Source organism: Sturnira hondurensis, unplaced genomic scaffold (assembly GCF_014824575.4).
Source record: "Sturnira hondurensis isolate 20B ecotype Veracruz unplaced genomic scaffold, ASM1482457v3 Scaffold0022319, whole genome shotgun sequence".
NCBI classification, from domain to species: Eukaryota; Metazoa; Chordata; class Mammalia; order Chiroptera; family Phyllostomidae; genus Sturnira; species Sturnira hondurensis.
The window spans coordinates 4,455,599-4,527,687 of NW_028094950.1; the positions used below are offsets into that span (position 1 = coordinate 4,455,599).

A 72,089-nucleotide genomic window follows, 5' to 3' on the forward strand; every position below is an offset into this window, starting at 1 on the left:
AAACGTAAAGAGCGTTATGTTCCTTTTATACTGACCCCACATTTTTTTTCCTCTGTGTTAATTCAGTTTCCTAGGAAAATCTTTAAAGGTTCCATTTGAATTCAAGTGACATTGCCATTTTTTTAACTTAAACCATTCCCCCCAAATCTCTTGATCTTAACTTTAAATGGCAGCCTTTAAACAAAACATTAATTCAGGACTCAAACAGCTTAGCAAGTGTCCCTTTAAAGGGATAGTATTTAATTGTATGAGCTGCTATATTATCAATGCAAAATTCAGAAAGTTATTAAAAGAAGATGATGTGAGATGGATCAAAACACATCATACTTGGGTAAAAAACAACCCATTTTACAGTTCCAAGGAAATATTCATGCCCTCTCTCAGCTGGAAGTTAGATCCAAGACTTCCATTGCATCGGGCTTTAAATTGAAGAAAATTATGACTTCAAGTGATTTGTAACCTGATAAATGTAACATAATGAAATAGCCAGTCAAGTAACATCCATTAGATAGTTTGCAAAGGCAAAGAAACATTAATAACAAACCCCCAACCTTATGGACATATAGACTTTTAAAACCATCAGTGTGTAGAAGCTCACCTAGCTAAGCGATTTCTGTCTATCCCTTAACACTTCCATGCACTGGCTTAAGGCTCTGAAGGCAGACCCTCATCCTTCATACTACATCTTGACTGCCTTTGATTTCAACACAACTTTATAAAACAAAGAACTGAACTAAGGTATGTGCTTTCAGACCTCCGGCTTGCCCCACATGACAAGCAGGGAGAAAATCTTTCATTACACCATGGTCTGCCCTGCTTCCTGGAAGCCAAGATTCCGTCATTTTGATACACGCTTCATGAATTCATCAGTTTCTTCAGTGGATTTTTGAGTGCTGGCTATGTCCAGGGCACTGTGCTAGCATCCCTGTTTGAAAGCCGAAAACACATTCTCTAAGGAGCTTATGATCTGGTAAGGAAAAAAGACAGAGGCACTAATATTGGCAATTCAGAACTATGGACTGGACACCTGTGCATGCCAAGCATTGTGCTGAGTATGGTAGATGGGACTGAGGCAGATGGATAAACAATGATGATCATGTGAATAACATGTGTGTGACTGAGAGCACTAGGGTGGTATATTGTATACAATGATGATCATAGTGACACTTGTAGTGATAAATTCTAATAAAAATAGTAAATAATAACACACTATGTTACTATGTGATTCTAGAAACTTTCTAAACACATTATCCTCATTATAAAATTATAAATGATAGTAGTATCATTGTTATTACCCCCACGATGCAATGGAGGAAACAGGAGCACAGACAGAAAATGTAACTTGTCCAAAATCACACAGCCTCAGCTGGTGAAGACAGGAGTCGAACTTGGCACTCTGACTCCAGACAACATTTTGAGGAAACGACATGAAGAAACAATGGCATTTGCTTAGGATGAAACTAGGAATGGAATCAGAGAAACATCCATGGGAGAGAGAGTGTTTTGCCAGTTATTGAAAATAAGTATAGGAAGATGAAAAAAGAAGAAAACCAAGCTTCCCAGGGAGTGGAAATGATTCCTACAAGCGCAGAGAGGCAGGAGGAGTGTGTCGCGTTTAGGGATTGGCTTCTTAGTGGTACTGGGAGCAGAGACAGCAGACCTGCAAGGGATGACGTATAGAAAGGTGGAGTAGAAGAGGGAGGCAGGTTCCGAGCCTCGATCTGCCCCATTGAGGAGCACGGACTTGTCTTCCATGGGATGGGAAGCCGTGTTCATTACGGGTACAAGAAGCACCTGTTTCAAAAGCCCTGCCCTCCCCTCCATGCAAGGTCCACCCTTTCTCATGTCTGCCCATGTGCCAATAACATCGGTTTTAGTGTTTGACCAGTTCTTTCCTTTCTGTATCATGTGAATCAACTCTTGTTCTTTAAGAGTTTGCTGGAAACAAGTCATGGTCTCAAATACCTGTCCCTTTTATGCAAGCTGAGGGTTTCTATTTTAACTAAAAGCTCATTAGGGTTTAGAGTAACTATAATAGCTTTGGTGGGGGACATCTTACAAAGTAACTTTAAAGTACAATAAATCAAGGACCTAACAAGTGGACAGAGCCCTTGAAAGCAATAGTATTTAACCAGCGCAGGTACTTAGAAAAGCGATGTAAAGCTCAGAACATGCACACAGGCGAGCCAGCCAGAGGTAACACCCACCGCGGCTGCCTGGACAATGCCAGCGCTGCTTCTTCTGTCACGGGCATCTCATCTTCCTGGGCCCAGACTCCCCTCTCCAGAGCTGAAGATACGTACGGAATGGCTCCTCTGTGAGGAATGGTTCTACTGTGCATGGACCTAGAGTGCCCATGTGTGGGGACTGCACGGAGGCTGAGTGTGTCTGCACAATGTCATTTCTGTGAGGCTGTCCCTCCACTGGTCATCGAGCATTTCAGTATCGGTCAGACCAAACGCGGGACACAACTGCCCTTCCATCTTCTAGCAAAGGAAAAGGGAGGAAATGGCGTGGTCTTGTGGCGAACCACAGGGTAGGGAGAGGGGGCTGTTTGCCTTGGGAAGCAGCCCACCCCTGGTGCAGGCAATAAGGGGGTGCTTGGCTGTGGAGAATGAAAAATAATAATAAAACCAAGTATTCTCATACGCTGGGAATTTTAAACAATGGCAAGGATAAAACACAACTCCCCATCAGGACAGACACCCCCACCTTCCCCTGCTCTTTGAGGTGTGACTGGTGCCTTCAGGTGATGGCTAGATTTCACGTGGGAGGTGGCAGCTGCCTTCGTCACTTTGGCTGGGATTGCACGTGGTCTTGGGCAGAGAGCATCAGGGTACGGAGGAAGCCATTTCCATCCTCAGCTTTTGCTAAGAAATCTTCCTCTTAATCATTCAGAGAGAATCAGTGTTTACTGGGTTCCATGAAACTGCTTCCTGGGCAGAGCGGAGAGGGGCCACCCTGAGCAGTCACCTGGGCCAGCGGCTCACGGATGTGTGTATGTGTCTGTCAAACTTAAATAACCCTCAGAGAGGCTTTTAAGCAAAGCGTTGACATTTCACATTTGTGTTTCACAGAAATGACTTTGATGTTTGGTACTGAAGGGCAGACTAGACAAGAGTCTATTGAAAAGTGATAAAAAAAAAGATGAGGCTATTTGGTTGGACAGAGAAAAATTCGCACGAAATACTATATGATGCTTTTTTATCTATAACCCTATTAAAGGGGTTTCAGGGGTCGTTCTGTAAGAAATGCCTTGTGGCAGTCAACCTGCAAAAATAATCTGAAAGCACACATCCTTACTTAAATAAGTGCTAACTGGATAGCAGAAAAGTAAGTACTGCAGGAATTCTGAAGAGAAGGTATCAGTGTAACCTGAACTAAAGAATTGCACTTATTTAGGATTCAATCAAATTTTCCCAGCCTAAAAAGCCTTGATGTTCATATTACATACACAAAATATAGTACCTTTATTTCTGCTGGTTTGAATGCTCAAATGTCAATAATTCCTTATTTTTGTGTGTTGGACTATAAACATAAAAATACCAAAATGTTTTAATAACAGTGATTTTAAATTATTTTATCACTTTCATTATTGACTATATAAAATATATTTATATAAATTTTGTCATGCACTATTTTATTTACTACTCACAAAAGGTGACTATAGAATCACTTCCATTTGCAGATAAAGAAATTGAGGTCCATTCCTGGCCATTGCAGCTCAGTCGGTTGGAGCATTGTCCCATAAATAGAAAGGTCACAGGTTCGATTTCCAGTCAGGGCATATGCCTGGGGTGCTGGTTCAGTCCCCCCTTGGGGAAACATGCAAGAAGCAACTAATCAATATTTTTTCTTTCACATCAATGTTTTTCTCCTTCTCTCTCCCCTTCCCCTCTCTCTAAAACCAATAAGCATGTCTTTGGGTGAGTGTAAAAAAAAGGAAATTGAGGTCCACAGAAACCAAGGTAAGGTCACTGGAATAGAAACATGAGAACTAGAATAGCAACCTAGGTCTTCTGAAAGCAAATCTTCCGCTCCATGCACTCAGAGACCTTTACAAAGCCACTCAGCAAAGTCAATTCACACGCTAGAAGGACATTCACTCACCACCACCCACCCACGCGACATCCGCAACAGCAGGGGGTTTTCACTGGACACTCTTTCCATAAAGTGAATAGGGTGCCTGATCAGGACACTCGCCTAGAACATTTATCCACTGTGCTCCTTTTAAGCAATTTTTCTGGCCTCTGTCTCAATGGCACCAAGGACCTTTGCAGGCACAAGTTTTCCCATCCAGAAAAGGAAGAGGAGACTTTGCAGCCTTGCTCAATCTCTACAAGAGAGAATTCCTGGGAGAAACAGAAAAGGAGGCAAGCCCTTACTGACCGCTCCAGTGGCCAGAGGCAGCCTGACCTACTACTTTTGTTCAACACTGAGAAAAGGTTGGGTAGTTTTAATGGGGAACAAAATTTACAACACTCAAACACTCACTTCAGGGCATGTCGAATAGAGAACAGACTCCTTTAAATATTTAGAGCTGAGCTGGGACTCCACACTCACAAGAAGTCTGTCAAATGCATCATCACTGCGGCGAGCGGCAGCCGACTGGAGAAGAGGAAGTAATTTTCAATTAACTGATCACACAACATGCCTGAGCCTTTTTAGCAATAATCACTCCGAAATACATACTCTTCCTTGATGGGCCAGCTGTCTCTGGAGCCTACTTGGAACCAAAGTTACTGGATATTCATGCAATTACATCCCCATTGGTGGAAGTGTTCTGCCGCCTAGGGCCTCACCCACCTGGGCACTCAGCTGGTGACGTGGGACCCATGGAATCCGGGCTCCTGGTCAGAAGAGCAGGCTCTCGGGTAGCTCACTGGCAGAAAGAGATGCTGGGGAGGTCATTCGTTTTCGAGTCACATGACATGAATTCCAGTCCAGGCTGTCGGGTATCAGCCACAATCTCTCTGATCCTCAGTTTCCTCATCTATAAAATAGATAATAATCCATTCTTTAAAGAGGGATTTTTTTAGAGAATTACAGGAGATAATAAATACCAAAAAATGTGTTGCAAGTTGAAGAGAGCGCCATGCATTTGCATGTAGGGGTAACAAAAGGCTGGGCTCGGCCCCTTGGCCCTGACTTGCTCCATCCCCCACCCACCCAGTACCCCAGTGGGGGGGTGGAGTGGGGGGGTGGGGGGAGGGCAGGGGGAGGCTGGTGTCGCAGACTACAGGATCCAGCTTAGCTGCAGGTCTTCGTGGACTGGGATGACTCAGGGAGCAGCTGAAGCATTTTCAAGTGCACATCCATCTCCAGATGCAATCTGAACTGGCCACCTAATTCTTGTTATCTTTCCATTTGGAGCATGCTAGGAATGGCAATTATGAAATTTTAAAAGATTCATTGGCACCATTAGAATGAAATTCATCTTTAGAACAAAGAAGACTTGCTCGCTTTTGCATACAAATAAAACCTGCACAAAACCCTGGGATCCCTTCCATTTCCTCCTTGGCAGAGTTCCTGTCCTCTAGAAATAAAAGTAATTCCGAGAGATGGTACGCTTTGCAACTTTATTCTTCTTTTTTGGTAATAGCCCGAGTGCTGTGGAGGGAACATATGGAGGAAATGCCTTACTGAGAATTAGTAGCACTTGTCAAAATAATAACATTTATTCAATGCCTACTATGTACCAGGTGGTTGTTCTGTTATGTCGTTAAATTCAGATTGTAATTCTGTAGAAATTAATGCCATCCCCACTTCACAGAAAAAAAGACGGAGGCATGGAGAGGTGAGTTCATTGATCCAGGAACACACAGAGCTGAGATAGAATTCACATGATGTGCAACTCCAGGCCTGTGCTCTTTTCAAAACACAAATGGGAGGAAACTTCCCTTGGGAGAAAAAAAAAGTAAAGCAAGAAGTCCTAGGCATTTCCCACCGAGTATGCCAGGGTCATGAGTCCTAAAGTGTCAGGAGGGGTAAGGCCATGTTTGTTCTGAGGCTCCTGAAGAGACCAACCAAATAAGAACTGGCAAATGAGGGTTCTTTCCACATGATTTCCATGCACAGGAAAACAGTGTGGAGCTTGCGCAAGAACAGCAGAAAGACCCCGGATGCTACAACAGTGATGAGGGGCCCGCACTGACAGAAAGGCATCCCATTATTCTCCCCCATAAGCATGGGTACAGCTGGGCCTCAGCAAGGTGGCAGAGTTTGCCAAGGTGTCCCCTCCACTAGATAGGCTGTCTGATGAAAAAATACTCTAAACTTGGGGTCAGATTGAAAGCCCAGTCCAGTATTTATTAGCATTGTGACCTTCAGTAAAGGATTAACCTCTCTGAGCCTGAACAGGATTACTGGGGTAATTAAATGACATTTTAGTTTCAACGTGGTATCCAGTTCATGCAGGAACTCAAGGCAGGAGGCCCCGTGGAGACGCACCTGCACAGAGAGAGGAGGCAATGCCCTGCCGGCGCTGGGCCACCCTGCCCCTGGCAGCATCGGGGGGAGCACAGCACTCCCCAGACACCCATCCGCTCATCCCAGCGCCACAGGAGTGAGCGTTCCATGGGCTGGGGAGGTGGATCTGAAGCCCAAAGTCTGGCTTGGAAAAATAATTCAGAACAGCAAATAAAAAGCGGCTAATCTCTATTTCACTACAAAGCATAAATTAGAAACGATAAAAAAAATTTAGGAGACACCCAAGTCATCCTTGAAATACTGATTCATTTGTCAACTTTACAATCCTTTAAAAGCAGAAGCGCTGCGTTTTTCAGCAAGTCATTCGGGAGAGAGAATGGAATGCCCATCCTCAGCATTTCACAGCTTTTTTATTTGTAGGACTGGAAGCGCCATGTAAGGAGAGGGTTACATCTGGTCTTAAACAATTCAGGTATTTGAATACACAATACAACTAACCAGTGGCTGAGAAAGAACAGCAAACCTCTCATGCATATGAGATTGGACTTGAAAACAATGGGACCTGTAAATAATGGCACTGTTTCCAAGGACATCCTCCACCCACCTATTCTGAACATAACACAGCAGCAGTGTGGGCAGGTGTGCTGTCCTCAGTTTTCCTTTCTCGGGAGTATAATTCCCCTCACGGACTCAGCAAGGATGTGAAGGGATGGCAGTGCCTCCCTCCAGTCTCTTTCCTCATGCAGAAGGCCCCTGACCTTCTACTTTACAAGATCAATTCTTGCCCCTTCTCCAGGATGCTGTGGACCTGTGCAGGGGACACTTTGGTAGCTCCAGCTGCTGACTGCTGGAGACACCCTGGGTCAATGTTCATTGACCTGAGGTCCCTTCCCGCCCCACATAGGCCATGGAATAGCCCTTTGGTCATGGCCTTCCAGCACCTGAGACGGATGGACGCCACTGAAGAGGTCTGAACCCACACATTGCTTCTTGGACCACAGAGAAGGAGAACAAGAGGCCCTTGGGTACTACAATTTTGGCATCATATTGTTAAATCAGAAAGATCATTGAGGTGGAAAGAGAACAAGGTTGCCACATTCAGCAAATAACAATGCAGGGTGCCCAGTTACATTTTCAGCTCCACATCTTCAGTATGAAACATACTCATGTAGGATGATGCTCTCCTAAATTTAGAAGCCTTGTAATATTATTTTAAGCACATCCTTAGAATATGGTTACTTGGTGAAACCAGAGTTGCCAGGTAAAATACAGGACACTCAAATTTGAATTTCAAATAGACAACCAAAATTTTAGGGGAGGTAAGGAGATGGCTGGGGTGGGGGTAGGGGGGGCAGTTGTGTGGGGTAAATGTGGACAACTCTAATTGAACAACAATAAAATAATTTTTTAAATGTAGGGGGTGGATCATAACTATGATCCACACATCAAATAGAACCTACTCATACTAAAAATGATTTGGTTTGGGCCAGAAATTCCAATATTGCATGGGAATACTTGTACTTTAAAAAATTATTAGTTATCTGCCTGGCTGGTGTAGCTCAGTGGATTGAGCGTGAGCCTGCAAACCAGAGGATCTCAGTTCGATTCCCAGTCAGGGCACGTGCCTGAGTTGCAGGCCAGTTCCCAGCAGGGAAGCACGAGAGGCAACCATACACGGATGTTTCTCTCCCTCTCTCCTTCCCTTACCCTCTAAAGATAAATACATAAAAATATTTAAAAAATTATTAGTTATCTGAAATTTAAATACAGCCGGGCTTTCTGTATTTTGTCTGGCAATTCGAGCAGGAGATCTACACATCTCTCTGGAAATGAACTGCCTCTTGCCCGACACACAAGCAGATGCCCCTCCATCGTCCACACCGCCAGAGGAGAAAGTGAAGTAAGTGATGGAACCCGATAAAGAGAAGTGAAACGCCTGCAGGCATACCATTTTGGATACCTTTAATCACAAATGACAGAAACTCAACTCATGCCTACCCAAACGACAGGCTGCACTTTCCCTTGGAGCTGACGATGTAAGGGACAGAGCTGACCTAGCCATGTGTCCAAGTGAAAGGTTCGGGTGATGTCCCTACACATCTCTTTTTCTCCATCTCTCAGCTTTGCTCTTCTCTGTTTTGGCTTCATTCTCGGGCAAGCTGTCCCCATGTGGTGGCAATGACGGCAACCAGTCTCAGCTCTCGACATCCTTACAACTAACAACCCTGTGAAGGGCAGGAGCTCAGTCTCTCTCCCATTTGCTTCTATAAAAGGCTCAGGGAGGACTCTTGAGGGCCAGGGGCGCTGTCCGCTTCTGTGGCTGGAGGAGGAAGGCTTCGCCTCATCAGACAGCACGTGGAAGAGTTTCCCTGCAGAAGATGGTCTTTGCCACCAAAGGACCTGGGGAGAGGAAAATACGAATAAAGAAGCAAAACCACAGGGACTGTATTGCTCAATAAAAGCTCATCTGTCAAACAATGAGGTTCTCGCTAGGGCAGGAAGAACAAAAAGAAGGAATTGAAGCAGGAGTATGATGGGTGACTGACAAGCAGCCTAAGAGTGTCTAAATCAAGCAGTTAGTACCAGCATGAGGCCAAGGAGAGTAATGAAATAACAAAGGGGAAGTTTTCTACCTTTATTGGTTTATCTGATGTAAGGATGAAATCTATGTGGGAAGAATCCCCATACGTTACCCAGCACTAATAGAAAAGGGGGTGATCTCAGGGTTCCATCCAAACAATAACTAGACCTGAAAATCTATCACTGTCACACAGAAGAAGGGGACTGAAGTCGGATTTAAATGCCAAGTGGGAAAGCTCACACACCCCTGTGGAGTCCTCCATTCCGCAGCCTTACTCCCACAAACAGACGCAGAGCTTCCTGTACTGAAGCTGTCTCCTAACCTGAGAGGCGTTTCCTGGGCAGAGTTTTCTGAGTGGAAGAATTCGATAATCATTCATTGTCGCGGGCTTTATTTTACTTGTTTTATTGGAAACAACATTTCCAGTGACCAGTCAGCCCTGAAATTAAACAACAGTTGAAAGATGACTGGAAATGGGGGCCAGGAAGCTGGTGAAGGGGATGTCTTTTTGAAAAGATTTTGTGTACTTATTTTTAGAGAGGGGAAGGGAAAGAGAAGGAGACAGAGAGAGAGACATCAATGTGTGGTTGCCTCTTACATGCCCCTCTGCTGGGGATCTGGCCCGCAACCCAGGCCTGTGCCCTGATTGGGAATCCAACCGGCAACCCTTCGGTTCACAGGCCGGCACTCAGTCTACTGAGCCACAGCAGCCAGGGCAAAAGAGGTGTCTTATATGTTGAAGAAAACATAAATAAAAGTTCACAGTAGAATTCAGATAAGTGAATATTAGAGTTTGGTCTGCAGATCCTTCTCTCTAAACAGCAGGAAAATGGCGGAGGCTCTGTGGAGGGTGGCGCACTGCAGAAAGAGAAAGTGAGGTTCAGGGGGCAGAAGGCAAGTATTCGGGAAGATTCCCTATGTCCTTTGGTCACCGACTTGCTGCCCTGATGCAAGATGAGGCTTCCCAGAATTTTGGTGAATGCAGGGCACCTGCACTCTGAATCCACTTCATTCCACAGCTCAGGTCTGAAGTTTAGTGATGTAAACAACTAATTAATTTAAAAATTCTTGTGCCACTGACAGTTAACATGGGTCACCTGACCCTCAGCTGGGCTGCTGGTATCAGTCTCAGAGCCAGTGGGACAGATGCCCCGGCAGAGGTTCACCAAGGCCACAGGGTAGCCGCCACCACTCCCAGGGTGCTGGCAGGTCTGGGGGCCTCCTTGGCCTGGCTGAGCCCTCTGGACAGAGAGCAGAGGTGCTGCCACGAATGCATCCACACCCTGATCGTGCAGTCTGATGACCGGGGCTCAGTGTGGGTGGAGGAACAGTTGGGGAAGGACCATTCGTGGCTGCAAAGAGCTTCCTCAAGAGGATTCAGGTTAAATCATGCCACAAAGTCTTCATCTGAGAAAGAAATGGGACTCATGCCATTTAACAGTCAGAAAGGTGGACTGAGTTGTTTTGGGCCAAATTGATAGGCTTTTTGTAAAGTGACCTATAACTCTTGCGTCTTGGCAGTTATTCTAACAAGTCACCATCATCTCAGGCCACGTACTCAACATCTCCACATCCTGACTTCATCCTTTCTTCTCCATTCCCCACAACTTTCCATCTACTCAGGGTACAGAGCACAACCCCTTGCTGACTCACCAAGCCCTGCATGTCTGACCTGCCCACCTCCCAGCCTCCTTCGTGCCCCCCTCCTTCCCCGCAGTAGCCACTCCAGACTTGTTTTCAATGCACCAGGGCCTTTACACATACTGCTCCCTCTCCTGAGAACACACCTCTCCTCCACCCTTTAACTAGTTAGTACATATTCTTCCTTCAGTAGCAATTGCAATCTCACTTCCTATAGGGAAGATTGTTATTTACATTCTCATACCAACATTTATCATAGATGCAGTGTTCTATTTCTTTCTACAGGTCTTTGATTAAACTCAGTCTCTCCTACTAGAGTATAAGGTCATGAAAGAAGATGCTGGGACTTTGTCGTTTGCTTACTTTTGTTTTCTCACTAATAAGCATAAGACATGGGAAATATGGAAATAATGAAGGACGAAAGGAAGGAAGGTATGAAGGAGGAAGGAAGGAAAAAAGAAGGAGAAAGAAAGGAGAATATAAAAGGAAGAAAGGAGAGAGGAAGAAAGGAAGAGAGGAGGAGGGGAAAAAGGAGGGACAGACCAGACAGAGGCGGAGGGCAGGAAGCGAAGGAAAGGAGGGAGGGAGGGAAGGAGGGAGAGAAGACCTGACTTGGCAGCATTGGGAGATAACTTGCAGGCCTCTGTCTGGGGTGACTGGGTGGAGGGTGCTGCAATGCTCTGAAGCAGACAAGGCAGATGGACCATCATCCTAGGAAGATGACGACTTCAGTTTGGGACCTGCCGTGGGTGATGCCCGTGGTGGTGCTCCACAGGAGATCTCCTCATCTACCCAGAGCTCAGGGAACGAGTAAGCAATGAAAACTGAATGCGTCTTACCTCTTGAGAGGATGATACACAGGACAGAGGTGCAGAGAAAGAAGAGCAACAGGCCAAAGAGAAGCTTGGACAAAACCCACCTCGAAGTACCAGGCAGAATGAACGACTCCTGCAGAAGACAGAAGACGGAGAAGAAACGTTCAGAAATTTATGAAAGTCCAGGGACCAGGGTCAAAGACACCAAGGATAGTTTCTGGAAATGAGGAGGGAACAAGGCTGTCCATCGTGGTTGAGAGGGCCAAACCGGCGTGAGCTCAGAAGTGTCCAGTGGAGTGATTTTGGTAAGGGCAGGGATTGGAAGTAAACCTATGGAAAGGAAGGGAAGGTTCTGGAATAACAGGCAATCATGTAGAAACCTGGCTCACAAGAAGAGAACGAAGGTGATAAAAAGAAGGGAGTAAAACAGGATGGAAAAGATTTGGGCATTGTTGTAGGCTGAATTGGAATGAGCCAGCAAGACCAAGGAGGATTAAGGGTGGGAAAGGGGGTGATATATGGACAGAAGTCCCCAAGGAAGGAGGAAAGACTGGCATTCAAGGGAAGAGGGACTGTTATTCCCCAGCGCCTGATGCAGTGTTTGCCACCCAGTAGATGAGCAACAAATGCTGAATGAATGAATGAATGATGAACAAATGAACAAATGAACAGACAGAGGTAGAGATGCTGACTTTGAGAAAGCCTGACTTCCCTAGATTGGAAAGAAGGTGGAATGGGTGCAGGTAAAAATAGATCGCTCTGAATTATGACTAGTATTGCAGCAAATGCTTTCATTTCGAATGAGCACTTACCCCAGGAGTTATCTGGACATAGAGAGTGTAAAGAGGCTGATGCATCTGTCACACAAAGGTCCCCAAAATGAGACGAACTGATTTTTCCCAGTCGCTGTCCCTGGGCTGCCGTGGATGCTGCTGAGTGAACCAGGGGGTACCCCAGCATGGGGAAAGCTGGCCTTCAGAGTCAGAAAAACAGTTTTGAATCCTGTTCGAAGTTTAACACTTATTTGATTTGGGGAAAATTCTCCTAACCTCCCACTACCTGAGTTTGTTGTCTGTAGAATGGTGATAAAAATTACCATTTGCTCATGGGATGTGGGGGGATTTAGCATAGCTAGGCCAGCACAGTGCCTGGTGCGCAGTGCCCAAAGTTCAAAGGTGACACTGCACTGGCCAAAAAGTCCATTGAGTTTTCTTCCATAAAATAACACACATTTTTCATTTTCACCAATAACTTTATTGATTTAGATATTTTGAGTATGTTGGCTATCTCCAATGTGGTATAATGTTGATTGTTCTCAATTAAGGTCTTGATTTGATTGCTATCAGCTTCAACTTGTTTACTTGACCACAGAGCATCGTCCAGTGAGAAATCTCGAGCACCAAACTTCGCAGACCACTTTTGGCACATTCAATCTGTCACAGCACCTTTTCCATACATGGCACAGTCTTTTTCTTTTTTGTGTGTGTTTCAGTTGTGTTTTTACCTTTCTTATAAAGCACAATATGCTGAAAATGTTGCATATTTTCTTTCATCTTCAATATTAAAATGGCTACACAAAAATTCACCAGTTGCCATAAGTTTTTTTAACGCAGGCTGATATGACAGCTGTCACAATACAATCTAACAAAATTGTTTCAAGTGAAGCTAAAGACAACTAAGCCCTACTAGAGCCGTCTTATGGAAAAAAACAAACAAACTTTTTGGCCAGCCCAGTATTATTGTGATTGTTGCTTGCGTTATTGATGTCACTATTGTTTTGTAGCCAAGAAGCAAGGCCCCTTGTGTCTTAATATTTTATTTAGCAGAAATCTGAGAATGATTTCCCTGGGTATGTTTGCAGAGCATCCCATCAGCAAATTGACAAGCCAGCCAGTGACTTACGGAAATCACTAACAGTTCATAAATAAATCCAAGACCTGAAACACAGTCAGGAGAAGCAAAAGGCCCCAGATTCAGACTCCACATCAAAGGCAGCCAAGTGGATGCAGCAGACACTTAAGCAAATGAAACAACCAGATAAGGTAGTCAATCAACGTGCATTTGGGGCTGACAGTTGGTATAATATGTCCATTTCTCCAGACAGCACTTGTTCATATGGGGATTTGGACTCCACAAGTCCAAGATGGGGCAGCCAGGAACAGAGCACTGGATGGTTCCCAAGGCAAAGTCCTGAGAGATGCTGTGCTCAGGTCGAGCTGGGAGGACAGGGTTGAGTGTACAAGCCAAAGGCAGGAGCACGGCTGCAGAAAGGAACCACAGTGCAGAGTCAGCAGAGACAAAAGACAAGCTGATCAGAAGCAAAGCAGGGGAAGACCGTAGACTGGCAAATTCCATGCTCGAGGTCCCACGTTCGCCATGGTTAGTATCCACGCACATGGGAAAGGACAGATGCTGTCCTTTCCGTGGAAAGGACCAGGAGCTGCTCACTGCGTGGAGACCACTCTCTGAGCATTCAACTCTATTCAACTTCTCTTCCACTAACTCATTTTTGTTATTTTTATTAATTTTCTGGCATTTTTTGTTTTAAATTTATAAGTTAAATCCTTTGGGGAAGAAGTTAGAGCAGGAATGCATATTTTGCCATTACTTTAATTGTTATGTTAGATAGGCTTATCTTTGTAAACTACTTTATAATGCTGCTCCAAGCTAGGGTGTGTGTGTACTCAAACACACTATATATGTGTACATATGTGTATGTCTATATATACATACATGTATACAGATGCATGTGTATATGTGTATACATGTATATATATACACAGAGTACAAATCTGTATTTGTATATATGTGTGCATACACACACAAATATATATGTATATGTATATATGTGTTTGTGTGTGTGTGTGTATATATATAGCTATGTACATTTTTCAATTTACTTTACATTTGCCACCTTTTCCTCATCTAGTTATTATTTTCTTCCTGTTTCCTTTATCTCTCTTTCATAGAGTCCTGATCAAAGCTGGTAGCTGGGCTTGAAACATGTTTGGTGAAATAATCCCTCTGAAGCCCCTACAGGCCACCCCAGTTTGGGGGTGTGCATGAGGTGAAGTGTCAGTAATAAACAAAAAAATCAATGAATGCAGCCTGTTTCAAGAGTAGGAATAGGTACTACTCACTGAGCACCTGCGATTTGCTCAGTTTCATGTCAAGTGCTCTTCATGTTTTGTTTCATGTGACCCTCGTGGAAACTAAACTGGGTGGGTTTCCTCATCCCCACTTACTCATGGGAGAACTGAAGATGGAAGTGGCAACACAGGCCACTCAGCTAGTGTAAGAGCTGAAGTCAGAGTGACAAATCACCCCGTTCTGGCTCTTCCGTGTAACATACACACACATACAGAAATGTGCGTGTGGGCACCTGCAGCCACACCCCAGAACACAAATAGTGTAAAGGGATGGAATATGCAACCTGTTACCCTGACTTCTCCAGGGAAGTCCCCACGGTCTAAGTCTCCTTCCTAGAACTCAGACATGGGGAAAACAGCTTTCCCTGCTCTGTAGTCCATCCCAATCCAGGGTTACTCCCAACTCAGACCCACCAATTCACTGAATTGCACGTCCCTCGAGGACTCACAGACACAGTGATGAGTGTCTGTGGGGCCTCCCTGCACACTGCATGCCCAGGAAGTGGTGCTGGTCACACTTCCTGTTCTCCCTGCCTCCAGATTCACGGACGCTGGGCCCCAGAGCGCCGCAGAGAAGCCCTGGGAGAATGACCGTGTCGAGAGCCTTCCCTGGTAAGGCTTGTTTTCTCAAAATTGGCTCCAGGCTTGCACGTATGGATTATTTTCCTCCTTGTTGGGGCCCAAAAAGGCTGAGTGGCAACAACAGAGAGCAAAGTGCCACTTCCATTCCTGTGATCGGGCGAGAAGGCCGAGGGAGCTGCCACGTGAAGACACTATGTTCTTCCCCAGCCCACTGCCTGGAATTCCAGATTTCAGGATTCTTTCAGGGGAAGAGGTCTGGTGGTTCTTTGTGAGGCCTCTCAAGAAACCAAAATACCCTTGGGTAAATGGAAGGTTAGACTCAATGAGGATTCATTCCCCCAAACTCCTTCTAATCCTGGTTGTTAGCTTTGACTAAACCCCTGTGAGAAAGGGATAAGGGATCAGGATGGGAGGAGTAAGGGGTGATAAGGTAAGGCAGGGCTGGAAAAGACAAGCTCTTGCCAGAGCCAGCCTGCCCTTCACCTTCCTACTTAAATCCATTTGCTGTAAAAGCTACACGATCACAATTTATTGTGCACTCACCGTGAAGGTGTGGACTTCAGAAGCATTCATTCATTTGTTCACAAATCATTCAACTGTTTTTATTTACTCACTGGAAAAATACCCACTGAGGAACTACTACTGGTCACTCTTTCAAATCCCACAGTCTAATGGAAAAAGAGACAGTTATACACACTGTTACAATGGAAGTAAATGCAGCAAGATGTAGATAAATAATAGATGGTACATGGATGGATGGATAAGAAAGAGACATTAATCTCAGATAATTAAGTTTAATTGTTTTTTTTTTTAAGGAAGGAAGAGGTCATTCTTGAGCAGACTCATAAATATTGAATAAAATTAGCTAATGAGAGGTAGATAAGAAGGCTTTCCAGAGAGAGAGAGCAGTCTAAGCAAAGGCATGGAAAACCAGGGGCGTGCATGTGTGTGTGTGTAAACAACACTGGTTTGGTACGGCTAGTCAGTAGGCGTAAGGGGCAGCAAGGGGAGAGGAGGCAGCAGCGGCAGACCTGAGCCAGGCCAGGGAAGCTACGTGAGCCATGTTACAGAGTCAGAACTCCACTCCTGGACGTGGGTACAATTGATGGATTGAGAGCAGTGATGACAAGGCCAGGGACAGAGAAGTGAGCGTGAGCTGGGGAGATCAAAGAAAACTTCCTGGAGAAGGGATATCCTGTGTCGATGGTAAACACAGAAGGAACGAAAAATGATTCAAAGAATCCAGGTAAGGTGTGGCTGTATCACCAATTTTCCTCAACACAAAGAAAATTCAACTTATTCTTCTCAACTCTCCATCAAGGATGTAGAAAAGCAAAGGTCTTACCGTTCTTCACTATGATATTGACCAAAATTCTGATCTCTAAATCTGCCGCTAATAAGTATTCATATCCTGTAGAAAACAAAATTAAAAAGTTAATGAACAACAACCAGAAGGTTGAAAGATGTTGTCTAGGGCACATAAATGATAAACAGCTGAGCCATGACTGAAACCCAGGTCTGATGCCAAGTCCAACGTTCTGTATGACTGAGCTCCCAGCCTCAGCTGCGACACAACATGAAGTGTTTTCTTTTTATTCACTCTCTAATGTCTTCTGACTTCATAAAATCTCTCCTCATCCAAGAGAACTTCTTTACCCACCCTAGATCACAATGACTTCCCCCCAAGAGGCCCTTTATATCTGCAGCCCATATTATATGATCCCCATATATTAGGATGATATTGTCTCACATCTGTATTCCTATCCTCGCATTGAACTTCTAGATTCTTGGAAATACGGGGACCTCAGGGGAGACCATTCACGTTCACAAGATGAGACGAAATACAAGACATCCAAGAATTGCCTTCCTTCCGATCTACTTTTTCAAGGATGTTTATAGAGTAAACAGCTTCCGGAGACAGAGTATCTCCAGACAGTGTCCTTCACAACAAAGAGCAGGTTTGTTTACAGTCCGGTATGCTGAAGGCAATGCCCCGCTCCGGGGCAAAGAACAGCCAGGCTTACCTCCCATTATGAAAGACTTGAGTTCTCTCAGCGCAGATGTCCTCTTCCAGTGCACTTTGCCTCTCTGAAACAAGCTCAGGAAACAAGTGTAAACGCCGATACTGTAGACACTGCCATTGCTGTGACTAAGGTAGTTTCCTTTGTCTCCGACCCAGAAATCGCATGTCTTCTGCCACCATCCATCCATGTATCTATGGCAAACTAACTCATCACCACGCAAGCAGAGGAAAATTTCAGACCCTTCACAGCTCTCGCCAGGATCCCATCTATCAGTCCTCCAGTCTTCTCCCCAATACCCGAGAAAACCCCTGTCACATAGCAGGAACTCAACAATAATGGCAGTGGCAAGAAATAAAAAGCAACTAATTCTCAGCATTCGAATTTGGAAGCCATGCTATCAATGTTAAAAACTCAGCCTCTTGAGATAGTCAAAATCTTTTAAATTAAATCTCTAAATAAGCATCAAACCAGTATATTTATCAGTATATATACAGTAGTTGAAAGCATGAATCCTGAGGTCAAACCAGGCGCTCTCTAATTACTAGCTGTGGGTTTGGGAACGTGTTACAACCCCTCTGCTCTTTAGTTTTGTTGATGGTAAAGTGGAATAACAGCAGTTGCTCACTGCGTGGGTCGTTCTAAGGATTAAACGAGTACGTTTACACAAAGCACGAAAACCGATGCCGAGCACACGTGTGATGCTGCGACGGCACCACCGCCACGCCAAATACAGCGGCACATTTCCATGGCACCAAAACTACATTGAAATCTCCAGGTTTATTAGATCTGCTATTGCAGAGGAAGTTCTGAGATGGACTGAAATAGTTAACCATCAGGAATGAAGGATCCTTATCCCAGGCAAACCCACACGGCCCCACTGCAGAGAAGGCCGGGGCTCACAGAGGGATAGAAACCCTTGCCGAAACTTATGGACTATGATGACGATCGTCCGCCCTCAAATACCAGGCTCATGAGGCAGCTATTTTGGGCCCACGTTGTTTTTAGAATCCCTCATTGTTTGACGAGGCAATATTGGATTTGCAAGTGTCAGCAAGGCTGCAGCTGCTCAAGGAAGCTCCCAAGTTACAGGCAGGAGTCTCTTGCCTCACGATGCCTACGATTATCAGGGGAAGAAGAAAAGTTCCGCGCCTGCAATCAGTCAAGAGTACAGGAGGCTGTTCTTAACCTGCGAGCAGCACTAGCAGCCCAAGTCGCGCAGCTGAACCCATGTGTGTTTATTGGGCCAAGGACGCCAAGGAGATGGTAAGTTGGAATCATCTGGTTTACTGCCCACATTATGCAGATTCACCAAAGAGATGTCAAGCCTTCAGTTCATCTTATGTAATGAAAGCTTAGCCAAGAATACAATGTTGGTTAACAAAAAGAGGAGGAAGGTAATGTTTATTGAGCACCTATTATGTGTCAATAAATGTGTATCATCTCAACCTTGTGAAATGGGCTGTATTAGCCCCTTTTTAATCATTGAAAAAACAGAGGTTTCAGAGAGTTAAGAGACCTGACTCTGACCACAGAGAAGTAAGTAGCGAAGCTGGACCCTGATCCATGCTCCTCCGCCCTCCCAGGCCTGTGGTCTTCGGCCCCATAGCCCCCTGACGTCCCTTCTACCATGGGCTTCACATGAGCAGGAGCTGTGTCCTTTTCACCAGTACATCAGACTATATATCTACATATAATACAGATACTCATTAAAGCAGAGCCTTTAGTAGGTTTGTATCAAACAAGTGAAATTGGACATCAGCAAAATCATAATAAATAAGTTGAGTCTTCATGGGCAGTCACCCAGAATAAAGCCCTAGGGTCCTTTCCGGTCACCTGGGAAGCAGCCACAAACAACCATCAAACTCTACAAAGGCCCTTAGAGACAACCACCAAGAGCTACTGGGGTTGGCTGGGTAGAAAAGGGGGCAATTATACCGGAAGTGTCAGAAATAGGCAAGGGAAGGTGGTCATTCTAAAATCCGATGATAAGTCACGCAGCAGCTTAGGTTTGACTCCAGGCTCCCCATGTTACTTAATAACTCCCCCTACAAAATCTTGAGTGATGTCCGACCAGGCCTACATCAGCCACAGACTCCAACAGCCCGAAATGTCCGGGTCTCCCCTGAAGGGCTGCCCGCACATTGGGATGAACACCACCTGGCTGTGATATGCTCCCATTGAGAATGCCCCAAAAAGAGGAGACACTGAGGGCAAAAAGAAGGTCTGAGGGCAAACTGGAGTGAGGACCAGAGAAATCATTTGCCAAGACCCAAGGGCAGGTGGTAAACAAAAGTGAAAGCTGAGAGTCATGAGCCAGATCACACCCAGATCCATGAGAAGCTGGAAGAGACCAGTGAGGAGGGTCTATCGCTCCAGGCTTCCAGCTCACTTCCCTGGGCTGGCTGGGCTGTCAGGCTGGCCCAGAGGCGAAGGGCATAGCAGACATGACCCTGTGTCACCCCCGCCCCCAACAAAGCCAACCAAGCTCCCCGAGAGCCGGGAAGGGCCTATGCAGACCCCCAGCAGGTGGGGTAGGGTGTGTCTGAAATGGCTCTGAAAGTTTTCTCTTGCTAGGCAGTGGGAGAGATGAAGATGAAAACTGGGAGTGTGTGACTTTCCACGAGGCATCTTCTCCGTGACACCAGGGACAGTACCCCAGGACTCTTCCCTTGCTTCTGGAATCTGCTGGCGTTGGCCCAGGGAAGGCCTGGCCCAGAGTCTGATCCAAGGGCTTACGCTCCTCTATTCAGTCCACCATGAGAACTGCTCGGGCTGAAGTCCTCATCATCCAGGGAGAGGGTCCCTCGCAGCCACAGAGTTGCTAACAGAATTTTTGAATCCCTCATTAGCTCTTCAGAAACAACGAGGCTATTTCTTGCCGGCACTCGGGGATGAATGCATGGACTGTGCACGCTGACAAACATCCTTTCCAGTTTATAAATACCATGGCACGTGCTCCCTGCTCCAATGGGAATAAATCCGGTCCGCCTGCTGCAGACTCGGCACAATTTCATTAGATAATTGCTACTGGAGAAAGCGCTTGGTGTGAGCTTCATACATCTGGCCTTCAGCGCCACGGAGCTTTTCCATGAAATGTATACTCATGTTGGAGGCTGGCAGGATTCACTCGGACGGAAGGCTGAGCTCAAATAAAGCTACGCAGTGCTGCAGGAACCAAATGTTCTGTTTATTGATTCTCTTTCTAAATAATGCACTAAAGTTCACTTCAGACACACGTATAGTTGCTTCTCTTATTTGCCTTCCTTATCAAGAAAAGAGGGCCTCATTATAGCTTCGTTCTATCAAGCGTTGGCAGAACATACTCGAAGCATTTTTACATCCTCATCACCATGACCCTGTTGTTTCCTCCTTTCCACACATCAAGACACAGGGGCTTAAGGAGGTGAAGTGGCTTCCCCAAGTTTAATCAGAGGGACAACAGATCTGGAATGCAAACAAGCAGGTTTCTGATTCTAGGTTCACGGCTTTCATCCATCTTCAAATGTATTGCTTCTTAGGGGTGTTTTGTTTCCCCAGAAAGTTTATAATACACTTAAAATTTGCTTCAACATTAAACACGATTCTTCTATTTATATGTCTTAATTTTAAATTAGTGTTGGTGACTTTTCACACAATGATATTTCATCAGTTACTTTTCTGCTGACACCTGTAAATGTCTTGACAGTCAAATTGTGTTTGACTGTGTTAATGCAGTACGATCTCACAGTAAGATGCATTTATATTAGCACACCATTACAATGAATGTTTCTTCAGAGCTGTGTAACTTCAGGTGTGGTAGGCTGAACATCAGCCCCTGAAGCTAGAGATCAAGTTCCTAATCTCGGGAACCTATAACATTGGCTCCTAAATGTAATCGCATATTTTTATAAGGATGAGGAAGAGAGAAGCATGACGCAGAAGAGGAGGCACATTGGAATGACGTACCCACAAGCTAAGCAATGCAGGCAGCTGTCAGAAGCTGGAATAGCTACCCAGTGGATTTCCCCTCCCCCACCCCACTGGCCTCTGAAAGGAACTGGCCCTGAACCATCTTATTTTTAGCCTGAGACTCAGTTAAAAACTGCTGTTCTCCAGAGCTGTGAGGAGATATGTTTCTGTTGCTTTAAGCCAGCCTCTTCGTGGTAACTTGTCACGACAGCCCTGGGAAACTGATGCTTGCAGGCAGAAGCCCACCATCCCATCGAGGGGGAAGGACATGGGTGAGCTGCATGCAGTTCAGGAAAGCTAAAACAGGCATAAGCCAAGAAGACACTGCAGCTTTTTGTCACCAGAGGCCTAATGGCGTGGCCGGGATTCTGAGGGCAGATCATGCTAGGGACTGAGGTCAGAAGGTTCTGGGGAGGAACTTCCAGTTGGCCAAGTCCCGAAGGAAGTCACTACTCCACACACTGCTGAGTGCTCTCCCAAGCTGCCCCCGGGAATTAATATGTGGTGCAGGCAGAAACACAACTATATGGCTCTGACCACAAGAGCTCACAGCACAGGGTTCTAGGCTCGGCAGCTCACCTTCAGAACCCACCAGCTGAGAGATTGCTGAGTTCCTACAGAACCACAGCCTTCCCCCTACATCTGCACTCTGGGTCAGGGAAGGACCTCAGAGGCCGCTCCAGCTTCAAGGGCATCCACGAAAGCCCCGCTCTATGAACAAACGAGTCTGCCTTGTGTGCCAGGAGAGGAAAGGTGCACAAGCCGGCACGGCCCCTTCCACTCACATCCTAGAAAATCAAAGTCTGCCAGAGTCTGTCGCTCTTTGTCTCTTCGGATGACCCCTGACCTCATGTGTCCTTGAGTTCACTCCTGAACGTAGCAGAGTGGGAGGCATGGCTCTGGAATCTGGCACCAAGCTCCCAACCCAAGCCCTTTACTCACTGTGTGAATGTCAGCAAGCCTTTTTTCCTGTGACCTTGTTTCCTCCTCTTAAAGTGGAAACAGTAACAAGCCCTGATGCTAGGAATATTATAAGAAATAATGAGATTACATAGGTAATAAAACACTTGCGTAGTAGTTTATTATTATCCCTATTGCTATTATTACTACTTTACTATTACTTTCTTATTACCATTACTGTTACGATTACTATTACTGTTACTATAATACATCAGCAGTCTTCAGTTACTGCACTACTAACCGGGAAATCTTTAATAACAACAGACCCCACATGCTTCAAAACTGTATTTCTGCCAACATTAAAGGCACTTGGGGAAAAAGGAAGGTTTTTTTTTTTTAAATGGGCAAAAGGATGACATCCATGCACGTAATAAGCCTCCAGATTTAAAAGTGACCATAAACCCTGTTTGCTTATATCCATCTCCGAAGTTGTGGAAACATGAAGAGGAGTAATGAGTGAGAGTTACCTTCACCAGACAACCTACAGACAATGGCCTTTTCAGTGAAATGCACCCGCAAACACAGAAAGTTGGATAAAAATCCACGTGACTCTTCCATTCAAATGCTCTCAGGGAAAGAACGCTGTCTGACAGCATGAATTAGAGTCGCCGTACATCTCCGAAATGAAGGCTTTAGCTCAATTCTCTCCGCATGGGATGGAATTGCTGTCACTGCTTTGGAAATTAGTACATTTGTCTTCTTTTGTCATGAGGGGTTTCCACATAAGGTGCAGACATTACCACCTCTAAGACTACTTTTAAAATGAGGGCGCATCTTACAGAGGCTGGGGTAGCTTTTTTTGATGCCTTAAATTCCACGGCTCTGGCCACAATGAATCACATTTGTGTGTTTGTACACTTCTCCTTTCTTCCATTAAGGCAATGTGTGTCTCTGCCTGGGAGCGGCAGGGATAATTTCCAGGTGACCAAATTTTATCTTAGCAGTAGAAATTATAAAATGCAAAATATATACTGGAATCATATCTGTAGGGCCCATGTTTCATTCATAGATGTCAATTTGACTACGTGCTCCACATATATGTGTTTCATCAGTTTACACTGGACAGTGTGTTTTATGATGGACACTATCTTCTAACAACCACCAAGCCCCTGGAACCAAAAAACTAGCCCCTTGTGTATCCAAAACTCAAAAACATACAGAAGGGAGTCTGGATGCTCCAAAAGAGTATTTTCCTTCCAAGCCAGTTTTGAACAGACTGAAATGTACTCACTCAACAAAAAAATCATACAACCAAGACATTCTCCATACAGAATTAGGCAGTTTATTAGGCTCCTAGTTTCCATGTCTAGAACATGAACATGGATTTACATGCACGGTCTCATGTTGTGGATCTTACATGCATGTAGCCTTCAGTCAGCTGGGCCTTTGATTCTACTTGTCAGCAATTGACAGGTCGGTGTGAGTAAATGACAAACACGGAATGATACAGAAACCGCAGCGGCTCATCCCACCCAATACCATTTCTCTTTTTTTTTCCAAAATCATATCACAACTCCTTCTTGTAAAAATAAATTTCAGAACAAGGCATTTAATTCACTTCACTGAGAAAAATAAAGAGGATTCTATCATTTCGGAGCAATGAATGTCCAACTATGGCTGAAAGGTACACCCTGAGAATTAAATGATTTTAACGAACCCCTGGAGGTTTATAAAGCTGTGTCAACCTATCATCGGGGCGGGACACAAGATGCGGGCACAAATGCCCCAGCTCACTTGGCTGTGCAATTCTCCAAGGAGGCCGTGTCATAAACGTCCTCATTGTCTTCGATGCTGGAGGCGTCTGTGGAGTCAGGATCACCCATCACAATTCCCACAGAAGATAGGCTGGTAATGAAGGCGTGCATCCGCTGTGCATAGATATCCCTAATGTTAAAGTAAGGTAGGTCATGACACTTCTCTGGGGCCTCCTCACTGCACTGGTCCACATCGATGTCCTTCTGCTTCTGGTAGTACTTGGAGAACTTGTTGAAGATAATGGTGATGGGAAGGGCCACCACCAAGATGCCACAGATGATGCATGTGCTGGCGATCAGCTTCCCAGCCAAGGTGACTGGGTGGGTGTCTCCATAGCCCACAGTCGTCATGCTGATGGTGGCCCACCACCAGCAGATGGGGATGCTGGTGAGGCTGGACGTGTGCTCATCTTTCTCCACTGAGTAGATGAGCACAGAGAAGATGGAAATGCCGACAGACAGGAAGAGAAGCAGCAGCCCAACTTCATGGTAGCTGTGCCTCAGTGTGGCACCTAGGGACCGAAGTCCAACTGAGTGCCTGGCAAGCTTGAGAATCCGGAAAATCCTCATCAGCCGGAGGATCTGGACCACCTTGCCCATGTTCTCAATGTCCTCACTCTCGTCCTCCTTGGTGTCTACAGCCAACGTGGCATAGAAAGGAATAATGGAGACAAAGTCGATTATGTTCAGAGGGTTTTTCCAGAATTTCTTTTGACAGGGAGCGGCCACCAGCCGGATGGCAAGCTCCCCGGTGAACCAAGCAATGCACACAATCTCCACCCCCTCCAGCACAGGGTCATCCACCGCCCCGTCCTTGTTCTGGAACTCCGACATGCTGTGCACACACATGGCCACAATGGAGGCCAGCACCACGCTCAAGGAAGAGATGGCGATGAGCTTGGCCGAGAGGCAGTAGGCCGGGTTTTCCATTCGAATCCAGATCTTCTTCCGGAGCTGACCGAACCGCAGCTTGTCAAACTTCTCCAGCTCCTTCTCGAACAGAGAGGACTCTTCGAAGGAGGAGTCGGTACTCACATCGTTGCTTTTCTGGTCCCAGTCCTTCTCGCGGTTCTCGTCCTTGCGTTCCTGGTAGCGGTTGCTGCAGCAGGAGTCCAGGAAGAGCTCATTGATCCCCCAGTACTCGATCTCCTGGCAGAAGGAGAACACGCACAGCTCCTCCATGACGTGCAGCTTCCCCGTGTAGTAAAAATTCAAAACGTATCTGAACAGGGAGGGGTTCCGGTCGAAATAGTACTCGTTGTCGGCCACGCTGTAGTCATCACACAGCTCCAGAATGGCCTCTTCCGAGTGGCAGGCAAGCAGCTTTCCGAGTCTGGTGTGTGGAAACCGCAGGAGGGTGCTTTGGCCGACAGACTGCTTAAAGCCCCCCACGTTCAAGTTGACAAGTTCCTCGTCTTGTCCCGGGCGATGGAAAAACTCACCAAACACCATGGCGGACACAGGCGGCAGAGAGCTGGCTGGGAAGGAAGACGAGGAGGTTCACGCTGCACCTGGAAGGAGCAGAAGACGGTGTTAGCACTGAGCCACAGTGCCTGGCCGAGCTTAGTTTTCAGCGGCTCTTTCCAGGATGATGGGCTACATTAAAAGTAAAAGCAGGAAATAAAATAAAAAGGGATACTGCGCTTGCACATTTTGACTAAGAAAACATCGACACAAAACATTTTTTTCAAAGACTGGGGTTCACAATCCATATTGTAGGAAGAAAACAACACAGTTATATCATTTTTATGAATACCAATTCTTATTTCTTTACCTATTAAGCATTCAAAATTTACTTCCCCACTAAAATTTACTTTAGTGGGAAGAAAAAAGCAAGGCATTTTGGATCACTTACACAATATAGGCATCTCCAGTCTCAACCAAGGGGAGCGGGTGTTTGGATGTGCTCAGCACAGACGTGACGGGCTAGTGCTGCCCGGCTTGTAGCCGGTCTCTCCTGGTTCCCAGGGCTCTCTCCCCAGGGAGAGTCCTGCATCCTCAAAAAAAGATCCCTCCCCTCTGCCCTGTACCCCACCCCCAACCCACACACCACCGGGGGCTCACCTCAGCTCTCCCAAAAGATGCCCGTTTCCCCTTACGTTCCTATGTTTCACTCCTGTAAGAGAAAGCCCTGTCCCCTACGTTTGAATGTGGACAATCAAGGGGATACAATTAACCACCTGTCCTGAAGCACCCTGTATCTCAAAGATATCTTTCCACAGCAGGGGTGGTGTTTCAGGCACACCCACAGTGGAAGAAACTAGGGAAACGGGGGTACCTTTTTAAGTTAATGCACTATCAGTTCCCCGACAAAAACACCTCCTCTCCCACCTCCTCCCTCCTCTCCCACACAGTCCCCCACACCCTCCCAGTCGATGCCACCCAAGTCTATGCCGGCCCAGCACGTCAAGCCTCTTTTCAGTCCGGACACTAACCAAGACGGATTGTGCCAGACCCACTTCTCAGAGAGAAAGTAACAGAGTTTGACCACCATTCAGTGCAGTGGTGTGTCCTCAAAACAGACGGTTCAGATAAACCAAAGGCAGGAGATGGTCACGTGAGCTGACCAACGAGGGAAAAGGGAATTCCCAACAGCAGGCACCACAGCATGTGCAAAAGCCACGTCATGAATAAGCCCTAAGCCCTCTGTCTATAGGTTCTATAGGTTCTATTGTTGTCTATAGGTTCCACAACAAGAACATATGACAAAAGCAGTGTTACCATAGGCTAATTGATATAAACAAGGGTTACATTCCTCCGGCATCTCGTCAAAGCTGTAACAAAATAACATTGAACAAAATGATATTACTCAAGGACCTGCTGTACAACCATCTAAAGAATCCGGAGGCAAGACCACTGAACAATCGGAACCAGTGGGTGGACATGGTTGTATCTGTGACTGTGACTCAGAAAGACCCCAGGGTCAGCAGGAGGCAGGGGCTGGGGGCAAGGAGACAGGATGCAATAGCACAGGTAAGAGCAGGTGAAGGACTGGAACCCAGACAGTGATGGTGTGGAGAAAGAGGAAGTGACAGATTTAAGGGACAGTTACAAAGTTTATAGAATTGACAGTACTCAGTGATTGACTGGCAAGGGGGGACAAGGGAGCTGGAAGGCTAAAAGAGGGTGTGTTTTCTGCTCTTCATAAGTGGGCAGTTGGTGACTCCACCAGAGGAGGAAACGGTGTGGAAAAGGAATTTCTTGCCCCTTATGTTTCCAGAAAACCAAGGCTGTCGCAAACACAAGTGACTCCCCCTCTGAAAAGGACACACCAGAGGCCCTAGCCTTCTGCCACCCACTGCACCAGGCAGTGTATGGTCACAGAGAAGACACGGGCATTTTCCCTCGGGACGCCAACACTGAATGTGCTCCCATGAAACCAGAGACCGTAGCCTGGCCTGACACACCACCAATAAACAGATTTGCTGACCTCTTCGAAGAGACATAACTTCTTTCTGCCTCTGCTTTCTATTTTTACTCAGATGTCTTCTTTGAAGAACCTAAATTGGAGCTCACGGCTCGGTCAAATATTCATGGAACTTCCGCTCCCTGAGAGCAAGCTTCTGTTCGTGGCAAGCAGGGGAGTGAAACGTGCCAAGGAGCTGGTTTCAGCTAAGCTGGCATTAAGACTTTAATGGAAGCTATCTCCTGGTGGATTACTTTTCACTTCCTCGGCTGTCCCCAAAAGCCACCATGACAGAGAGCCAGTGTCCGCCTGCACCACACTCCCTACCTGAGCAGGTCTCACAATCCTTGGGCACATGATCATGTCACAATCATCCTGCAGTCACTTCTCTAAAGAACACGGTTCTCACCCATAATATCAATCCTCCAGCCTCTCCTCCTCGCTTGGCATTGACTCCATGCCAGTGAAAAGCCCATTAGGAGGGCCCTTCGTTCCACAAAGTCTAATCATAAAAGCAGCACACATCCCAAAACCAAAGGCTTCTTTCTGTGGGGCTTTCCTGACAGAGAAAAGGAACGCATCTCTGGATCAGATCAAAAGCTTTTGCTTGGTGGACAAGCTGAGCTTCTCCTAGTCACAGCGGCCAGAGCACAGAGTTGGTTTCCTTGGCTGTGTCTGTCCCACAGCAGGTGACGAGGGCACGGAAGAAGGAACTCCCCCACCTTTACACACCACAGAGAGATTCCTTTACAAGCCCACAGTGCCTCGTGAATGCAAACATCCCTTTTATTATTTGTTCCCCACACCCTCTAAAACAAGGAGAAAAAGCTAACGGGGAGTTTCATTGCAGGTAGATAAGAGTAACAGAGTACCCAAATCCACTGATTAAGCCTGATATAGCAAAAATGAGACCACAAGACATAATGTACCTGCTGATGGAAATATACACACAATTCTGCAGTATTCCAGCCCGCCCACCCCCGCCAAAAGAAATGCCTGAACTTGATGCAGCCTCTAGCTCTTCCCATTGAAATCAAAGAGGATTTCACAAAAAACAGTTCAATGACACTAGAGGATGCAATCAGCAAAATCCAGACTCTGGGAAACCATAGGAGACAAGTGATGTGGATCAAATAAATGACATATCAAGTAGGTTCAGTGTGTGGGCTTAATATGGGTCCCGACTCCAGCTGGTCAAATGCTTAAAATAAAATGTGGAAATCGGTGACAGTTCCACACCAACTAAACACGTGAAACATAAAAGAATTATTGTTACTTTTTCAATGTGCTAATAACATAGCAATTATGCTCTTCAAAAAATTGTTATCTTTTAGAAGTATATACTAAAATACTATGGATAAAATTATGCTGTGTTTGACATTTACGTCCAAGTAATCTATGGAGAGCCGCAGGGAGTCGGGGCACTAATCACACAAGACGAGCGAGTAACTGTTGCAGCTGAGTGTTGGGTACAGAAAAGTTTAACGTATTAGTGTCTCTATGTTTGCACATGTTAAAATTCCCCATCAAAAATGGTGTCAGGAGAATTTGCTGAGCACCTTTTGGGCCATGTGCTATGGCAAGTATTTTAGCAGACACGACTGTTCATCCTTTCTTTCCCAGCAATTCATGCAGCTCCCGGACACCGGTGGTTATCACTGGATGAGTGAATCACGCCCTATAATTCTCCCAGCCATCCTAAGGTCTTACACCCCAATGTTGCAAACAGGATCAGAGTTTAGTCAACATTATCCGGCTTTTATGGGACAGACTCTTTCCACTGTGCCTCAAATATGAGCATTTAATTTTTTTTTCAAAAAGTGGGAGGAAAGAGGGACTAGCTGATCTTTAAATTCACATATTTTATTGTCATCTTTATTAAAGAATGCTGTACTCTTCGGTAAGGGACTATTGTTACTAGCACGCCAAGAACACACAGGTCCTCAAATCAGGCACGTCTGTGGATACAGAAAGCATTTGGATGTAAGGCAGAAAAATCAACCACTATTTTGATTCTCTTCCTCAGGAAGAGATTAGACTCACGGCATCCATCTCCCTGCTACTATCAATCCAAACCACTTGTTCCGAGAACACTATACACGGTATCTGCACACCTTGTGCCTCTTGGTGTTTGTAAGATGGAGAAGAAAGACAATGATGTCAAAAGTCCAAGATATTCATGGGGATCCCAAAAGAAAAATTATATTGATCCACTTCACCCCGATTGATACCTGTTAAGCCTTTTCAGAGCCATTTACTTCTTACCTCTCTCACTGCTGCTTGCTCTCAAACTCACACGAAAAAATACTCTCAAAACCATGTCTACTCAAGGCTGATACATATGTGTGTACATGTGTGTATCCATGGCTTTGACATGCACTTGCCTTGCTCAGAAAAGTAACACAAGTGTGACAAATACAAACCAGTTTTTAACTGGGCAGAACCACTTTTTAAAGTCAATTCCATAAAAGGAAATGAAAACTTAGATTCCTTTTTTCTTCTCACTAGTCCAAAATCTACATTATTCCTTCCATCAAAGAAAAAAAAGGGCCCTGGCCGGTGTAGCTCAGTGGATTGAGTGCGGGCCTGTGAAGCAAAGGATCACGGTTCGATTCCCAGTCAGGGCACATGCCTGGGTTGCAGGCCAGTTCCCAGTGGGGGACACATGAGAGGCAACCACACATTGATATTTCTCTCCCTCTCTCCTTCCCTTCCCCTCTTTCTGAAAATAAATAAATAAAGTATAAAAAAAAAGAAAAAAAAGGGAGCATTTTTCTATATTAATACTATCATCTGTTGGGAACTTTCTTTTAAAAAAGATGTATTTCATTCTATTAATTTTAAAATTATTTTTGTTTTTATAAAGGGTAGGCCATACTAAATTCTATTTCTGTCTACACTATGTGAGAACATTCCAAATAAAACCAAGAAAATGTAAAGAGAATTGAAAATCTAAACTCAATCCACACTCATAGATAGAGCATGCCACCCCACCGGGCTCCTTCCCTAGTGACGACCTTGTCTTAGAGCAAGCCCCTGGTGTACTGGCAAAGGTCACACATAAAGACAGAAAGAGGAAGAGAGAGAGCATGAGAAGTAAATAATGGGGCCAGAAAGAGCAGACAAATTGTCAACAGGAATATACAGTCCACTCTGATTGCAAACTTGGAGATGGAAAGGCTAGTGGTCCTTGGTTCAGGTCTTCGCGGATCAGAGTATTTTCACCACAGCTAACATAGTGCAATCCTAAGAAAGAAATAACTGTTCGTGCAACATCTAGAAACATATGCCCAGAGCCAGAATGCAGAACACACAAAACGTTAAAGAGCCTTCTGGGTTTGAGTCTTTGTTTCCAGGGACCAGCATTCCTGGGACATCCTGAGGCTCCGACATGCAACTATCCCCCCAGGAACCTTGCAAACTGCTCAGCCCCACTCCGTGAGGAAGCCTGGCTATACCACGGGTCCCGCTGGCCAAACAGACAGCAAGGAGAGGGCACTTTTAGGTCTGTCCCCACCGGACATGTTCTGACACCATGGGCACAGCTGACATGACACCAGTGACACGGGGCCTCGGGTCACCCTACTTCAGAACATTCATAACTGAAGCTCAACCTTTACATGTTGAACCAAATGAAATGAGTGCACTGGGTCCCCTTGTCTATGCTGAACTGAAAAACAGAGTAAAAGGCTAGGGATCTGAAAACTTGTTTTGGAGTTGCTATTTCCCAGCTACCTGGCCTTGAGAGGGTCAATTCTCAATTTATAAAAGATGACAGACACACTTTGATGGTAAATGATAAATGCAAAAGTTTTTCGAAAACAAAAACACAAGATACTTATCAATCCTCATTCCAAAAATAGGAGGTGGAAGTAACAGTACCTCTACCTTCCCTTCCTGCCCCTGGACCCCTATTAGCAAGACCGCCCCTGCTCCGGCAACATCATGGCCCCCTGTGATGCACACAGTTCATCTCCCAGCAGAGGGCTGCTTAGGCAGCTGAATGATTTAATGAACCAAGTAGTAGAAATCAATCCTATTTGTGAAAAGCAAAGAATCATAGATGAAAGATTTTCATCCAGAAACAGGAAAACTGTGGACTTTGCCACAAGAGGGGACCCTTACCTCTGCAGTAGGTACGCCATCAAGTTTCCAACTGCGTCCCTTCGCATGGAAGAACCCACACGAATGGCTATCGGTGATGCTCCGGTGTCCAGGGGAGGGAGTTCGGAGAATCTAAATTCGCTAGACCAAAGTAATAGTGCCCCTACGCAACTTCTGAACTCCACTCACCTTCTCCCATAGCCCTTCGTTTTAGTACTCACCACAAGATACTATAAGGTGCTTTACATTTCTCCTCCCCCGAACCCCCACAGATCTGATCATCATTATCATTAGACTCTAAGCTCTTCCATGGAAGTGATTCCTTATTGTCATATCCACAGCCCACAGCCCCCAGCCCCTGGTGTTAACGGATGTCCACAGTCTAGTGAAAGATCATCCCTTTTATCGGAAAGAGCTAACAAAGGCTATAATGTTTTTATCAAAGAGCTAACACAGTGATCAAAGTAGGCGTGGTGAAACGAAATGCCTCCAGTGGCCACATAAGTGAGTTAAACAAACGAACTGGGTTGGTTGGGGACTGTGTGGTGAACCGCCTGCGGTTGTTGAGAGACAGGCTACCCAGGGCCAGAGCTCTTTGTGGGGACTTAGGACCAGTGTAGCTGTCTTTTCAGTGTTCCAGGAGAGCCCGGAAGTCCTGCCCTTTATGTGAGATAACTTAATTTTAACTTGAATGGATCCAGCATGTTTTCAACATCATGTGTCTCAGTGAAAATGTGTCTCTGGGCCAGGTACTGCCAATAAGCTCCCCCCCGACCATGTGACCTGAGCCAGACTCTTACTCTACAGCACTCATTGCAAGTCAAACCAACTCAGATGGACACGAACAGAATCTTGTCACACAAACAGTAGTGCCACTCTCTTAAGTCTGAACTATCAATGTCAAAAGCAGGGGTGGGCCATGTGGACCCTAAATCTCCCTGGGCTGGCCTGCCACATCCCTCAGCACAACTTCAACCTAATCTTTCCCGGTTGATACTTTCTCTCCCTCCAGTCACCTGCCCCAACTGCCCAGTGACTTCACAATCAAAATAGTCTCCCTGGCGTTTCACCTTCATTTCTGTCACTACACTGTGAGGTTTGTTCTCTCCTTCCTTTGACAAGTAATAGAGCCAGAGAAACTATCAGAAAGGACCTCTTACCCTTGTGGTGTTGATGTCTCGCAGTCTGCCCTCATCCTGGCTAGTGGGATGTCCATCGTCATCCATGAAGCTCCGCCCTTCTTCCCCCACTGGAATATGTGGTGCACAGAGGCATTTAGTGGCCAAAAAGAAGAGAAGAATCTTGTTCTCTGGTGGCACAAAGAAGCCGCTGGGAAATCACTCTCACCTGCAAAACAAACCATCAATCAAGCTGTAACCCCACGGAGGAAACACACCCAAGACAAGACACTCTATCGCAGATTCTGCACAAGGGTGCTTGACTGATTAGCCCGTATCTCAGACCCCTGATAACTCTCAGGGAAGGGGCAGTCTTTCCTGCCCCCCACGGAACCATCACTCCCATTGGACAGGTGGGTCGAGAACCATCATCATGGAGACTCGAGATTCACAACTACTCTCAGGCTTAAGGGCTCTCAGATCTTGACTGTAGTGGACACTTGGGACATCTCCAGGGACTCCAAAGCCAACAGAACATCCAACTATAAAATGAGGCACTAGAATTATGACTGCCCTCACTCATTCCCCCCACAGTTTCTTCCAGGTGTGTTATTTTTCCTAGCTAATCCATCAAGAATATACTTAGAAATATCTAATGAATACATTTTAATCCATTTCCAAGACCAAGTTCTCAGTGTGGCTGCCCTAATAGAATTAACACTGCTGCTCTAATTTAAAATCAATAGGCTACAAAGGCTGGCCAAATTCAATGTTGCTTTATTTGTGCACCGTTGTACTTCACAGGTGAGAATGACTATAGGAGCTGATCAGAGTCTGCATGGGTGTGTGCGTGTGTGTGCACGCATGTGTGTGCGCGCACGTGTGTATGTCTGTGCATGTAGAGGTGTACAGAGGGAGAACTGAGTTTGTATCAAAACAAATAAAAAGACGAATTTCAATTCTCTCTCTGAATGAAATAAAAAGTGCAAAAAAATTCAGCTCACAACAAGGTAAGCCTTGCCTCACGTTGATGCATTCTCTTAGCATTGTGTTAGTATCTAAAGCATTCAGCCATAGATTTTCACGTTTTCCCATCAATACCTGGTCCAAAGGTGTGGGTTTGGAGGAAAAAGAAAAGATTGATGCTGAGCCTCAGGAAGAGTCAAAGAAGTGCCTCTGGCTATTTCTGTCACTAAGCAAACTGCATTACAGCCTGAGATCCACAGGGCATTGTGCCCAGCTCTGGGATCACAGACAGGATGCAGAGCCCGCCCCTCTCCTCCCCCAGGAGCCCGCAGGCCCCAGACCACATGACACAAGTAAAGGTGTCCTGACAACAACTAGGAGGCAACAGGAGGAAATAGAGCAAAACAGTTTCCAAGCTGGTCCCCGCGAACTGTGGGCACAGCAATCCCTTTAAAGATTTTCCACCTCTAGTAGAGATAACAAGGGAGAATGATTCAGGAGAAAAATATAGCTCCACCCAAACTGAACTCCTGAGACAGGATTCTTGGAAGAAGAGGTGGAGAAACCTCAACAGGGATAAATAAAATCATTTCAGGAGCTAAAATAATTCTCCTCCTCCTGCCCCTGCTGCAGGGCCTCCCCGTAGCCTCAGATACCTGCATTCAAACGAAACCTAGAAATGCTGCCGTGCCCCTTAAGACAGACAGTCCTCCTTCCCCTACCGGACCTCTTTCCAAGTGTGGCACATTTTAAGGGAAGAGAAAATTAACCCAAACAAAAAAAACAACAAAGTATTTAGGCTGTTGAGCACATCTAAGAAACCCCAAGCACCCCTGGCCACCAGCTCATCAAAGGACAGGGCTGGCCCAGGGACAGAAAGACTGACACTAGCCAAGTATTTTTTACAGACATGGGTACCTAGTGGGCCATCCATCAATGTCTGATGAATGAACTACATCCCAGCCTGTCCCTTTCTCTCTCCCTCTCCCCCAACCTCAGAATTCTGTGCTTTGCCTCACTTTCCATCAGCATGATTCCTGTCCAAAAAGCTGCAGTTTGGAGGGGGAGGAGGAAATGTAATACTAGTCAAAGCTCTAGGTGTGATTGTACACCAATTCACACCCCTCTTAGGGCATTCACATTCTAAGCACGACCTTCCCCACGGAAAATGATAACTAGCATTTTCTGAGTCCTCACACCATTCCAGGAACCTTTTCAAGGTTTCACACATGTCACCTCTGTCCTCAGCCACTGTAAGGGGTAAGTGCTGTCATTCCCAATGTCACAGGTGGGACAGGAAGGCTCAGAGAAGCTATTTGCCCAAAGCCCCACACCTAATGAGTGCCAGAGTCAGGATTCCACAGCAGGTACGTCTGCCTGCTCTCAATGAGTGTAGGGAATCAAGATCATGTTAAGCTGCTGGGGAAGGTTAAGGAAGGATTGAGAGTTGCGGGCAGAACATGCCCCAAACCGGCAGGCTTTGGGGAATAAAAATAAGCACATCAAATACATCCTCCCCGTCCTGCTTAAAAACCCGATTTCTCTGCCCTCTTGCCATTCCTATCAGTGTGGCACCTATCAAAGAAGAGTATCATTTGTGACGGAGCGCGTGAGCAGGTTTCTGACTTTGCTGGGTGATTCATCAGGATCCTAGCAAAACCCATCAGGTTCACGCGAGTCTCTGCAGAATTCCTCTCTTCACAATCAAAGGGGACACTCTGCATCAACTTTGCGCCTCCCTCCAGTGTGCCTGTATTTCCTGATGGGCTGACTATATCACTCAAAATGGACAAAACGACCGCCTACATTACTTGGCGGGGGGGAAAGGTGAAGCGAAGACGACATGTTGGACCTTTTCATTACCCAGAGATCACACATCCAGTCTTGGAACAGAACTGGGAATATCAGATGGACAAGCAGACAGCGCACAGGAGGGATGACCCCTGTGCCCTCCCCCCAGGGCTCAGAATCACAGGAATAAGGTTCCCTCCAAAATTTAAACGATATAATCAGTGTCTGAGACCTGACAGATGAAAGCAGACACTGCAAGTGACAGGACAGCCCAGATATGTGTCCTCTGTACTCGCACAGAATCCTGAGTTGACTGGTCACTGCCCTGCTCACATTCTTCTAAAATGTCACCTCAATGCCACCCACTAGACTGAGAAAGCCTCCAGTTAGGAACCGTGTCCTAATATCAGTCTTCATACTAATTATCCCTGATACATGATGGTGCTTGACAGGTTTCTATTGAACCAAATCCTCTCCCCCGAGCTGGCCAGACTGTAGTCCATTGATTAAAAGAATCAATATAGATCATGAAAGGAAGCTGGTCAGCAATGGAAGCGGAATGCAAAAGATCAAAGCCGGTTACCAAGACCCAGCCCAGTACTTTCAAAGACAGTCTTATCTTAAAGACGCATCCTCTCCAACCCTGATGGGATTCATCTTGAGTGGAAGTTTAAGTGTCCAGACCTCAGAATTCTGGGTATCATGAGATAACCCCCCAATCTCCCCTTGTTCTGATTCTGGGCTCCTGGAGGTACCTCCTGAGGATTTCAGTTCCTGGGTACTTTGCCAACAGCGAACATATGAGCTATGAAGCCAACACACACATTCGGCTCACTCTGTCCACGAGTGCTATTGCCTGGGGAAACTCGTAAGGCAGGGCAAGGTTTATTACTCAGTTTCCTGCGGGTTTCTGTGCAAGTCAACCTCCTAGAGCCTGATCAGCTCTGGGACTCTGGAAAGAGAGTTTCCCAAGTTGCAAGGCTGACAGCGAGCCTAAGCCTGACCCGTGATAAGATTTCCAGGTAAGTGGCACCTCTGGGCATCCTCTTGGCAGCCAGCCAGCTTCCCTGGAGACATGCTGGTCTTGCAAACTTCTACAAGCAGGGTTTCTCCATCTCAGCACTACTGGCATTCTAAGGCCAGGTGACTTTCTTGGAGAGGCTGTTCTATGCCCTGTAGGATGGTTAGCAGCATCCCTGGCCTCTACCCAACTTAATACCGGTAGCGTGTCTCCTCTTCTCCCCCACGGTTGTGACAAAATCATCTCCAGTTGAGAAGCACTGCTCTAAAATAGAGTGAAAGGACCGCAGACACATCTTTGGAAGCTGTTTAAGTCCAGAAAGCTCAGAACTACAGATTGTGCCAATACTTTATCTGCTGACAGGAGCTGGGGATATCCCCCCAAATGCTTGACCTTTCAGAATTCAGTCATGTCATTTCTGGTGTCAGACAAGCAAAAGTTGGCAAATGAGAAAAGATAAAACGAAGGTTAGCCTTTTAATGAAACTCAAAGCACACTCCATGCAATTTGAGTCTAGAGAGAAGGTCAGTGACTTCCTCTGAGAGTCTGTCTTCTACCTGCTAACACTGTCTGGGACAGGATGACTCACGGGCACTAATGCAGGTTCAGAGCCGGGGGCCGCTCTGGCTCCCTACAGATGCTGTGCTCTGGCTAGCTAACTGACTCCCCACCCAGCTCCAACCTTCTGGAGACGCACCGAACTCCCAGGGAACATGCAAATACATCTCTGTTTTGTAATCTTGCCACTCTTCATCCATCACAGACCAATGTTCAATGGAATCTAAAATTAAATAACAATCATAATAATGAAAGGTGAAATTCAACCCTACCTCCATTTTGCTTAACTAATGAGAATTGTGGTCCAGGATTTTGCTTAAATAAAATTAAAATATCACAAGCAGACCATCATAATTGGATTTAGAGTGGCAGAAAAATTACACTTATATTAAAAGTCAATAATTCAAAGCAATGAGAATAATACAATACCTTCTAGGTGATTCAGACTGATTACTAAGGATATGTCTGCACTAACTTTTTCCAAATTGTCAAATTTTAAGAAGTACATTAAAATAGGAGAAATCCTTGCTTGAATTTACAATGATGTTTTACTTTTTTTATCTGTCTTAAGGAGAAAATAAAAACTTCTCAGAGTCTAATATATTCAGGGATTAAAAATTTCCAAAAGTTCTGATCTCCCGAGAGAAAACTCAGAAAGCGCTCTCCAACGTAGCACCTCTAAATTATATCTAAAAGGTTAATATAAATTACGTTTCTCCTGGCTCTCCAGAAAGAGTGAACGCCAGAAGTGCCTGCAGCTGGAAACACGGGAAACCACGCACCGTTCTCCTCTGCTCCGGTTCTGTTTCTAGACAATCCGCTGTGGGGGGGACGGGGAGGCGGCCGGCAAGACAATCAGCAGAAAGAAAGTCCTGTGGAAGGGTGTGCACCTCCTGGGAGGAAGCTAAACCACACAACCACTGTCCCCCACATGGTCATCCCCATGTGTCCGTAGGGCCCTGGGCCTCCCTTAGTGGCCCATGCGACCACGGCACCTCTACTGGCCCCAGAAAGGAACGCTCTGCCCTGACTCCCTCCACTTTGCAGGAGTCACCCAGCAAGAGGGCTGGCCACAAGCCGAGGTTCTGACCTCAGCCAGGAAACTGTCTGCACGTCAGCCCACCTAAGGGCGTTAGACCCTGTGCTCAGTCTCATCTGTTCCCACGTGTTCAATGGCCAATGCGCCAAACATCTGCACCAACAGTCACAGAAAGAGGAACGGAAAGCAAGCAATTTGCGAGCGTACAGGGGAAAACATAGATCACGCAGTGCTGACAGGGTAGAAGCCAGTTAAAGGAAGCCTCTGGAGAACAGGGCCGCAAGGTACATCAGAAATTTCTACAGGTATACATTTGGAATGTATCCTGGGCACATAAATCAGACCAGTGCAAAGGGATACGTGGCAAGGATGTTTACTGCATCATTACTTATTTGTAAGAGCAAAAAGCCAGGCAACCTAAATGCCCACCATCACGGGCACGATTACACGGACTGGGAGGGGGCCATGCAGTAGAAGACCGCGCCACTAAAAAACACTGAAGCAGTGATGGTAAGAGCTCCTGAACAGCCAGGCCTGCCCAGTGTCTGCATGTCTGAGCCCACCTGACCCTCACTGCCTTCCCTTTGCCCGTGGAGATGCAGGCAGATAGAGCTGATAACTAACTCTCCAGGGTCGACAGCTATGATGTGCCAGCCTCGGGGTCTGAATTCAAACGATAATGGTCTAAAGCCATTCTCTGCACCACCATGCTGCACCGCACAAAAGTCACAACACACGGAGGGAACAAAGACAGTAGTTAATACAATATATGGCATGATCTGGTCCTTACAAAATATGTCTGCTTTGATCAAATAAAAAAATCTATAAGAATATACACCCAAAGGTTAAATGCATCCTGTCTGGGTGACAATTTGGGGTGATTTTTGCTTCCTACTCTGTACTTCTCCACATTATGTGAGAATCTTTACAAGTACTATAAAACACTTAAGAAAACAGTTATTTCTACTTGGGAAAAGAAAAGGTTCTAAGCAGCTCTGGTCAGTATTTGCAGGGGCGGGGAGGGTGGAGTGGTCTAGACCAGTGAACTCACAGATCTGGGTAAGACAGAATCTTCAGCGGACATGATCCTATGTCACTTGTGGGAACCACACGCTTCCACTGTCCTTTCGCCTCTGCCTCATGGCAGGCACTGTCCTGAGAACTAAGAGGAACCAAGGCCAATGTGGCTCCTGCCCTTGGGGTTTATAGGAACTCAGAAGAACTCCTAGGAGAATAGGTAAGTAAATGACCACACACACTACCAGGCTGACTGTGTCGGGTACTGTGAGGGGCGGCGCCCAGAAAAGGCTGCAGGAGTAAGAGCCATAAAGGGTCCTTCCAGGACAGGGAAGTAGGGACAAGCACATGAACAGGGGACATTTGCACTGAGCCCTGAGGGTCCACAGGTCCCATCAGATATGAACAAGTTAAAGACACCGGCAAGAGTCAGAAGCTCTTCTCCAAGGAGTGGAAAGAAAATGTGCAGAGACATGGGGACTAGAAAGCTTGGGGGACGGCCAGGATGGAGTCCTATGACCTAGAGATATTTATACAGATCATTTCTTCTCAGAATGTCAAGAACTCTGCCTCGACCATCCACCCCTTTGTGAGCCAGGAATACCCGAGCTGAGAGAGGTCTCCAGGAAAGGAGAGCAGACTGCATGGGAGTCTGCTGTACAAAGGGACCATACCCCAGGTCTCCTGAATGAATTAGCCACAAGGAATCGGACAGATGTTAAAAAAAAAAAACCTCTTGGAGTTATCACTGTTGCTAGAAATCAAAACCATGGGAGGCTGCCTCTGGGCACAGCAATCCACCAGGAAACGCAGTGACTGAATGCGAAAGCAGTGAACTCCAGCCCTGCCTACTGCAATGCAGACGGACAAGAGCAAAAACATCAGCAGCATTTCACTCGATCGCCCCATTTCTCTTTCGGACCCCACGGAAACTACTCTCCACCTAACAGAGCGGGGTCTGTGGAGAGAATTCGGGAGGTCCTTGAACTTAACTGGGGAAAATAATCTCGATGTTTCACTAACCTCTAACTCAAATGCAGTATTTCCTCTTGTTAAAAATGCAGGCAGTGGTCCATCCAGGGCAGTATTAGCAATACCAGTGACTTTGCCCCAATAGAAATTCGAAATAGTTTCATATCATAAAAGAGCTGTTCCAGATCCACCAAAACATTATGTATGCTCTTTATTACTCTGAAATCGGAGTGGCCCCACACTGACTGCTAGATCTTATTCAATGAGCTACTAAAAAAGCATGTATATGGCTAAACCATAAATTGGTTTTAATAGTCTGATAACTGCATTTCCATTCCATTGGATCCATATCCCAGACGTGGGGTTGTATAAGACTGACAAAAATCCCTGTCTTTGGGGAGGATTATCCATACCTCAGAGGGGAACTCACTCTCATTCCCAGCTGGCATGCTGGTCTACACGCTAGTCTTCACACCCACTGAGGCACATTTCTGCCTCCGGGCCTTTGCACTGGCTGATCGCCATGCCCCTGGGATGGTCTTCCACCGGGGGACCGCACAGCCCACTTCCTAAATCCCTGCAGGTCTTTACTCAAAGGATATCTTCCAAACGAGGCCTTCCTTGGTTAACCTATATGAAATACCTATCAAGGAAACAGTTCCTACCACCCTTCCTGGCTTTATTTCCTCCCCTTGGCATTTATCAATTCCTAAAATACACTTAAAGACATGTACTTTATTTTTTTCTCTTATTTATACCTCATTTCCCCTCTCATATGTGAGCTCCACAAAGGCTGGAATCTTTGTGTCTCTCATGCAATACCATGTCCTCAGTGCCTAGCACCCCATCTGACACAGAGTATGTTCTTAAAAATTATTTGGTGAAATAATTAATGGATTCATTAATTAATTGGCTGACAGTTGTTAGGATTAGGATTAGGGATAGCTACTGGCTGCTTCCATTTCACGTCAAATTTTAATATCTCTCTTGACCACTGCACTCCTGAGAGAAAAAAATCAGAGCCAATGTGCTTTTGAAATCGTGGTTGCCACAGAAGCACAGTAGCTTATTTATCAGCCACTGCAGAAGGGAGACACAGATTTTCATTAATAAAAAGAGTTTTCATCAAACAGTACATAGATGTGTCTAACACACACACACACACACACACACACACACACATTCACACACAGTAAGTTATGGGATCAAGCTATACCATAAAACAAATACAAAAAACTAAATGGAAAAATGGGCAGGTGGCATGAAAACCAATAAAAGCACTAACCCCGAATGCAATAGAAATGATGCTGGTTGATAAGATCACCCCACAGATACCACTCAGCCAATGATAAAAGGCAACGGGCAGTATAGAAACGCATGAGTAAATGCAGACGACGAATCACCGTGTGGGCACCGCTCAGCTTCTCCTGCTTCTGTAAAAATGCAGAACTATCCACTTGAAGGCACTGCTGCTCACACATAAAATAGCAAAAATACCTTTAACACAGGTAAGATCTGATGTTGGCTGGGCCGTCTTCCCAGGCAGAGAAAGCCCCTCAGGCCATTCCATACCCTGGCAGTGCTCTGTTTTAAGAACAACCAGAGCTAAGACTGGACTCCTTGGAGTTATAAAATGTAAGCCAAGGACAAATAAAGAAATTACTATTTTATATCACAGGCATCCCTATATAGATATGCTCAAGTCACTCACAGATGAAAAAACAATAAAATCAAAGATCCCCAGATCCCTCTTGGCAACACGGCTTCTCAAAATCGTTTTTTTTACACGCATCCTCCCTCCTTCTCTTACAATTCTTGCCCTAGTACTGCACTGAGTGTTTTTGCTAAGGGTCCCTCCAGGTGACCAAACCCAAAGGACTGTTTCAACGTGCATGTGACTCACCTGTCCCACGCAGCCCACCTGCCAGGCCCTGCAGTGCCCCGACCCCTCTCGTCTCCTTACTCACGCTTGTTTTCCTGCGGAACTCCGCTTCCGCTCCCCAAACCTTAAATCTGGGGTCACAGAATAAAACACCTGCGGGGGCCCAAAATGAAAAAGGAGGGCACGAGGCCATCGTGACAAGCTGGAGGGCACTCACCTGGTCAGAAGGGGCTCACAAACCCTCACCTGTAGGCTTTGGGTGGCCAGATCTCCCAATGTGTAAAAACACTCTCCCGTCTCAATTTTATGGGAACTTGCCCTATGTTTTTACGTGTTGGCAACTACGATTTGTCATGTTTGAAGACTACAAGCCGAATCAAACAAATCTGCAGCCCGGATGCGATCTGCTGGCCTCCAACGTGTGTCCTCTTCCCACTCATCCCCCTGGGTCCCCCCGGCTTTGGCAGGCTGCTCCTCTTCCTGGGAATTTCATCCAACGACTATGAAGCCCAGGCGTGTGCATCTCCCCTCAGGGCTCCCTCCTGCAGTTCAGACTCCCAGAACTGCCTACGGGACACGTCCGTGCAAATGGCCTGACTCTGCAATAAAACAGCCCACGCTTTCCCTTCATCCTCCAGTCCTGAAGGTCCCCCAAATCCCTTTCCCCGTCCCTCCCGCCTCTGTACAACCCACACCCACAGTCCTGCTCCGTGGCTCACTACAGTAGTCCTCCCTGCCTCAGACCCGTGCCCGCTCCTCACCCCCAGATTCATTCTTCACGCCAGCTAATGTTACCCCTGAAATGCACAGGATTTTTTTCTACTGCTTTCTCGTTGTATGACTTTAGTAAATGATTAAAACCTCTCTTTTATGTTCCCTCGTCTATTGAGATAGGAAGGTAGACAGATATAATAATTTAATGTAATAAAAGATAATAATACATATATCAAAGTATTATAATGACAATAAAATGAGATAACACTCATGTCACCTTTAGAACAGTACCCAGCACTTTATATAAGTGCTATATAAATATTTATTTTTATTATTTTTGCCATTAAGTATTGCGGATCCCGAAGTATCATTTGAGTAAGGACCGGAATTCTAAGTTCACAGAATTTGCCGCGTGTATTTGATGTTATTTCCGCCCCACCCCCACCCCCGCAGGCAGACTCATCTATGGCAAAGCCTCCCACAGCAGGACCACCGACAACAAGGCTGGGAAGCCAGCGCCTTGGTCTCCACGCCCCTTTCAGTCCATCCTTCATTCCCTTTCAGCAAACACCGTCCTCATGTTCGCTCTCTGTTCCCTGTTCAGAACCAACTGAGACGGCTAGGAGATTACTTTTTACTAATGGCGTGAAGTAAGACCTTTGGACATTTCCCGCATCTCTTTAGGGTTCTTTGGATACAAGCAAGAGCAACTGGTGTGGCTGACTAAGCAAATGTGGCTTTTGTCAGAAAACTACCTGAAGCCCTCAGGGTCAAAGGGAAGTCTGAAGAACCACACCTGGAATCAGGCAGGAGCCAGGGCACTTCGGGAGGCCCTGGAAGCAGAAACTACTCACAGAAGAAGAGGGCTGGTCAGGGGGCCAGTCGGGGAACTAACACATTCAGTGGCCTCCTCCATCCTGAGTCACTCAACCGTCAGAGCCCCCAACAGGCTGGGCTAAGCCGACGTTATCTGCCCTTCCACTGGCTGCACTGGGACCAGGAGAAGCTGGCAGAGGGAACCGCCGGGGACATCCTTAGCATTTACTGTTCCACCAAGAGGTCATTCAAACAGGGAGGGGTCATTACCCAAAGGAAATGAGGGAGCTGCAGGAAGAGGAAACAGGTGTGTGGCCAAAAATTTCCTTCAACTTTCCCAGAGAGTTCTCCATTGTTGGCCTTAAAATACAAGACAGAGAGAATTTAGAAGATTAAGGAATTTGAGGAATCATGAAACGGGCCAGATTAACTACCTGGATGACAGAGGTGACCTCCAGTCCCTCTAGGAGATAAGCCAGTGACATCATCTTGTCCCATGTCTCACTAACACCCTGTCCCTCTCCTCAGGTGGCCAGAGGGACTTTTCTAAACCACCAATGAGGACGTGTCAATTCCTCGCCTAAACCCTCAGTGGCTCCCTCGTGTCTTCAGGATACAGTCCCAACTCCTCGGATGTCAAGCAAGAACATGGCTGCCTGGCTCTCTGGTCTCAGCGCCCAGCAACCTACTTCAGAGTCCTCTGCCGAAGCCCCGTCAAACTGTTTACCGTCCCCACCCTCGTTTCCAAACCTCAGTGAAGCTGTTCCCTCCCTTTCCTTCTTCTCCAGTTAATTCCAGTTCTGTCTGCAAGAAATCAGCTCCAATGTCACCGCCTGCGGGACCCTTTCCTCTGATGTGCCGCACACCCAGGCTCACGCACACACCTCTAGCGTGAACAGGCACCTCTTCCTTGTGCCGGCAGAACCCCACTGGCAGTAATATCACGGACACCCAGTGAACTCGATATCTGGCACACTGCAGACAGGAAGAGGGAGATGTCTGGTGGAAATAAGACTAAATGAGCGCTCTCTTAAGGCTAGAGGACTAGGATTTTCCTGCTCAAAATAGATTGGAGAAGGCTGCTTGGGGGTGTCTTCTCATCACACGGCCTTTCTTAGGGGCTCCAGGACACTGGGCTGGATTTCCTGACCAAGCTAGTGTTTCTCTGTACCCAGTCCGAGCACCTGGCACATGAAGACATTTCCAAAGCCTCGTAGAGGAGCTTTTATTGCTGCTGGAAGTGACAGAGTGCTGTTGCCAAATCACAAATCCTCAGCATATTTTCAACAAAAGTCTCCAAGAGCCAAGTGCTCTCTGCTGTAGTAAATTGCCACAGTGACTATTTGGTGGGGTGGGGAAAAAAGCTTTACTAAACTTTTTAAAAGACATAGTAAAACAAATATGATGGTTTATAGAACATCTAATCCATTATTTAGAAAGTAGAAAATAATGTCTTCATGCTTTCACAAACATCCCATTCTGCTTGGGGAAGCCACGCTAGGACTTCTTAATGTTCTGCCTAGCACTATCTGCTATGAGCAACTCCACACTTTATCAACATGAAAAGAATTATAAAATAATGAGATCCCCAGGCAATGCAAGTGAAAAGGATTTCCATTTGACTTATTAAAATGCATTCTTATACCTCTGCTTTTCCCAGTCCATTCCCTAAGTGTCCGAGTTCTCCACACAAGGAAGAACGAGGTGGGACAGAGCTGGAAAGAGGCAGATGAGACCCTCTGATGAGCACTCACGTCTCCCAGCATCCCCCAGCAAGCAGAGCACAGATGGCTGACAGCTCAGGACCCAGCCCAGGAGACCAGGTGAGGCACCTCCTCCGGACAGGTGCAGGCTTTCCACCCAAGACACTGAAAGGAAGTTCGCACTGGTGCTAGCCAGGTGGATCAGTTGGTGGGAGCATCATCCTATACACCGAAGGGTCACAGGTTTGATCCCCGATCAAGACACACACCTAGGCTGCCGATTTGAGCCCTGTTTGGGGTGTCAAGAGGCAATCGGTTGATGCTTCTGTCTCATATCGATGTTTCTCACTCTCTAAAATCAGTAAACATGTCCTCAGGTGAGGATTTTTTTTTAGAAGTCCTCACTCCACAGGAAATAGGAATGCGTTTTGGAAATACACAAACTTCACGGGCCCTGGAGTGAAACATGGCTTTGTTTACCTGGTTTTCCCATTCAAGGTGTACATGTCTGTGAGTGTTCTACTCAAGGGAGTCGAGCAAGGGAAATTCAAAGCAGATACACACCATTCTGCCGGGAAGGCGTTCATGATAGAATGGTACAAATGTCGTTTATGGAAGACTGCTGTTGTTTGTTCTATAGACTCAGAAGAGAAATGTGGGACTTTTTTTTGAAGGGTTCCTCTTGTTCTTTTATTTGAAATCACAGAATACACAGAATTGCTAAAGTTCGAACTCAGATGATGTTAGAGGAAAGGAGGCTAAAACATACAACATAACAAAAAATTACCTTGTCTGTGGATTTATTCTATACCAGTAGTTCTCAAAATGGGGTCAGAGGCTGCCTGGGGTTCCTAAGACCCTTTAAATGGCCCATGAGATCAAACCTATTTTTATAATAAACTAAGATGTCATTTTCCTGTTTCTTCGTCATCCTCCCCCACGCGTCCAATGGAGCTTTGCAGAGGGTATATGATATGTGAGGACATAGACCAAGTGGAGCAGCAAGTTTAAGAATCTCAGTGTCTCATATTAAGCCAGACAATAAGTAATTCATAAAAATGTAAAACAATGCCACTCTTACAATAGCTTTGCTTTGAAACAGATGAGATTGTTATTTTAAATGAATTAATGCGCAAATACTTTAAAATGTATGTACCTATCCTCATTTCTAAGATAAATACTGACAAATATAACCCATATTAGCAGAAGGTTCAGGGGCTTTCTCAGTCATTTTTAAGGATGTAAAGGCCCTGGGACCAAAACATTTGAGAATACTATTTCACAGCATTGGTATCTCAATTTCTTCCTTTTTTCCCCAATTGTTTTATTGTGGTAAAATATACATGACATAAAATTGACCATCTTAATCATTTTTTAAAATTTTTATTTATCTGTAGAGGGGAAGGGAAGGAGAGAGGGAGAGAAATATCAATGTATGGTCGCCTCTTGTGCGTCCCGTGCCGGAAACTGGCTTGCAACCCAGGCATGTGCCCTGACTGGGAATCGAACCGTGACCTCTGGTTCACAGGCCCGCACTCAATCCACTGAGCTACACTAGCCAGGCTGACCATCTTAATCATTTTTAAGTGTACTGTTCAGTGGTATCAAATGCATTTACAATGCTCTGCAACCATCCCCACCACCCGTATCTAGAACTCTTTTTTCATTCCATAAAACTGACACTCCATCCCTAGTATGGTGCCTCTGTGTGCTTCGTCTCCCTCTGTCCAGTCAGCTAAGCAGCCCACACTAATGAGCACTGTCTCCTCCAGAGTGCGCACCTGTGCCGACAGGCAGGTGCAGCAGGGCCCCCCAGTCCCGGGAGAGAGAGCCCCATCTCCTCCCCAGTCCCGGAGTTCCACTTAACTCCAAACCACCCAGCCTCCCACTCCTGATGACCACACTGCAGTTGCCGGACAGTCTCTGACACTTACCCCCCACATCTAATCACGCTGAAATGGGATAATTTCCAAGTTGCTGACACTAATTTACAAATGAATGGTTGCAAAATAGGGCCTGCTAGTGTGCTTTTAACTGTTGATGAGGGTGATAGAATTGGCTGGTACAAAGAAGGGAAAAGAAACTCTAATGTGGTCCCATTAGAGTTTAGGACCACATTACATAACTCTGGCCCCTGTACTCTGTACTTCAAGGTCCACGTAAAAGATACTAAGGTGAGAAGACAAAGTGTGTGCAGCTTCCCCAAAGTAAGTCTGGAGCAGCTAGGAGACAAAAGCTCAGCGCTAATCACTGAAGAGATGCTCCGTGCTGACATTCAATTTCTAACTAGATCGAGAAGCCTGGGGCACTGCTTAAAAGGTAAAGTTGCACTCAGTGGATTGAGCACAGGCCTGCGAACCACATGATCTCGGTTCGATTCCCAGTCAGGGCACATGCCTGGGTTGCAGGCCAGTTCCCAGCAGGGGACTCACGAGAGGCAACCATACATTGGCTATTTCTCTCTTTCTCTCTCCTTCCCTTCCCCTCTAAAGATAAGTAAAATCTTAAAAAAAGGTAAAGTTGCTAAGGCATCATACAACCGTCCATACTCAGTCTACATACAGGATTTGGAATTTAAGGAGACGATGAGAAGATACAGGGATCTTATTACCTTTTACATACTTTGGCAAAGATAGATAGATAGATAGACAAATAGATGACACTGCCACATAATGACACTTTAATTCATACTTTCAGCCCAGAGGAGAAAAAAATTCCCCAAGAAGGTGCAACCCTGAAACACTCTGGGGCCAAATCTTGGCCAGGCGATGTCTTATCACCAAGGGGAGGAGGGCTGGTGGTGGCCGTCTTATGTCAGTGGCTTTACGAGGGTACCACACTTAGAAAATTGGGATCTTAACAAACCCACAAGAAAAACACTGCCCAGAATGTATGATTTATTGACCGCAAAAAACAAAAATGCTGAAATAACCCTGCCAGAATCCAAGTGTCTTCTCTCAATCCACATCTACAAACCACAGACACTAACCACCGAGTTCTCCCATCTCTTTGATCAATTAAATTCTTTACCTTCGGTAAATAATAGGAAATGCTTTCAGGTCCACCTGGGCATGTCAATCAGGGCTTAAGAAAGCCAAACCAGTCCATGGAAGAATGCAAGTAAGAAATGTAAGCATGTTCAAGTCCAAAATTTTAGTATTGTGACATTCATTTATCTCAACACACTAATTATTTGCCAGGATATGTCAGGCATTCCTGGAAGAAGTCTTCCAGAGACAGCAAATGTCTCAACTGATCTTTGGAGTAACTCTCAAGGCTATGGTCCTACTTAAACTCTCATTTCCCACAGCCACCATAAATTGATCATCAGGTTCCCTATCACTGCTTCTAAGCCACATCAGACTATCTGTGACATTCATTATTAACATGGGGGCCAGCAAATTCTGCTGTTCCCAGAGAACAGAACAGACGTACCTGTCTTGCAAGTTTTGACAAGACATCCATGGGTACAGAGGAGGCATCTCATGTGATAAGGAGGGCCAGGTAAGGAAATTGTGCGCTGAGACATGGAAGTTGACTTGTAGTCTTGCCCAAGCCTCTCCACCGGAACTCACCCCTTTGTATCTTGGAGAGGCTTAGCACCACCATACCCCAAGCTTTTCACTGGTGTCTCTCCATGTCAGTCAGTCTGAAAGCAGACTGGCAATCATAAAAAAGCAAACGCTTAGAATCTCGCCACAAACATTGCCATATGTCCACTCAACGTTCTCCTCATTCAACTTACAAAAAGGATCCAAATGAACACAAATAAATAACACTATTGAAGGGGAATATTCATAGGAAGATATTCATTTTTTGTATCATAAAATCATCAGGTTGCGGGAGGAAAAAAACAAAATGAAGAAGCACAAAATGATACACTCAAATTTACCCTGCAATTAGAGACAAAGCCAAGGCTAGGAGTCAAATTTCCAGTCTTCCAAAAACGCTACTACCCCTTAACTCACACACAGAGATGTGTACGTGTTGACTTATTGAGGAGCTGGACTCAACTCCCTGACCTCGGCCAAGGTTGCCTTCCCACAGACACGTTCATCTACGCAAACTCTTGTTTGCACCCACTCTGTCTGTTTCCTTTCATAACCAGCCGATGCATGTGTGGTCTCCGCTTCCTCACCTCCCGTTCATTTGCCACTCAGTCCCACCTGGTTTTAGGTCCGATCTCTCCAGCACAGCTCTCTCATCTATTCTCCACAGCCCTCACCGATGTTTTTCTAGAAACACAAATTGGTTCCTGAAACCCCATTAATTCCTCATCACAGTCCTCAGGATAAACTCTTAAGATCCTGACCTTGGCCTACAGAGCCCAGCATGATCTGGCCCTTGTCACCCTCTTCGACCGCCTCCCAGCCACTCTGCCACCCGGTTCTCCTGGAATCCCTCCACAGCTCCATGCTCATCCTCCCATGGAATCCTCACCCCCCTGCCTCCGCCTAGAATGCTCTTCCTCAGAAAAGTCTTCCCAGATTCCCACCTAAAGAAGGGTTCTCCCCACCCTGGTTATCCTCCCCATGAAGTTCTCTAGAGCGCCTGCCACTGCTAAAATCTTTGCATTGATTTGTTTACTGTCTAGCTCCTTACCCACCTCCCACCCATCCCCACATCTGTTTCCTTTAGCCCACCTTACCCAGCCCCTAGCATACTACAGAACACTAGGAAAGTACTCAAGTACTTATTGAATGGATGCTGATACATATTTGCATATGTAAAGAGGATGTGTGTGTGTGTGTGTGTGTGTGTACACAAGTCAATCATGCCGTCAACATTGGTAAGTGTCTGCTCCATGCTCGGTTGAAAGTGAGCTACAGGAGGCTTCATTCACTGGAGATGCCAGCAAGCACACCAAAGCCACTGCAGTCAACATTAACTGCTTCTCTGCAACATTATTGGCTAAAAGCAGATCTTGGGCCTTTATCATGCAACACTCGTGCAATCAAAGACAATTTTATAGAATATCTACTCCAAGCAAACCATGGTACAAGGCTCTGCAGGATTCCAAAGAGAGTGAGATGCCTTGTCCACCAAAAAAAATACTACAACCTCATCTGGCAACTCTGGCCTAAGAAGAGGAATTTCCTTTCATCAGGAGTTAGGGGGGTGTGTGTTGCAAAGTTGTGAAAGGCGATCTAGAGAAAGGGTAAATGATGAACATTCTTCTAAATCAGCTCCTAGATTTTATTGCAAATTCTAAACATTGTTATAGCATTCATAATAATTAGAATTTATCCATAGTTCACGTACCAGGTCCCTGAATGCAAAAAGAAAACAGCAAAAAAACAATGTCTCCCCTCCCACTAAGCACCATGGCTAGCCACGACCAGGAACCAAAAGCAAGCTTCAGGATGACATTCCAACTCAACTACCTCCAAGGACCCTCCACATCCCAATATCCTCCTGTGGAGCAGAGAGATGAGAGTCCTAAAATATCTGGGCACGGCCAAGTCCAAGGCCCGCTTTGCCTTAATTTCTCCATCTGCAAGATCAGCTTCCTAACTTCCACTCTGCCTACCACTCACCACAATCAGTTACTATGAAAACTGAAAGAACATAACCCTGTGAACATTTCTGCAAACTACAACGGGCTACACAAAAAGTCACTGCAACTTTTATCAGGACTCAAATAATATCTAGCATCCTGCATTGTCCTGTTCTGCGCTTGTTGACCTTGAATCTCCAGGTGTACTGTAAGTTCAGGATCGGAGGTTATCTGTCTGCCCTTGCGTCAGCTGTCCTGGGCACATGGCCCCCACACGACAAATTCTTACGAGTTGGTTACTGGTTGGCTTTGTAATGGATTTGACTCAAAGTGCAAAGTGTTCTGTGATTTTTTTCTGGGTTTTTCACTGATAATAAACGCATTTTCTGAAAACAGCCATAATATTTGCCTAGCCCACGATCTTAATGGTCTGCCTTATTTTTTCCCAACCAGCTGGGCAGAATTCCATGGAAAAGAAGACTATTTTGGCAAAAGCAAAAAGGACATTTTTCCAGTACAGTTTTCAAGGTTCCTTTTAAGGATGAGACAGGAAGCCAAAAAGTCGATGGGTAAACGCACGCTACCTCCAACTGTCACCATTAACAACCCAGCCTGAATCCTGTGAATCCTGTGAAGGCAGGGCAGGGTGTGGGGCTGCAGGGATAAACAAGGAAGACGGACTCTCACAGTGGCTCTGCAGTGTGTGTGTGTGGGGGGGGGGAGCGGGGGTAGAATCCTGCCTTCACATCGCCTACTTTTGTGATTTTGCACAAGTTACTCAGTTCACTCAGTTGGTCTCTTCTTTCTCGTCAAAAATAGGGTCATAAGAAAGCCTACCTTCTAAGGTTGTCATGGGGATGAAATTAGCTAACACCTGGAGAGCTTTTAGACAGCGTCTACAAGAGACTACAATAAACTTTAGGCATCTGATGTCTTGAGGTCACCAGACTGAGACTCAGAGAAGCAAAGTGGCATATGTCAAGTCGAGGTGGCGTAAGGAGGGTGGAATCAGGGCTGGAACCCAGGTGCGAAAAAGGACAGCCTCACTTCCTCCTGGGGTTACTCTGTGAATTAAATGAGATAACGCCCGAGAAAGTGCTGAGCACAGTAGCTGCCATCTAGTATATAGTCAATGAACGTTACGCACTAAAAACTGAAAAAGGAGGAAGAAAATCGAAGCTAACACGCACGCCAACACCCCACGCCAGGCCCGGGCAGACTGAGGTCTCCCGTGGAACAGAGAGGGAGGCAACGTCTGTGAGGAGTGACAGTCAAGGGCAAAATTCCCTGGAGACAGAGGAGGTGTCTGGAGTTTCACTCCTCCCCTCTGTTCTTAAAAAATAGAATAATAATGAAAAAATACTTAGCTGGTGGTTTGTATTGGATTTTTAATACTTTACTATTTTTGACCAGAACGAAGGTTGTTTCCAACCTCCCAATTTGCTCTCACACACTTGACCATCAAAATACAGCTTCTCTGCGTTTGTGATCAGCACAGCTCAGACATAAAGACCGAATGAAAAGAAATTCCACAAGTTTGCTTAGAATATTCAAAGCATGCTGTGGATTCAGAGTTCTTAAGCATTTGGTATTAGCTTCTCCCCCATCCCAATACTGACAAATTCTACTTCTGAAAAGACAAATCTCATATTAGAACGGGAGAAGGAAGGAAGGAGCTTGGAGAACCTAAAAAGAAGAAGAAGAACGGGACTAGGCTGGGAGCAAAAAACTCATCTTCCAACTCTGCGTCCCCAAAGCAGAGCCCAGAGCCCGGCCCAGGGTGGGCTGCTTGCAAAGGCATGCAGAGATGAACCAGTGTCTTCGAGGAGTTCACAGCCCAGGTGAGGAATGGGACGGACACAACACTCCAAGTCCCACCGCAGAATCAGCGACACCCTTTCAGCCTGAGGTAAGTGGGGAGGAGAGGCACTGGGGCATCTGCCTTCAGCACGGGGGCAGGTGCTTAGGAAACTGCTTGCTTCCTGTTTACCTGGGCAGGTATTTGCAAGCAGTCTAAAAGGCGGGGGCACCTAGGAGTAACTTATACAGTTCTAAGCGAATGGTTATGCAAACCACTTAAGCAAATCAGTGGAAAGGGACGGAGAAGGGTTTTGCTCTGGCCATCCTCATGTGCCCCAGTCTTCCAAAGGTGGGAGGAAATGAAAAAGCCAGTCAGGGAAGCACAAAGTCTACTTACTCTCTTAGAGGACGCGGCACACGCCGCAGCTCTGCACCCCGCCCCGCCCCCACTCCCCGCATTCACTCCAGGGCGTCAAAACAGCCCCCCACCCCACTTCATCACCAATCATCCCAGCGGGTGGAATTCTTTGGGGTCTCCCACCCCTGCCAAGGACTGCCGGAGTTAGAATACCGGCTCAGTCTCCCCAGCCGAGGTGGGGGAGAAACCAAGGGCGCAAAAGGTGCTTCTTTCCCAAAAAAGACAAGTAGAGACCTAGGCGGGGAGGGGGCGGGGGGTGCCCATTAGGAGCCCTGCAATGCGAAAGGCGCTGGCCGGCTCTCCCCGCCCCTGCAGCCTGCCACCCGGAGCGGTGGGGGGAAAGGAAGTTCGCGACCTGGGGCACCCACTCCCACCACAACGACTCGTGCAAACGAGGAGTCTGGGAACCCCAAGCCGCTCCCACCAGAGCACCCCAGCAGCCCAGGGCGCAGTGCTGCACCGAGATAAGGGTGACAGGGGTGCCCTCTCCCCAGCAACTGTCGCGGGGCATCTTCTCATCGCTGCAGGGCAAAGGGGAGGTGGCGATATGACGGAGAATACCGCGGCGGAGCAAGCGCTGGGAAGCACATTCGCCAGGAAAGCGCCTCCTCTCCAGGAAGAGGAGTAGGCTAAAGAAACGCCCCAGAGATGCCCCTTCTCAAAGCGCCACCGCCTTTCCCCAGCTCGTGGATTCTCTGGCCTCCAGTCCGTCCTCCACACTTTGCCATCCCCGCCCCACCCCCCATGCCCAGGAACTAATCCTGGATACCCTCCCTGCGGCTTTTGGAGGGAGGAACCCAGGCACCCCTCAGCTGCCCGCAAGTCACTCAACAGGCGGATCTCTAAGGCTCTAGTAACGGGGGCGGGGGGGGGGGGGAGGGGTTATGGGGACGAAGAATAGAGAACACCCGGCAGGATGCAAAATCCCCTGCAGACTTAGATCTCTGGGGACGTGCACCTGCGACCTGGGTCACCGGTGGTTGGGGCTTCTGGGGCAGCAAAACGTGGGGAAAGTTGCGGGGTCGAAGAGGCAAGTCTCAGGAGCGAGCGCTCGGGGAGGTGGGGACAGAAGTAGTTACCTGCAGGAGTCCGGCGCCTCTGACTCCCTGGGCTCCGCAGTGCCGCCTGCGCTGCAGGGATCAGGCCTCAATGCGCGGCCAGCGGCCGCTGCAGCGGCTGCGAGGAAAGCGTGGCCGCCACTGTCCGTCTATCTGTCCAGCTCTTCAGGAGCCTGGAGCCCCAGGGAGCCGCAGGCGGGGCGGGGCGGGGCTGGCCTCTTGGCAACGCCCCTTGGGTCCCAGCTCCACCCGCCACCTGGCTTCTGCCAGCCCTGGTCCAGCCGAGGGCGGACCCCTGCTGGCTCTGGGGGGTCTGGCCACAAGACAGGCAGAAAGGGATGGCTGGACAGAGAGAGAAGCGGCCGTATAGGGCACCAGTCCCCGCAAAGACCCAAGTGCTCAGTCACCCCTGGAGCAACGCGCCCTGTCCAGGAGGGAGCAGGAGCGCTGGACACCTCCCACCTCGAGTCCTTCGGGGCTGGGAGCACTGTAACCCCTGGGGAGACACACCACTTCCTCCGAGGCCCCAGAGTCTCTGGCGACTGCCTCTCAAAAGTCAGGGTCCAAGCAACACTGCAGATTTGTTGGAATTTTTTCTAGAAGTCCTGCGGCCCCAACTTGTTTCAAAACAAAGTACGAAGGAGGAAACAGCTCCGTCTTGCCTGTTCACCACCAGCCCCGCTGCCTGCAAACGCATGCACAGATCAAAACAAGACTGGTTTCCACGCTCTGTTCCTCAACTTACCAAGTCAGAAGAGGCGGGGAACACGCACCCGTGCACTGAATAGATGGGGACCGAGTCGATACTCCTTTCAGAAAAGTGGAAGCGGGGACGGTCCCAGGAGGATCGGTGCCTGAGGCGGAGACTGAGGAAGGAACCAGGACCTCAGCGACGGCTGTGTGTTGTCCAGAAGGCATTGCCTGCCAGGCCCCCCCGCCCCCGCCCCCGGCAGTGAGCAGGAAGGCTCAGTGAAGTGCCAGAGCGGGAGAAACAGGATGCCAGGGGACCCACCCCCCGCGCTCCCCTCCCGCCTCCAAACTGCCAAACTGCAGATTTCTAGGTTGTGCAGACTTGCAGTAATTCCTCAGGGCCAGCTGCTCCAAGCCGTGGGCGCCCAGTGCTCCCTGGGTTCCAGCCCCACATCCTGTAAGCTGCCAGCTGCCCCAGCCCAGCACCCGCTGACCACTGGCCTCAGACCAGCACCTGGCAAGAGCATTTGCAGTTGAGTTCCAGGCCCTGAGCCTGGAACGCACAGGAGAGGGTGGGGCCAGGGGGGTAGGGGAAAGGTGAAGGTCAGTTTCTCTGACCTCAGGGAAGGGTGAGACCTGGATTTTCTCATTGTTTTTGTTCGATTAAAAGCCACAGTGGGAGTCAGAGAAAAGAGAGTGATATTTACAGTGTCTGGTAGGGTTTTTCAAAAGGAGGCAAAACCTGCACCTTCCAGGGAGGGACGTTTGGCCAGAGAGAGGGTAGTAGCGAGCAGGAATGGCAGAGAAGGGAAGAAACGCTCAGGACTGGGTCCTCCAACTCCAGCGTTATCAGTGCCTCAGGAAAGCAAGGTGGGGGAGCCAGTGGCTGAGAACGGGTGTTTGAGGCCCTCTGTCCCTAATCCCATGGTTCTTGCCTCCCCCAAACTGGCCCCCTCTCCCATGGGAAAGGATCCAAAGCACTGTCTACACTGCTGTTTGCAAGTAGCTGAAGAAGGTAATTTTCATACCCAGGTTATCACAGGTAGCATAAGGTTATTCTAAATATGTTTACACTTTATCGCTGATGATGCCCTGGAGAAGACTGCCGTCTGATCTCTCCCCGGAAGTGAGCTATTTAATCATTGACAATCGCTAAGGTTATCCCGAAGTCCGCGTTGTTTACTTGAGAGTGAAACACGTTCACCATCTCCGAGCACTGCAGAACACATCCGCACTGCAGAGCAGTCGGAAGTCAGGCTCCGCTCGTGGGGGTGGCACATGGCAACTGGAAGGAAGACACACACAGTAGGGGTCGCAAAGGCCCCCCACTTGGCCTCTGTGAAAGCTGGGGACAGCAAAGACCAGTCTTCTCTTCGGGCTTAGGGGGCATGTGCAGAAGGGGCACAGGTTGGAGGGTCACACTGGCTTCTCATCTGCTGGATCCTGGGGGGAGCCCTGTGAACGTCACTTAACCTTTCCATCCTGGTGTCCTGGTTTCTTCATCTGCAAGGGAAGTTCCTCCCTCGAAGGGTGTTCATGCAAAGTAAAGGCAACAACAACACAGGAGAGAACTGTAGGGCCATAGAAAGCAGGTCTGTTCCCCGAAAGCCCACCCCCAAAAGTTCACCAGTGTTCATGTAGGCAAAGTGGTGAATGCATGCCCCCCCCCCCAGCACACGCACACACCACCCTCTCACCCCCTGACCTCAGGCTCCATCCCCACAGTGCCCACTCGGATCTGTCTGCTTCACTCCTCCCACGTGCCCACCTGCTGTCCCCTCCAAATGCTTCCACACCACATGCGGGGACACCCCTCTATAACCACGCCCATAGGGAAGCCACTAGACTGGCCATGTGTGAACCTGGATGTGGCTAAGCATCAGCCACTGGCAGTACTCACTCCTCCGTGGTTTCAAAGTCCCCCAGGGTTAGTGGAGACATCCCAAGCAGGTGTGAGATGCAGGCAGTCTGTCTGCCAAGCCTCCGTGTTCTTGCTCTGGGCACTTTCCCATTTTTCAGTTCTTCCTCCCTCTCTCACCCACATATCCATGGACCCCCTTCTCTACCCCCTCCAAACCTGTCCTTGACCTTCCATCCTCACTACAATCCAACTGACACATAACCAGCTGGGTGCCTCTTGGAGGAAAGGGAAGAGTGAAGGGCTATTAGCAATCGTCGTTGACACGTACTCAGTTGGCGCCTCTTATTTCCTACTCATCAGCCAGCAGCCTGGATGTCACTCCAGCCATCGTAAGCACATGAAACGTATGTCACTCTCCCAAACCCCCAGTCTTTCTCAGCATCCACAGTGAAGCTCCTCCTGCTTGGAATTCCCTTCCCAACCACCCAGCCTTTCTTTGCTCAGCAAACTCCCTTTGCCTCAGGACACCATTCCCTGGGTAGCCACTGCCCCCTAGAAAGGCCCCTCTCCTCTCCTGGGTTGTGAACCTCCTCTCCATAGTCCCTCTGGTCCCAGGGCTTCCCTCTCTCACCGTACTTCTCACGCTGGAGTTTATCTTCAAATGGACAAAGTGCTCCCCAAAGACTGGATTTCCAGGACCTTCCATAGGTTTGGCACGTTTGTGAAGCCAGTTACTAAAGGCTCTGTCAGTGATTTGGGATGCTCGGCTCCATCGGCTCCTGATAGAAACTGACATCTGCATTTCTATGTTACCTTCTATCAGCCGAAAACTTGAACTATCACATCCAGCCACTTGGAGACAGGTCAGGACTAAATCCAGTGAATTAGCTAGATTATCGATACAATGATAACCCTTCTTCCACAACACTATTCGAGTGCTTACTTTAATGGCCCTGATACCTTATTTCTATTGTGCGTACCTTAAACATTTGGGGCCTTCAAATGCAAAGACCTCAGTCCTAGTTTGTCTCTGCCTCTGATGGTTTCGGTGATGCCTCCCCTCTAGCTCTCTGCTTGGGTTTTTACTAGATATCTCCCAAGTCTCTGCCAGCTCTAAAAGCCTTACTGTTCTACAGACAGAAGGACGCAGACTATAAATTATTAAAGGAAGAAATGTGCCAGACTACGGCCCGTCTCCAGGCACAAAGGAATGCTCTTGGAGGAGAGGTACCTGGAGGTGTCCCCCGAGGACCCTTGCGCCGTTCCCAGGGTGAGTTCCCACGTGCCCTGAGGACATGTGCCAAGGTCAGGAGGCTCTGGGCATGTGCACCTACACCATTTCCCTTGTCTGCACTCATAACACACGTCAGCAGAGGAAAGACTCTGTCTGTGAAGTCGGATCATGAAAATACTCCAAGGAAAGCGCTCCCGGGGGGGCTCAGATCTGGCCAAACTGACCTTCTCAGCCATATTTCAGGCTCTGCCCACCTTCCTCTCTGCCTTCCTCATTCCGCACATCTTACCCCAACCTTGTCCCCTGGACACACACTGTCCACTCTTGCATCCCAGCCCAGCACGTTCAGCACGGCTTTGCACTGTGCTCATTGGGTGCTCCCCAGCCTGGACCCTGCCTGGGCCCTGCTTCCATCAGGCCCCCTTCTCTACCTGGCAAACACCAATGCAACCTCCCAAATCATCACCATCCATTTCTCTGACTCTTCTGACCTAAGTCATATTTGGTTCCTCCTTCTCCTGGATCCCTTTAAACTTCGTATAAACCTCCAGTTAGAGTTATTCTGCTCTCTCGTCTCGTGCTTGGACTGAGTCTTCTGCACTGAACCGTGAGCTGCTGGAAGGCAGGCACTATGTGGTGTTATTCATCTCAGTATCTTCAGGGACTGCTGGCCCATGACTGCTGCGCAGTGACTGATTTTAAACAAAAAGGTAGATGAACGGACAGAGAGATGGATGGATGGGTGGACAAACAGATGGATGGACGGGTGGACGGACGGGTGTGCAGACCGGTAGATACACTGAGGCCTTCCGTCTGCAGGGAGGGTGCAGAAACACGAACGCAAGAGGCACCAAAGACCAGGTGTGTCACCCCGTGGTTTTTCCTCCAGGGTCATTCTGTGTCTATTTTAATAACCCCCCGTTTCTGTGATGGAACTTAGGGCCTAGTCTTTATTTCCATCCATAAAAATGAAGAGTGTCCCCATGGCAGAGGCCACTGGGCCCTAGAGTCCCACAATCTTTTGTCTTCTGCATCCTTGGTCATAGTTGCAGGATAACGACTCTTCCTGTTTTTGCTGGTATTGTCTCAGTTTCGACACCACAAGCCCAGTGCCCCAGGAACCCCCTCGGTCCAGACAAAACCAGGACAGTTGGCCATCCAATCAGGCGCGTCGCTGCCCAGGGTGAAGTCTACACGTCCAAGCCCCCTGTGCTGCTAGTAGGGAGCACACGGCCGAGTTATTTCCAGTCAGTTGTCAGTAGAAGCAGCAGCCCGTTCAGATTCGGGGGCAGAAGCAATTTTCTATTAAAATTTCCTTTGAAAAAAAAACCAAAACACAACTTCTAACCGCAATAACGAGGAGGAAATTCTACCAGAGGAAGATACGGTGGTGAGAAGGAAGCGGAAGAGGCTTCTGGAGGCGCAGGGTGGCAGGTAGGTGCCCCATGCTCTGCTGGTGGGAAGAGGCAGGTCTCTCCCTCATGTGCTCCCCTTCCTCGTCTTCGAATGCAGCCACAACCACCTGTGGGCCACGGTTCACCCTCCTTTCCTTTTTCCTTCTCTTTCTTGGCTGCAGAGGGCTAAATTACTCATCCCCTTCAGTTGCGGCAAATTATCGTCTTTAGTCTATTGTTTGTCTGTGCCTTTGCTCCCACGGCACCCTAGCATGGCCATCTACCCTCCATCTACAGCCATTCCAATGGCTCTTGGTATGCCCCTCAAGAGCCTTCTGTTTCCACGTGTCCTTGTAAAATACGTGCCATTCTTCTACAAATGGTCGTTTGTCACTCATCTCTATGTCTCTGTCTTACTCCACACAGGAAGCCTTCTGTTTTTAGCTCCATCCCTGCTGCTCATCTGGGCTGTTCCTCTTTATTCTAGTCGTCCACTCCCCAGGGATGGTGCCCAGAATGCCCAGATTCCCACCAACGACACTGGGACGGATCTCCCCACCCTCGTCACACTCATGGCCACAGCCCCTCCTCCAGGACCCCCCAGGTCTTTCCACCGTCCAGACACTGAAGGGTTAATACTAGGCCCAGCTAGAACTGACACTCTCTCCTGCAGCTGTGAAAGATTTTGACTACCACCCCTGGGTGTGCATATACTCAATGTGATTGTCCCAGTCCTTATTTCTCGGCAGAGCAACAACAAAACAAAGAAACCAACAAACCTAGAGAATTCAGTCCAGGGTCTTATCTTTATGGAACTCCCAGAGCTCCGGAAACCCTGCAGACATTCCCATCTGTATCCCCAAGGTCACATCTAACGCATCCTGCACAGGGATGCGCAGGCGGGAGCCAGCGGGCTGTGACCGCTTTCCCGAAGCAGGGCCAACCCCGCAGGCAGCCAGGCTGGCAAGGGGACAGTTTTGGACATGACACCCTGAGTTTTAACTTGGCTGCCTCCCTCTCTGGCTGTGTGACTTGGGCCACTTCACCTCTCTCTGCTCCTCAGTCTCCTCCTTGGAAGATGCTCCCCAGCAGGGTTGGAGTGGGGGTCAGATAAGATGATGATGTGATACAGCGCAATGCGAAGGAAAAGGCTTTTGTGTTCACCTCAGCATCAAACCAGCTGGGTCACATGGTCCTCCCCGCTCCCCACCTCCACCCCCGCTACCACGTCTCAGTCTCTCCCACGCAAAATGAGGATGATTGCACTGGATGAGATTCCAAGTGCTGCCTTGATTGATATCCTAGAGCCTCACAGGGCCCCGGGGGCTTAGCCGGAAGTTCCCCTGCTCTGGGGCAGACACACACCCCTGCCACCCCCCCACTAAGAAAGTCTCCCTACTTAGCTAGTTTGCCTCTCTGCTAGGGCAGTGACACCCCACCTGGTCACATCTTTCTGAGGAAGCCAAGAGTCCCCTGGCCTGCTTGTCCCCACAAAGCCTGCCTCCCCGGCCCCTGCTGGCTCACTCCACTCCGTGCAGCCCTTTTCACCCTGCGTGTTGCATGGTGTCCTCCTCCCCAAGGTCATGAGTATATGTGAGCAAGAAACTGCCGTCTGTCTCACCCGTCCAGCACCAGAGAGCTGGCTGGCAAGCATTTACCAGCACAGCGCGTCCCCTCTCCACCTCCCTGCCCGTCACACTCCAGGACTGCAGACCCAGACAGGGCCAGAGAGGCAGTGGGAGGGGAAAGAGGAGGGGGAAGGAAAGGAGACCATGCCCACTTAACTCCAAGCCCTCTGAGCAGGGCAAGGGCTGAAAACGGGCAAGGAGGACAACTCTGAGTCCCATGTGAGGTTAGCATCATCGCCTGGGCAGGACTCGTTTGAACAAGAGGAAATAACCAGAGCCTATGAAATCCAGAGCCCAGGATGTGGGAAGGGGAAGGTGACTGCATTCCTGTTGGGAACGGTGACTGTAAGGAATAGCACCACTCTGTGTGCGTGCCCCTCTGGGCCTCAGAAAACCGTTGGCCATCATGTAATGACCTTCTATTCGTTGAAGTGCAGCCATGAGACATGCCTGGGAGAGGACCTTGGTCATCTACTTACCTAACCCTTCAGTCTTCCCCAGGGGAGGCCCAGTCTCCCTCCTCATGGGGGAGACAGATGTGAGAACCCCTCACTCAAAGTCACAAAGCTTGGATTCAGAGGGTGCATACCAAAGTCTGGATGGTGGCGACATCCTCATTGAGACAGAACTTGAGAAGCCCGGCACAACAAGCAATCAAATCCAGGTGCCCAAGACCAGGACCTGAGACCAAGACAGAGCCAAGGGCACCAGGGGAGCTGGGAAGTCGAGAGGCAGGTACACCTAGCAGGCTGCCCAGACACAGCTGGCTCTCAAAAGCATGCACTTTCCTGCACCTGTTTCCTAGGCCTCTGGGCTGCCCTGTGGTCCTGGGCTAGCCTCTCCCGTCTGGGGCTCCCGTGTTCTCCAAGCAACGAGGTGGCTGGAAGAGATAGGTGGTCTCTCTGCTCTAACAGGGGATGCCTCCTCCATGAACTACACACACACATGCTGTAGGACACTGAGTTAGTCATCCCTGAGGCTGACAGCCACTGTCCCCCAGGAATTTCACAACTGAGACAGAGGAGAGAGGAGGGCTGGGGCTGAGAGGAGCTCGGCATCGGACTCCTAGTGCAGGGAGCCTGGGAGGTTTGGAACAAGAGTCTGAGGGGAGCAATAACATCACATCCTCCGCATTCTGCTCTCCCACTTGCGTGGTTTTTAAGAGAAACTTGCAGGGAACACCTAGGGCTGTATTTACTGACCAACAGCATCCTCAAGGGGACCGTCAAGGGCAGGGGCTGTAAACTGAAACCACCCACTAACAATGATTGAAAAAAGTCAAAAGAATGACATTTCATAGCACATGAAAAATAGGTGAAATTCAAATGTTACTGTCCCTAAATAAAACTCTGATCGGAACCCAGCCACACTCTCTTATTTGTGTGTTACCTATGTCTCCTTTCAAACTACAAGTAAAAGTTGAATATTTGCAACAAAGATGGCATGGCCCACCGGAGCCTAAGAGAAGAATATTTCCCATCCAGTTCTGACAGGAGCTTCTGGCTCCTGCTACAGGCCCGTGGAAGGCTTCTTCTTCTGTGATTTCAATTTCCTTTCTTTGGGAACTAACTGAAGAACTGTGTCTCTGGACCCTCCAGAGCTCAGACAGGGGCTGTGCAGGTGTTTTGGCTGAAAGTGCTTAGGCCTGGGAGGGGCGAGGAAGAGCAGGGGCATGTAGGGAAGACAGATTCAATCCTCCCCTCCCCCCTCCTCAGCCCCGGGCCGCGGTGCGAAGAGCTCCGACCGGCAGTGATCAGAGACTGGAGAAAATCAAGGCCCCTTAAAGGCCTGCTGATCAGCCTTAACTCTAAAACAAACCTGAAAAGGATTCCTTCCCAGTCCCTGGTCTCAACCACAGCCTGCCAGAGGGCTCACTCCTGCACGCAGGCACGCCCTGGGCAGGCACCATGTCCCGTCAGGTGGTTTACTGTGTTACAAGTCCAGGATGGTTTGAGATACAATTTCAGGCAGCCAATAGTCCTGTAGCCAGTTCACACTTTCACCTGCCCCCAGTTGCTGGCTGGTCTTGTGGCTGAAGGGACCTGGGGTCGCAGACACCTTGGAGTGGAAAGGGGTGACTTGTTCTTTCCCAAGGCCACCTGTTTCTCTCAAGGATCAAGACTTGCAGTATCCTGGGGCAGGGAGGAGAAAAGGAAGGGAAAAACCAAGCATTTTGTGGTGCGTGTGTTATCGGGTTTTTCTTCATTTTTACTGAATTGGCTACTGCTGTGGTCCTGTCGTGGCTGTTCCCACAGACTGGCCACTGGGGCTCGTGTGTGACAGGTGTCCACCGTGGGTCCTTTGTTGGGGCTTAGGCATGTGCACAGCTCAGAGGAGTGATGTGGAAGGTTCCAGTGCACAGGCTGCCTCCTCCTTACCCATCCCCTGCTTCCTTTAAAATTGGGGCCCCCTTCCTGACCACTCTCTGAGGGGCTGTAGCTACGTGCCTCAGGGCCCTCGGCGGCATCCAGGAGGCCCACGAAAACATTCTCCCCAGCCAAAAGGGAATATCCAGTCTGCACCCCTCTGCGTTCTCTCCCATTGCTCTCTCCTCTTGCTCAGGTGGACTCAGGGGCAGGTGCCCGGTCTCAACTTCGCATAATCCCCTACCTGAATATCCTGGAGTCTCCAGCTTCGGAGCTTGTCCCGGGCACTTGTCCCTGCTGTGCGACTTAGCCCTTTCACGTTGGCACCTAGTGATCCTCAGCAGCCAGCGGAAGAGCCGCCCTTAAGCCAAGAAACGGTGGGGAGGAGGCCAGGTGTCCTGACCTTCAGGCCCGAGAATGTCTTTCTCAATGCCAGCCTCATATTGGCCCTCCCTAAATGGGGCCAGCTAATGTTATCAGGGAGGGCTTCACGCAGGTTTCCTTTCAGTGGGTGCCTCTTCAGGGGCTCGAACTGTCCAAGGCTCACCTGCACTCAGCGCTCAGGTAGTTGGCCCACAGCACTTCCTCAATCCATTTGACGGGCACAGGCTCCCTCCTGTGGCTGCTTCGTGCCATGGCATGGTCACAAGCCGGCAGCAACCGAAATTTTAAATAAAACCTCCTGGTGTGTTTACTTCCAGCAGGTTTTCTGTGAGCACAGAAAGTAAGCAGATCTACACCCTTCTCTGCAGCCCTAGATAAGTTAATGTGGCTTCTCGGGCATTTTTAAATGTTAAAAAATATTGCACAAAACAGTGAGTTGTTGGAATACTGAGAATCACTTCCGTTACACTCAGTAGATCTCTCTCGCTCTCTCTCTCTCACACACACACACACACACACACACACACACACACACACACACATTCTTAGGGGTTCCTTGTTCTCCCATGTTCCAGGCAGGAGTTGGGGTCCACGTGGAAGGAGGGAAGGGCCTTTCTCTCATGCTTCCTGAGTGTGTGTCCATATCTTACCAGGGGCTTTCAGACGAGAACCCCGTTACACAGAAAGTCCCTGCTTCACAGGTAAAGAACCCTGGGTCAGAGAGCTCACTAGCTCTCCTCAGGCCACACAGCTGGGGAGCCCCCAGACCAGGCATCAAGCACACCTCTCTGGGCCCCCAAAGCCCTGTTATCGTTGAGATACTAGACCCGCCAAGCCACAGCTTCCTCCTACCCCTGGAAATGGCGTCCTCCAATGACATTGATTGGGACATCTTCTGATGTTCTTTTATTAATTTTTAAAAATTAATTTTTTAAATTAATTTTACACATTCAACCCCTACAGCTCTGGCTCTCTAAGTCCCCACTGCCCCCACCGCCAGGACGGCACTTACAATGCCCCCTGGGAGTCATTCCTGGGTCTGCTTTCTCCTGTCTCCAGTGTACTCTTCACGGTTGACTCAGGGGGGTTCCCCACCCCGGGCACTGTCCCCACTGTCACACTTGGGCACCTGCTCCAGCAGGTGTAACCAGCAGGAAGCCCTACACCGAGTGAAGAAAGTCCCCAGGCCCACAGCCGTCCCTGAGCCCTGTTCTGGGGAGCAGCTGGACCCTCCCAGGCCTCTGTCCAAAGCCATAGTTCAGTGACCATGGCCCTCATAGGAGCAAGATTCCCGTAACAAAGAACCAGGGAGTATCCCCGCTGTCACAGCCCTCAGAAAGCACCTTGCCCAACTCTGTCATTTGACTTGTAAGAACACGGAAGCCCCGGGAGGAGAGGAGACTTGCTCAGCAGGTTAGGGCCAGAGAAAGAACTGCAGCTAATTCTGGATCCTAAGAAGCTCTCTTCGGTATGAAACCGAAGGGGCAACACTTGCCATGTTTGGCCCGTCACTGGCAGCAAATTAGAAACCAGAGTCTGAGACACACCCATCATGGGGCAGGCTGTCCCCTAGACCAGCATCAGCCAGGAACTGCTCAAGGACAGAGCCTTGTGTGAGCCCGGGCCACCCAACGCTGGGCTAGCATAATTACGGTGACAAAGTGCCAATCGGCACTCGTTCCCTGAGTGTGTCCCACTGGCGAGGTAGGCGGGTCATCGGGGCATATGACCCTGGCAACTGGAGGGTCTTCACCCCTTCCTGACCTTGCAGTGCAGGTTCCTCCCACCGTGGTCCCGCACAAGCAGCTGTTTTGAGGATATAGCCCCAGGAGGCTAAGGTGCTGTCAACACCATGGGGACTGAATATGTAACTGAACCCAGCAAAGGCCTCTATGTTGACTTTGAAGGTTCTGGCAGGTGGGTGTGGGGACTACTGTGTTGAAGGGCACAAGACAAGCCTCATATATAAGTCCTCTTCCTTATTAAACCTGCCACCTACACCTCTGGAGTGGCCTGACTCTTCCTTCTGTCTCCCCTCACCCGCAGTGTCTGGGGACCAGTTTGAGATTTCTCCCGAGGGTGCGAACCAACAGCCTGGGGGCCAGTTCCAGGGGAGCCAGACATTCACCATGTGAGCAAGAAATAAACTGTTTTATTTACCCCACACCCCTGGTCTCTAGTACAATGCCTGCTTTGTAGTAGTTCCTCATTAAAAGGGTTTTAGTCCATGGCATATGCCGGCCATGGAAATGTTCCCAGTCCAATGAGCAGAGAGATGATTTCAATGTAAACCAACACGCTTGGGTTTATCGTCCCGGCTGATTTCACTTCGTCTTGGGCTCACATCTCACAGGCCTTTCCCAGTTACCCTTTCTATTTGCACATCTGGCCAAAAGTGGCAGAAAACATTTGTATTTGGAAAACTATAGATAGACTTGCTCATCCTAAACTTTTTCTTTTCTGCTCAGCAAAAGCCAAAAACCTTTGAAGAAGGAGGTGCCAAATGTAGCCATTAAAAATTTAGGATGCCCTGTTAAACTTGAATTTTAGACAATGTCCCAAATATTGCAAATACGTCCAATATTGCAATATTGCGAGTATGATCTGAAATTCCAATTTAACAGGGGTCCTGTATTTCACGGGCTGCCCTACTTGGGTGTCTCTTGGAGTGTTTGTGCAATGGTCTGAGTGAGCTGCAAAGGGAAACTTTAGGAAGGAAGCTGCAGATGGGGGTGGGGTGGGGGACGAAGGACAGCTGTCCTGGATCCTGCCCCACTGCCTGAGCCAGAGGAAGGGGAGCTGCTAGGGATTCTTCTGGCGACTGCAAGCCTCTCAGAGCACAGGTCCACGCTGCCCAGCTAAGAGGTAAGAGGCTGAGAGGGCAGGCTGGGCCCTGCATCTCTCACTGTGAGGTGAGGGGTGCTCCCGGGCTCTTACCAGAGGTCTCATCGAGACCACAGGACCTCGGGTTTCTGGGGGTGGGGGTCTTTTTCTGTGTCTCTTTGTAAGTGTCTCTGTGTGGTTTTGTGTCTCTGTGTGTCTGTGTCTATTCATCTGAACAGGGTTGGGGAAAAGGAGGTTTACAGTTGCGAGGACAAGAAACAAAGAAATTTACTCCTGTATTATTATTTATTAGTTGTTGTATTATTTATTCGTATTACAGCTGAAAATCCACTTTTGCCCACTCCAGCATTTGAGCCCTTCATGATCAAGACATTCCCAAGCTCACTCCTGTACCCTTGGTTGTTGAAGACCACCCTGCCTGGTTTCAGGAGCTGTAACCCCCCCATGGCTAAGGCTGAGTGAGAGACCTTGGGACCATAAGGAGACAAAGCTTATCCTCCTGGCAGGGGCGCCGCCTCTGCCCCCTTTACTTCACCCTGCTTGGCCCCGGGCAGATGACTGGTTAGCCAATGACGGGTAAGATTCCTCAAGAGAGGGACGACCTAAGACAGGCACAGTCTAGACGTGGCCCTCAGGTCAGGACTTGGGGAGGAGATAGAAAAAGGGGGTGATAGACCCTCACCCCTCAGCTTTGACATAGCCTGAGTCTTCATTCTGTCTAGAAGTCTCCTAATCTCTCGGCTGCCTTACTTCCCTTGCCTGACTTAAGCCTAAAACAATGACAGAGGGCGGCACAGCCCCGGGCGGGAATGGGTGGTTCCCCGCAGAGATCAGGCCTAAGAAAAAATGCATAAGATCCTGTGAAACCTGCTTTGCTAAGAATGTCCTCAATTTTCTGATAAGGGTCCAAGCATGAGGTGAGTTTGTTTCCCAGTTTTATAGCCCTTTAACTATCTGACCCTGACTCAGAATAAGCCTTCATAGTTCTTTGTATGTTATCTTTGTTTGATCCTTACTGCCTGACAATGACTGATGAGCTTTACCTGTATTCCTGTGCAAATTGAACCCAGTAAAAGCCCACTGAGGAACAGGCTCCTGGCCCTTCTCCTTTGAGAGATTGGCCACTTTTCCGCCCCAAGAAGATTATGTCTTAGTAGACGCATTCTCCTGTGTGGAGAGTGGACTGGTGGGGGGGGTGGGGGGGTGGCGCAGGGTGGTCGGGCAGATCCCCCCGCCCTCACACTTGGTCTCAGCCGCATGCCCACATGCTGTGCCCCTCAGTCCTACCAAGATCCCACATATCCATCTAGGTTCAAGTGCCAGCGTACCTATGAAGCCAGGTGGCCTGCTTTTTCCCCACTGATTTTGGACACATTTCAAATGTTTTATCCCTTTCTGTTTCACCTGTATTATGTTTATTTAGGTAAAGGCCTCTCTCCCCCAACTCCACTTAAACTCCTGGAGCACAGAGGCTGATTTTGCCCTGAGGAGGTTATTGTGGGGATTGAACAAGACAACCTGGGTTTAAAAAGAATACAGTGTTGCTTGTGTTTAAATTTGCTAAAGACTGGGTTTCCCCTCAGGGGTGTATGAAGAAGTATCACAACAGTAAGCAAGACGAACTTGAGCATCTCGTGCTGGAGCTACCCGGACCGCAAGGTCACTTCATCCGAGTGTCACGTTCTGTCCTGGGGCTTAGGCTGAAGCCCAGGTAAATGACCACCTGGGTCAGGCCAGGTTGAGTCCGTATCCCCAGAGCTTGATGGACACTCAGGCCCATGGCCGCCTGCCCCCTCTTGCCTGTTCCTTGTCCTTTCCATGCTCCTCCAAACTCAGCCTGTGCTTCAGCCAAACCAGCCGCCTCTGATCCCTGAGCTTTCTCAGACCCCCTGGCTGTTGCAGGGGATCTTTCTCTGTTTGGGATGCTCTCAGCTGCCTCCAGTGCCTGGAGGGTAGGTTCAAGGGCCCCTCCTCTGTGGCCCCTCCCCTGAGTCCCGCAAGGAGCAGCAGTTCCTTTCATCTCTTTACCCGCATTTCCCCCTGGCTAAGCTGTGGGCATTTTGGCGTCACTGCGTCCCCTTCATCCAGCACAGGGAAAGGGCTGGGTGACATCGACTTCCGTCTCCATACTGCCTGTTGGTGGGGGTCTGGGTTTCTACCATCATTACGCCGTCCGCTTGCTGTCCCAGTGGCCAGTCCTCAGCACATGGGTGGACACTCAGAGTGCATCAGGCTTTGTGGTGTTTGCGAGCATTCTGGAACTTACATTACTTAAAGGTCATTGGCTCTCTCTGCTAAAAAGTAATTAGGCAGTAAAAGTAGTGACAGAGGTCTCTTAGGGGTGCCAATTTCTGAATTATGAAGGGGAATAAAATTGTGTTTGAAGATGCAGGGTTTCACCTCCATACAGTGCGTGCGGATATTGTTTTGTGTGCGCACGCGCATTAGATTTAAGATTCAGACAGGTTCCATGCAAAACCCACCTTGCAGAAATGTGCCCCAGAACACATCTCGTTGTTCTGTCTTTATGAAGATGCCTTTGGGGGCAGGATTTAGGGCACAACTGGCGTTCCTAGGAGACCACACAGTTGAGCCAGAAAGAGCCGGATTAAGGAGCTTAAAATTTTGGATCTAGTGCCAGCTCTGTCATTTATTAATAGTTGTAATATTTTGTCACCACGAGCCTTAATGCGCTCATCTGTAAAACAGATATAATTCCTCCTTATGGTGAGGCACTGGTGAGAATTAAACAGGATAATGTACAGAACGTGCTTTGTCATCACTAAAGCAGTAGAAAGACACACCTGGTATATTAGTGCACCACACCAGCCTGGGGTTTGAACCAAATGTTCGCCTCTCCGTGCCTCAGTTTCCTCATCTATAAAATGGGGACAACTTTAGTCTTTCAGATGGTTATTACATAGTTATTTCTTACTTCACACAGGTTAAAATGGTTATTTCATGTAAATTACTTAGAATGGTACCTCACCCGGAGTAAGCACACAATAAATATTAGTTGCTATTATTATTATAATTATTGCTATATTAATTTTGTCACTTTGTGCCTAAAAAAAAACTGAAGAAAAAGGTATGTAAGTTGTAGTCCCTGAGAACAGGTGCTTCTAAAATCAGGTTTTATACACCTTTGAAGGTATACAAATGCCAAAAAAAATGTGATAAAACTTCCACACTTTTTTAATGAAATTCTATGCAGCAGAAAGAAAGAAGGAGCTCCTACCCTTTGCAACAGCATGGATGGAACTGGAAAGCATTGTGCTGAGTGAAGTAAGCCAGGCAGTGAAAGACAAATACCATATGATCTCACCTTTAACAGGAACCTAAACAACAAAACAAACAAACAAGCAAAATATAGCCAAAGACACTGAAATACAGAACAGGGTGACAGGGACCAGAGGGAAGAGGGAAGAGAATTTCAGGGGAAAAGGGGAAGGATTCACAGGAACAAGTATAAAGGACACGTGGACAAAAACTAAGAAGGGTGGAAATGGGAGGGAGGTGAGGAGCACTGGGGGGGTGGGCTTGGATGGGAGTAAAAGACAGAAAACTGTACTTGAACAACAATTAAATAAAAAAATTACAAAAAAAAAAAAAAAAAAAAAAACCTTCCTCACTTTAAAAAAAAAATTCTATTTTGTGTGTTTGAGAGGAAGTAGGAGAGAGAGAGATCATGCTCCCTACCTTGTGGGAGATTTGAAAGGGGATCACAATTTAAAATCGGCCCTGATCTACATAAATGCTAATGAGTTGTTTGTTCAATGCAAATACGGAGCAAGAGCACAGACTAGTGGCAAAGGCCTGAATGCAGAGACTTCTCTGTGGCTCTGTTGTTCGCTGCTGATTTTCTGGCACAGAGACCTTAGTATTGTCAGAGGAATGAGTCGAGCGTACCTGTCCAGAATCCTGGGCCCTGCACCAATCAAGTGACCTTGGGTGAGTTGCTGTGGCCTCTCTGAGACTGTCTTTATTTGCAAAATGGGCTAATAATAGCCACCTCCTATTGTTATCGGTCAAGATGAAAGGAGAAAAAGTATAGAAAGCCCTTGGACCTGAGCCTGTCACTTCACAGGATGAATCCCTCCACAACTGTTGCTGACAGGGCTGGGAGTGGCCCTGGGCGCTGCTTTTCGCATTCTCCTCTCTCCCCACAGGTCCCTGATCTTCGGCCCTGCCCCTCTCCCCACTTAACTTAATGCAGGGAAACAGAAGGCAACAGAGTTCACTCAAATGAAGGACTTGAGAGGGGAGATAAGGCAGGGAGGGCTCACCATTTTCGAACCAAAAAGACAGAACAAATCATTGTCCTTTTCCCCAGCCTCCTTCAACATTTTTTGCTTTCTCCCTCCTCAGAGTTCAAGGCCCTTTCTAGAACGAAAACATCAAGATCAAGTCCTTTTGGGTGCTCTGAGAGGCACNAAAAAAAAAAAACAAATAAAAACCTTCCTCACTTTTAAAAAAAAATTCTATTTTGTGTGTTTGAGAGGAAGTAGGAGAGAGAGAGATAATGCTCCCTACCTTGTGGGAGATTTGAAAGGGGATCACAATTTAAAATCGGCCCTGATCTACATAAATGCTAATGAGTTGTTTGTTCAATGCGAATACGGAGCAAGAGCACAGACTAGTGGCAAAGGCCTGAATGCAGAGACTTGTCTGTGGCTCTGTTGTTCGCTGCTGATTTTCTGGCACAGAGACCTTAGTATTGTCAGAGGAATGAGTCGAACGTACCTGTCCAGAATCCTGGGCCCTGCACCAATCAAGTGACCTTGGGTGAGTTGCTGTGGCCTCTCTGAGACTGTCTTTATTTGCAAAATGGGCTAATAATAGCCACCTCCTATTGTTATCGGTCAAGATGAAAGGAGAAAAAGTATAGAAAGCCCTTGGCCCTGAGCCTGTCACTTCACAGGATGAATCCCTCCACAACTGTTGCTGACAGGGCTGGGAGTGGCCCTGGGTGCTGCTTTTCGCATTCTCCTCTCTCCCCACAGGTCCCTGATCTTCGGCCCTGCCCCTCTCCCCACTTAACTTAATGCAGGGAAACAGAAGGCAACAGAGTTCACTCAAATGAAGGACTTGAGAGGGGAGATAAGGCAGGGAGGGCTCACCATTTTCGAACCAAAAAGACAGAACAAATCATTGTCCTTTTCCCCAGCCTCCTTCAACATTTTTTGCTTTCTCCCTCCTCAGAGTTCAAGGCCCTTTCTAGAACGAAAACATCAAGATCAAGTCCTTTTGGGTGCTCTGAGAGGCACTGCTTCAACACTTCTTCAACAGCTTCAACACTTCTTCTGCAACTCCCTCTGGACAGGAGGAGTGGGCCAGGCTGTTGCAGACCCCAGGGCTCAGGGCCAGGGATCAGAGCCAGGCCCGGACTCTCTCCCGCAGCAGGGAGGGAGTGCCTGCAGGAACTATTGGGAATGAAGCGTCTCCTGGGTGCAGGCACGGAACCCACTGAACCATGGGAACAGGACCTCACTGACATGGGCATCTTCTTTCGCTGCTGTTTTAAAAATCTATCTTAGTGAACGTAAGCGTGACTCTGTTGAGAGGTGAGTGCGTAGGCCATCTCCCCACCTCTACTCTGGCATGTCTCCCTATCAGCTAATGTGGCCCAAACTGTAAGAACAAAGCAACCTCCATCCGGTATGAATTGTGGGATACTTTATTGAACACAGGTGAACAGAAGTCAGGTTTTCTCTTCGGATGAAGAAGGACTCCAGGCACCAGCAAGGAAGTGAAAGGAATTTCTGGAAGTGTTTGGGGCAGATGCAGAAGTTCGAAGGGAAATTAATTTAAAGGACAAGATGAATGGCCCCTTCTGAAATGGCTCAGGTGGAGAAAGAAGTGAGGGTCCCATAGATGGAGATGCAGAGAAAAGGTAGAGAAGCCCCGGGAGTGAGGAGTTACCCA

The 72,089-nt window shown here is 47.7% G+C and overlaps 1 protein-coding gene across 1 annotated transcript; it reads right to left on the reverse strand.

The window, feature by feature from the left end:
* Nucleotides 1-23,391: 23,391 nt before the first annotated feature.
* On the reverse strand, nucleotides 23,392-54,212 carry KCNS3 (potassium voltage-gated channel modifier subfamily S member 3). Its single transcript, XM_037035473.1, has 3 exons — nucleotides 53,785-54,212; nucleotides 32,554-32,740; nucleotides 23,392-25,394 (listed from the first exon to the last, which is right to left on the reverse strand). The coding sequence occupies exon 3, from the start codon at nucleotides 25,333-25,335 to the stop codon at nucleotides 23,860-23,862; it is 1,476 nt and encodes a 491-aa protein (XP_036891368.1). The 5' UTR covers nucleotides 25,336-25,394; nucleotides 32,554-32,740; nucleotides 53,785-54,212; the 3' UTR covers nucleotides 23,392-23,859.
* Nucleotides 54,213-72,089: the final 17,877 nt, after the last annotated feature.

Excerpts from the sequence above, each read along its gene's own strand:
- KCNS3 (XM_037035473.1), bottom strand. The coding sequence starts at position 25,335 with ATGGTGTTTGGTGAGTTTTTCCATCGCCCGGGACAAGACGAGGAACTT.